Source organism: Pelobates fuscus, chromosome 7 (assembly GCF_036172605.1).
Source record: "Pelobates fuscus isolate aPelFus1 chromosome 7, aPelFus1.pri, whole genome shotgun sequence".
NCBI classification, from domain to species: Eukaryota; Metazoa; Chordata; class Amphibia; order Anura; family Pelobatidae; genus Pelobates; species Pelobates fuscus.
Genome location: NC_086323.1, coordinates 204992302 through 205064390, shown reverse-complemented (window position 1 = coordinate 205064390; position 72089 = coordinate 204992302). Strand labels below are relative to the sequence as shown.

General features: G+C 42.2%; 1 pseudogene; it reads left to right on the top strand.

Moving 5' to 3' along the window:
- Positions 1 to 27352: 27352 nt before the first annotated feature.
- LOC134569303 (oocyte zinc finger protein XlCOF7.1-like) lies at positions 27353 to 65980 on the top strand (annotated as a pseudogene).
- The last annotated feature ends 6109 nt before the right edge of the window (positions 65981 to 72089 follow it).

Here is a 72089-nt window from a genome sequence, read left to right as displayed (position 1 = left end):
CCCACCAGAAGAGATGGGGGGAGTCGTTGAGGGGGAGGTACTGTCAGGGTTTCTTTGCTGTTTTAAACAGCAACCCTTTCTGTTTCAGTGATTGAGTTTTCAGCTGCAATTACTATGAGCTGCTTCTGCTTGTTGCCACGATTACTCACCTGTGAGTAGTAATCAACCCTGCTGCTAATCAGTTCTGCCTATTTAAGCAGCTAAGCCCAGAACCTCCTTGCCCTTGCGTGGTTTCCTGTTCCCCAGAAGTCTCCTTGTTCCTGTGTTTCCTGTTTGCTCCTGGTTCCTGACTCCGGCCTTGTTCCTGACTCCGCTGCTCTCCGTGCTCCTGATCCTGGCTTGTCTGACTACCCGCTCTGGTGACTGACCCCTGCTTGATTCCTGGACTTTGCTTTTGTTATTTATTAATAAAGGTGTGTTTGCATCTACTTCTGTCTCTGTCTGGTTCCTGGTCCCTGACATTGACACACACAGGCAGACAGTCAGTCATACACACAGACACACACAGAGGCAGACAGTAATACACACAGACACACACAGTCATACACACAGACACACACACAGAGGCAGACAGTCATACACACACACACAGACACACACAGGCAGACAGTCATACACACACACACACACAAACAGGCAGACAGTCATACACACAGAGGCAGACAGTCATACACACACAGACACACACAGGCAGACAGTCATACACACATACACACACACACAGGCAGACAGTCATACCCACAGACACACACACAGAGGCAGACAGTCATACACACACACACAGACACACACAGGCAGACAGTCATACACACACACACACCGGCAGACAGTCATACACACAGACACACAGAGGCAGACAGTCATACACACACACACAGGCAGACAGTCATACACACACACACACACAGGCAGACAGTCATACACACAGACACACAGAGGCAGACAGTCATACACACACACACAGACACACACAGGCAGACAGTCATACACACAGACACACACAGGCAGACAGTCAGTCATACACACATACACAGACAGTAGTACACACAGGCAGAGAGTCACACTCACCTGACAATCCCACAGTTACCTGTGGAGTTCATTGTGGAGGCAGTGCAGCTCCTGGTGACTGTTTGGTGGGGAAGCAGGGACTCCGGCGCTTTTAGCTCCGCCCCCGCCGCACGGTAAGCTCCGCCCCCGCTGCAAATTTAAAAAAAAAAAAACATTTTATTTTTTTATTTTTTTTAAATCCCAGCCGGCTGTGCGGCCGCACGGCGCCCCCTGCTCCATGGTGCCCTGTGCGGCCGCACAGCTCGCACACCCCTAAGGCCGGCCCTGGTTATAATACCCCAAATGGAAGCATAGGCTCATTAAATCCGACTCTCAAAATTTTACGGTGAATACTGAAAAGGACAGGTCTCATATATGGCACTGTAGCTTCACGAAAGTGCCAAAGACATACAATGGGGGTGTCATTTTACTCAGCAGATGTAACTGAACACAAAATAAAACTTTGTACAGGAATAGCACACACCAACTTTACAAAATACACATGAGAATTCCTTTTTTTAAGTTTGTGTGCCAAAAACCAAAAAACACAATTTTACTCCAATATTTAGCAGAGGTTGGCGGTGAAATGGCTACGTAGAAAGTGTCAAAACAACCTTAGTTAAATAGCCTGTGATGTCTACTTTATATAAATATATACTTTGTGTGGCAATTTTGTTTTCTTTTATGGCTATTAGGCTTACAAGACAAACATACCAAATTCTAAAATCGCTCCACGTTAAAAGTTTATTTTACTCCTTGTGCTTTGTGACCTGTAACTACCAAAAACAAACTTAAAATCCCAGACACATTATATATTCTGTAAATCAGAACAACTAAATTAATTTATTTTTAATTACTCTCTTTAACCTGCACCAATTATGCACACATTATTATTGCAAAAACTGTATTTTTCTGTATTGTTTTTTTATAATAAGTAAGCATTTTATATATATATATATATATATATATATATGTATATATATATATATATATATATATATATATATATATATATATAGTGATCCTTGTCAGTAGATAGCACAGTCCTCTAGGGCAAAAACATGCACAGTCCTTTCATTTTCATATAATTCAGGCACTTTATTTGTAAGTCCCCACAGGAGACAGCAGTAAATGAAAGCATAAATATAACAGGTTTCCCCTTTAAACAAAAACCTAGCTCGTCTGAGCACTGACTCACTTCAGGTTCCCTATCTCTAAGGGTTAAATTAGAACAAAACACTATTGGTTTCACCAACCTAGTTCTTTGTCTGCTCTCAGCACTCCCAGTGCTCCAAGCCAGCCTTGACTGCTTCACTTTCTGCACTCCCAGTGCTCCAAGCCAGCCTTGACTGCTTCCCTTTCTGCACTCCCAGTGCACCAAGCCAGCACTCCCAGTGCTCCAAGCCAGCACTCCCAGTGCCTAGTCTCCTTGACTCTCTCTGGAGAGAACAGCCTCTCTCCTACCTGCTTCCTGGGAGGAAGCCAGCAATCCCCCTCTACCTGCCTAGCAGGGAGTGGTTTATTCCCACTGCTACAGCTGATTATCTGCAGCTGAGCAGTGGGTTGGAGACAGTCCAAAAAATCCTGGCCTGGATCTATGTCTCGCAAGAGAACCACTAAACTGTGGAGTGGAGCATTGGCCCACCCTTCTCTCCAAATGCTCCACCCCAGGGGCCCATGACTAAACAAAACTTTGTGTTGTGCAATACACAAACTACATATACTCCCCCTGGGGTTAAATAGCTTCTCTGCCTTCAATTTATCACAATATATATATATATATATATATATATATATATATATATATATATATATATATATATATATATATATATATATATTTGTAGTCGGGGCAATATAGTTTGTATACAGAAATCTAGCATATAATAACCATAACATCAATGAGTTGGAACCAGTCGGTTGTGGTGTGCCGGAACCGACAAAGCAGTAGGCCTGTAATAAAGTGGGCCTACCTTAGAGGGTGTTTATGAATAGTGGTGGGTGGGGTGACTCGCCAGACCAGCAACGGTAAGATGGGAGTGGATTGGCAGCACTTTTAAAGGGAATTCAAGCCCCTCCCACAACTACAGGCTAAGCCTTCAAAATTGTAGTCGGGGCAATATAGCCGTATACACAAATATAGCATATAATAACCATAACATCAATGAGTTGGAACCAGTCGGTTGTGGTGTGCCGGAACCGACAAAGCAGTAGGCCTGTAATAAAAGTGGTCAAAAATAAAATACCACAAGACGTAATACGGTAACCAACTTCTTTCTTTATTTAGATAAGTCACAGAAAGCTTGTCTTAATTCTTAAACGGGATTAGGTATGTAGAGTGTGTAAGCTGAGGATTTCCAGCGTCCCATTGTCTTGATAAGGTGCGTGGGTATGTGATTAGCAGATGCTGTAGATGCTGCCCCAATTCGGAAAGAATGACCTGAAAAATGATTGGGGTTTAGGCCGAGCATAGTCAATAGTAGACGTACATAAAGCATAAACGCTGTTGTAGTCAGAATGTTACCGTGCAGTTCGAGCAAAGGTTGTAAAGGTTGTTTGTGGAGTGAAAGAAGATAAGCGTCAAAAACTTGTACAGGGAACCATTTATTATGAGTAGGATACAAGGGGATTTTAATAGTATGACCTATGGAGCTGGTTTTTGATTGTTTTAAATTTAGTAGTTTTTGCAAGTCCATAGTTCTTAGGTAGTCGGGGGTTGTAATGGTCTTAGTTGTGAATTTGTTGGGTCGGAGGAACCCATTAAAGGCTAAATATATAGCTGTCTTTATTACGGTATTAGTTATGGGCTCGAAAGGAGCAGAATCTAATAAATTGATTAGTGAATGGAATATGTTGTTGTCTATGGGTAGTCTTTGTGAGGGAACATGTGCGTCTAATTTTTTAATGCCTTTAACTACTGTCTTAATTTGATATGAGGACAGGAAACCTGTAGCGTTGGGTTGTTGGATAAGCATGTGGTGTTGAATGCCAGTAAGGTACAGTTTTATAGTGTTAAATGATAGTTTAGGGTTGATGTGGCAAAAGGAAGTGAAACCCAATATAGATTCTAACATGAACATGTCGTGGATGTGGAATTCAGTGATGAATTTCTTGAAAATGTGAAAAACCCTATTGTATGTGTTTCTAGTGTTTACTGAAAGTGCAAGGTGAGAAATGTGACGTGCGTGATCTAACAAAGCTTTTAATCCATTATAATGTCTTAGAAAAGTGGGGCAGGAGTTGCCAGTCTGGAGGCGGTGGGTAGTGTCCTGAAAACGAAATCGAGACAAGTGATCAGCACCGGTGTTTGTGGACCCCGGAACCTGAATACATGTGATAAAGAATTGACAGGTGGCCGCTACCCATGTGAGTCGTCTTAGGAGTCTCATAATTACCAAGGATGCTGACCGGCCTTTATTGACAATATGGCATGTAGCCATATTATCCGAGTAGCACCTAACCGTGTGACCGGACCAATGTGGTCCCCAGGTAATGGCTGCCACAATGATTGGGTACAGTTCAAATAAAGCTGAGGTCTCTGTAAATTTGGGTTATGATTTGACCTCGGTCGGCCATGGTCCCCAAAGCTATAGAACGCCCCAGATGGCTGCAAAACCTGTATTTGCTGCAGCATCTGTCCACAGTGTAGGTGAAGTGTCAGAGTGGGGTGGTATAAACATGGCTCGCCCATTCCAAGAGGTGAGAAAAACTCCCCACATACGTAAATGAGAGGTTGCGTTGTCGTCTAATGTGATACTTGAAGTGTCTGAGGTGAATTTTGGAAATAGGGATAGTAGATGAGAAATAAAAGAGCTGCCCTGGGGAATGATCCTCATTGCAAAGTTGAGCGAACCCAGCAGTGATTGCAGTTCTTTCCTGGCATATAATAACCATAACATCAATGAGTTGGAACACCCTTGCCGTAGGTAGTGTTCGATGCTTGCCAGGGTACGCTCAATTTTGTCCTGAGGGAGGCTAGCCTGCATGTGTACAGTGTCTAGTTGTATCCCCAAAAATTGCATGTTGGTGTCGGGCCCCAATGTCTTGTGTGGGGAGACTGGGATAGTGAGGGATTCAAACAAAGCCAACATGTGTTTCAAACTACTTGGGGGGAGTGTGTTGTTCTCAATCGTGAGGAAATCATCTAGATAGTGAATAACCAAAGGACATTTACATACATTAAGTAATAACGAACACAAAGCCTCTGTAAATGTGTCAAATACGTTGGCTGCTTTTGGAGCCAAAAGTGAGACGGGTGAAGAAATAATATAACCCTTGCAATTTAATGCCGTGAAGGTGCCAAAGTGAAGGGTGCATGGTAAGTAACTTGAAGGCATTTACTACATCTGTTTTACTTAACCATGCCCCTGTGCCTGCTTTAATGATAGCACATGTGGCATGGACCATAGTGGCGTAATGTAGTGACAATTCTTCAGAAGGTATGGGTGAACAAAATGGGGTAATTTGGCGAAAAATGAATCCAAAAATCTAAAACAGTTAAAAGATAGGAAAGACATAATAATCAAAAATGCCGATAAAGGCGGAGGTGTTGTTGTTGTCAGGATCGGGACAGGGATCCAACACGCAGAGTACAAACAGGTACAGGATACGTATACCGGACCTTAGAATGGCCGGACTAACGTACGGAGAATATAGAGAATGGTCAGAGACAAGCCGAGGTCGAGGGAACGAGAGGACAGGTAAGCGAGGAACAAGCCGGGTCAAGGATAACAGAGGTAAACAGAGTAAGTCAAACAAGCCGGGTCGGAACCAAAGGGATAACTGAAAATACCAGAGCACTGTGTGACTAGGCAGGCTAGAACCACGACAGGGCAATGAGCAAATGAGAGAAGCACTGTTAAATACCCTGGCTCAGAAGGGTAGACACGCCTCCGACGAGTCCTGATTAGTCTCCAAACAATTGAGTGACAGGTCGTTCCGGGTTGGCGTCATGACGTCGACTTCCGGACGTCATGCTACAAAAGGAAGTGACTCCCTCGCGGCCGGCGTTTATGTGACCGGGTGGACCGCGAGGAACAGGGGAAACAGACCGTCCGGATGGATAGACGTCTAAGTCTCTACCTCTCCCAGAGGTAGAGACTTCAGGTACCCTGACAGTACCCCCCCTCTCAGATACGCCCACCGGGCGGAATGAACCGGGACGAGATGGGAAGCGGAAGTGAAACGCCCTGCGGAGACGAGGAGCATGAACATCCTCTTGAGGCACCCAACTCCTCTCCTCAGGACCATATCCCTTCCAATCGACCAGATATTGTACTCTCCCCCGGGAGATTCGAGAATCGATGATAGCGTTAACCTCATACTCCTCCTGACCCTCCACCTGAACAGGGTGAGGGGAGGAGACCGTGGAGGAAAATCTGTTACAGACTAGTGGTTTCAGCAATGAAACATGAAATGAATTAGGGATGCGTAAGGCAGATGGAAGAGCTAGACGATACGCAACTGGGTTAATTCGAGTCAGCACCCTGTAAGGTCCAATATAACGAGGAGCGAACTTCATGGAAGGCACTTTTAAACAAATGTTTCTTGTACTCAACCATACTCTATCACCTGGAACAAACACCGGAGCCGCCCTTCTACGTTTATCAGCGTGTTTCTTAACCAGCATAGAATTGTGCAGAAGAATTTGTCGAGTCTGATCCCACAACTTCCTCAAATTGGCAACATGAACATCAACCGACGGTAACCCTTGGGAAGGAGAAGCCGAGGGAAGAATAGATGGATGAAAGCCATAATTCATGAAGAAGGGGCTTGAATGAGTAGAATCACAAACGAGATTGTTGTGTGCAAACTCCGCCCAAGGAATCAAACCAACCCAATCGTCCTGGTGTTCAGAAACAAAACAACGTAAATATTGTTCAATCTTTTGGTTGGTGCGTTCAGCAGCTCCGTTAGACTGAGGAAGATAGGCAGAAGAGAAATTCAATTTGATACCCAGTTGAGAGCAGAAGGACCTCCAAAAACGGGAAACAAATTGGGAACCTCTGTCAGACACAATTTGGGAGGGTATCCCATGTAAACGAAAAATCTCCCTTGCGAATATCTCTGCCAATTCGGGGGAAGACGGGAGTTTAGGCAGAGGAACGAAGTGAGCCATCTTGGTGAATCTGTCAACCACGGTGAGGATAACAGTCTGTTTTTTAGAGATAGGTAAATCGACAATGAAGTCCATAGCTAAACAGGACCATGGCTTCTCTGGAACCTCTAAGGGATGCAGAAATCCACATGGGAGCGTATGAGGTTGCTTAGTCTTAGTACAGACCTCACACGTACCGATGAAATCCTTAACATCCTTACGTAAAGCAGGCCACCAGAAATCTTTGGAGATTAAAGCATACGTCTTGCGAATGCCAGGATGCCCAGCTACCTTGCTGTTGTGGAAACACCGTAACACTTCCAGTTGGAGAGCAGGAGGAACGAAGTGTCTATCCCCAGGAGTCTGTTTAGGAGCTCGATGTTGTAACTTCATGATCTCAGCAAACAACGGAGAATGAATCCTGAGATTCGTGTTAGCGATGATATTACATTTAGGAACTATCGAGGAAAGAACTGGCTCAGCTATAGTGGACGGTTCATATTGGCGAGATAAAGCATCGGCTTTAGAGTTCTTAGAACCAGGTCTATAAGTAAGCACATAATTGAAGTGAGTCAGGAATAAGGACCAACGAGCTTGCCTGGCGGGTAGGCGCTTAGCCTCCCCAATATAGGACAAGTTCTTGTGGTCCGTTAGAATCGTAACAGGATGTAAGGTCCCTTCTAATAAATGTCTCCACTCCTTTAGAGCCATAATGACCGCTAACAGTTCCCTGTCACCGATGTCATATCTGCTCTCAGGGCCAGATAGTTTCTTAGAGAAAAAACCACAAGGGTGTAACGGTTTGTCCACCCCTAACCTTTGTGACAGAACAGCACCTACTCCCGTCTCAGAGGCATCGACCTCGAGTAGGAACGGCAGAGTCGTATCAGGATGGACTAAAATTGGGGCAGAAGCAAAAAGTTCCTTGAGAGTTTTGAAAGCAACAAGGGCCTCAGTAGACCAGGTCTTAGTATCAGCCCCTTGTTTGGTCATATTGGTAATAGGCGCAATAATAGAAGAGTATCCCTTAATAAAGCGCCTATAATAATTAGAGAAACCAATAAACCTCTGAATCGCCTTGAGTCCCTTAGGCAATGGCCAATCTAAAATAGATTGGAGTTTGTCAGGATCCATCTTAAAGCCTTCCCCAGAAATCACGTAACCAAGAAAGTCTATCTGAGACTGGTCAAAACTGCATTTCTCCAATTTACAGTATAAGCCATGTTGCAGAAGTTTGTGCAATACCTTTCTGACTTGTCTGTGGTGGGTCTCAATCTCCCTAGAGTGTATAAGTATGTCATCCAGGTATACAATAACACAATCATGTTGAAACTCCCTAAGAACTTCATTAATCAAATCCTGAAATACTGCCGGAGCATTACAAAGACCAAATGGCATAACCGTGTATTCATAGTGACCATAACGGGTATTGAACGCTGTCATCCACTCGTGTCCATGCTGGATTCTCACCAAGTTATACGCCCCTCTGAGATCTAACTTGGTGAAAATTTTAGAGCCCTTTAAACGATCAAACAGCTCGGTAATCAAAGGAATCGGATAGGCATTTCTGATGGTTATCTTATTCAAACCTCGGTAATCAATACAAGGTCTCAGAGTACCATCCTTCTTTTTAACGAAAAAAAAACCAGCCCCGGCGGGAGAAGAGGATCTCCTAATGAATCCTTTTTCTAGATTCTCATGAATATATTCCTCTAGAACTGAGTTCTCTTGAGTGGATAGAGGATATACATTGCCCCTCGGAGGCATAGTACCAGGTAGAAGCTTAATTTTACAATCAAATGACCTGTGTGGCGGCAAAGAATCGGCATTCTTCTTGTCGAATACTGCTTTTAAGTCCTGGTAGAGAGACGGTATCTGTCTCTCTGTAGACTGAGTGGAAGTATCTGGTGTGTTTATGTCAGGGTACCTGTGGTCTCTACCTCCGAAAGAAGTAGAGACTTAGCTGTTCCTCCATCCAGACGGCCTGATGGCTCCCTTCCCCACGGTCTATCCGGTCATGCAAGGCCGGCCGCGAGGGAGTGACTGCCTTTTACAGCATCTAGGCAGGAAGTTGTCATCAGGACACTCCTCCGGAACGACCTGTCACTCAATTGCTGCAGGACCAATCAGGACGCCTCGGAGGCGTGGTTACTGCTCTGTACAGGGTATTTAACAGAGCTTCTTTCATTAGCTCATTGCCCTGTCGTGGTTCTAGCTTGTTCTAGTCACTCAGTGCTTGTGTTTTCTATTATCCCTTTTGGTTTTGACCCGGCTTGTTTACCTTACTCTGCTTATCTCTGTTACCCTTGATTCGGCTTGTCTCTCACTTACCTGTCTTCTGTTACCCTCGACCTCGGCTTGTCTTTGACCATTCTATACTGTACTACTTACGTTAGTCCGGCCATTCTAAGGTCCGGTATACGTATCTGGCTACTGTTTGTACTCTGCGTGTTGGATCCCTGTCCCGATCCTGACATTACGACAGGGCCAATGGATCCTGCAAGTACAAACAGTCAGCTGGCTTCTCCTGATCCTAGGTTTGAAGCCATGGATCACAGAATGGATCAGATGGCGCTTGCGCTACAGGCTCTATTATCTCGTGCCAATAACCCACCAGAGGAGATACGTAATACCCCTGTTTCTCCTGTCGGTTCAGGTCTAGAGGTAGCCACAGTGGGTGCTTCTTCTCACATTACCCCCCCAGTACGCTATGGTGGGGCTCCTGAGAAGTGTCGTGGTTTCTTAAACCAAATTAGTATCCACTTTGAATTGCAACCTCGCTCTTATCCTACAGATAGGGCAAAGGTAGGATTTATTATCACCCTACTTATTGAGAAAGCTCTGAGATGGGCCAACCCATTATGGGAGAACGATAACCCATTAGTTTATAACTATAACGCCTTTGTAGCTGCTTTTAGAAGAACATTTGACCCTCCAGGTAGAAAGGTTAATGCAGCCAGATTACTGTTGCGTCTGAAACAGGAGAACCGAACACTGGTGGATTATGCACTAGAGTTCAGGTCTCTGGCGTCAGAAGTCAAGTGGAATGAGCAGGCGTATATGGATGTATTTTTGAATGGCTTATCTGAAGTAATCCTTGATGAGGTTGCTACCAGAGAACTCCCGGAGAATTTAGAGGATTTAATTTCATTCATCTCTCGTATAGATGAACGTTTAAGAGAGAGACAGAACACTCGAGAGAGGAACCGGAGACCTTCTTTTGGGTTAGCCCCCGCTTTTCCAAGTCCTGACTCCACGGTATCTTTGCTTCCTGAACCTATGCAGATAGGGTATACCCGCCTCTCTGAGGAGGAAAGACAGTACAGGAGAAGAGAGGGTTTGTGTATGTATTGTGGAGCTAAGGGTCATTTACTCTCGAACTGTTCTAACCGCCCGGGAAACGCTCGCACCTAAGTCTCTCTAGAGGACAGGCCTTGGGTGTTTCTATTTTGTCCTCTACTCCTAATTATAAAGATCACAGGCTTCTGCTACCAGTTTCCTTAACTTGCGGGAGGGAAGTAGTAAGGGCTATGGCTTTGATAGATTCCGGTGCTGCTGAGAATTTTATCGACCAAGCCTTTGCTAGTAAAAACAATTTCCCATCCCAGCTAAGGGAGACACCCTTGGCCGTTGAGGCCATAGATGGTAGACCACTACTAGACCCTGTTATCTTTCGTGAGACCATACCCATTGATTTAAATGTTGGTATCCTACACGTGGAGAATTTATCTCTTCTGCTCATTTCATCTCCTTCCGTTCCCATAGTTCTGGGGTACCCATGGTTGAAAGAACATAACCCTATTATCGATTGGGAGTTAGGGGAGATACTCTCGTGGGGCCAGGGCTGCCAGGATCGGTGTTTGTGCAAGGTTTCTCCATTAGCTAATATTAACATACAGGAGAATCCTACTCAGTCCACAGAAAGACAAATACCAGACCTTTACCTAGACTTAAGGGCAGTGTTTGACAAGAAGAATGCCGATTCTTTGCCGCCACACAGGTCATTTGACTGTAAAATTAAGCTTCTACCCGGGACTATGCCTCCGAGGGGCCATGTATATCCTTTGTCTGTTCAGGAAAACTCGGTTCTAGAGGAGTATATTCAGGAGAATTTAGAAAAGGGATTCATCAGGAGGTCTTCTTCTCCGGCCGGGGCAGGGTTCTTTTTCATTAAGAAGAAGGATGGCACGCTGAGACCTTGTATCGATTACCGAGGCTTGAATAAAATAATTGTCAGAAATGCTTATCCTATCCCACTGATTACCGAGTTATTTGATCGTCTTAAGGGCTCCAAAATTTTCACCAAGTTAGATCTCAGAGGGGCTTACAATTTGGTGAGAATCCAGCAAGGTCACGAGTGGATGACGGCATTCAATACCCGGTATGGCCATTACGAATACACTGTTATGCCATTTGGACTATGCAATGCTCCTGCAGTATTTCAAGATTTGATTAATGAAGTTCTTAGGGAGTTTCAGCATGATTGTGTTATTGTTTACCTGGACGACATACTAATACACTCTAAGGAGATTGAGACTCACCATAAACAGGTCAGAAAGGTGTTACACAAACTTCTGCAACATGGTCTATACTGCAAGTTGGAGAAGTGCAGTTTTGATCAGTCTCAGGTAGACTTTCTTGGGTACGTGATTTCTGGGGAAGGTTTTAAAATGGATCCTGGTAAACTCCAATCTATTTTAGACTGGCCTTTGCCCAAAGGACTCAAGGCTATCCAAAGGTTTATTGGTTTTTCCAACTACTATAGGCGCTTCATTAAGGGTTACTCCTCTATCATTGCGCCTATTACCAATATGACCAAACAAGGGGCTGACACTAAGTTCTGGTCTGAGGAAGCTCTTGGTGCTTTTAAGACTCTCAAGGAACTTTTTGCCTCAGCTCCCATTCTAGTTCATCCTGATACGACTCTGCCTTTCTTGCTCGAGGTCGATGCTTCTGAGACAGGAGTTGGGGCTGTTCTGTCTCAAAGGTTAGGGGTGGATAAACCGTTACACCCTTGTGGTTTCTTCTCTAAAAAAATTTCTGGGCCTGAGAGCAGATATGACATCGGGGAGAGGGAACTATTAGCGGTCATTAAGGCTTTAAAGGAGTGGAGACATTTACTGGAAGGGACACTACACCCTGTTACTATTCTAACGGATCATAAGAACTTGTCTTATATTGGGGAGGCTAAGCGCTTGTCCGCCAGGCAGGCTCGCTGGGCCTTGTTCCTCACTCACTTTAATTATGTACTTACGTATAGACCTGGTTCTAAGAACTCTAAAGCCGATGCTTTGTCTCGTCAATATGAACCATCCACTATAACTGAACCACTTCTGTCCTCCATAGTTCCTAAGGGGAATATCATCGCGAACACGAATCTCAGGATTCACTCTCCATTGCTTTCTGAGATCATGAAGTTTCAGCATTTGGCACCCAAACAGACTCCTGGGGATCGACACTTCGTTCCTGCCGCTCTCCAACTGGAGGTGCTACGCTGTCTCCATAACAGCAAGGTGGCTGGGCATCCTGGCATCCGCAAGACTTATGCGCTGGTCTCTAAAGATTTTTGGTGGCCTGACTTACGCAAGGATATTAAAGAATTCATCGGGGCATGTGAAGTTTGTACCAAGACGAAGATACCCCATTCGCTTCCATGCGTATTTCTGCACCCTTTAGAGGTTCCTGAAAAGCCTTGGTCCTGCCTGGCAATGGACTTCATTGTTGATTTGCCTATCTCTAAAAAGCAGACTGTCATCCTCACTGTGGTAGACAGATTTACTAAAATGGCTCACTTCATTCCCTTACCTAAACTCCCATCTTCGCCCGAATTAGCGGAGATATTCGCCAGGGAGATTTTCCGTTTGCATGGGATACCTTCCCAAATTGTCTCTGACAGAGGCTCCCAATTTGTTTCCCGTTTTTGGAGATCATTCTGCTCCCAACTAGGCATCAAATTGAATTTCTCCTCTGCCTATCATCCTCAGTCCAATGGAGCTGCTGAACGCACTAACCAAAAAGTTGAACAATATTTACGTTGTTTCGTTTCAGAACACCAGGACGATTGGGTCGGTTTGATTCCTTGGGCGGAGTTTGCTCATAACAATCTCATTTGTGATTCTACGCATTCTAGCCCTTTTTTCTTGAATTATGGCTTTCATCCTTCCATCCTTCCTTCGGAGTCTTCTTCTCAAGGGATACCGTCGGTGGATGTTCATGTTGCCAATTTAAGAAAGTTGTGGGATCAAACTTGACAAATCCTTCTGCACAATTCTACGCTGGTTAAAAAACACGCTGACAAACGTAGAAGGGCAGCACCGGTGTTTGTTCCAGGCGATAGAGTATGGTTAAGTACTAGAAACATTTGGTTAAAAGTGCCGTCCATGAAGTTTGCTCCTCGATATATTGGACCTTACAGGGTACTGTCTCAAATTAACCCAGTTGCGTATCGCTTAGCGTTGCCTAATGCCTTACGCATTCCTAATTCATTTCATGTTTCCTTGCTAAAACCATTAATATGTAACAGGTTCTCCTCCACGATCGCCCCTCCCCGCTCAGTTCAGGTGGAGGGTCAGGAGGAGTATGAGGTCAATTCCATTGTTGATTCTCGAATCTCCCGGGGGAAACTGCAATATCTGGTCGATTGGAAGGGTTATGGTCCTGAGGAGAGAAGTTGGGTACCTCAGGAGGAGGTGCATGCTCCCCGTCTCCGCAGGGCGTTTCACTCTCGATTCCCTTCTCGCCCTGGTGTATTCCGCCCGGTGGGCGTATCTGAGAGGGGGGTACTGTCAGGGTACCTGTGGTCTCTACCTCCGAAAGAAGTAGAGACTTAGCTGTTCCTCCATCCAGACGGCCTGATGGCTCCCTTACCCACGGTCTATCCGGTCATGCAAGGCCGGCCGCGAAGGAGTGACTGCCTTTTACAGCATCTAGGCAGGAAGTTGTCATCAGGACACTCCTCCGGAACGACCTGTCACTCAATTGCTGCAGGACCAATCAGGACGCCTCGGAGGCGTGGTTACTGCTCTGAACAGGGTATTTAACAGAGCTTCTTTCATTAGCTCATTGCCCTGTCGTGGTTCTAGCTTGTTCTAGTCACTCAGTGCTTGTGTTTTCTATTATCCCTTTTGGTTTTGACCCGGCTTGTTTACCTTACTCTGCTTATCTCTGTTACCCTTGATTCGGCTTGTCTCTCGCTTACCTGTCTTCTGTTACCCTCGACCTCGGCTTGTCTTTGACCATTCTATACTGTACTACTTACGTTAGTCCGGCCATTCTAAGGTCCGGTATACGTATCTGGCTACTGTTTGTACTCTGCGTGTTGGATCCCTGTCCCGATCCTGACAGTTTATTACAGCCAATGGAGAAACCCTGCGTAAACACCTCTCCTGGCAGCCCTGACCCAATGAGAGTATCTCCCCTAACTCCCAATCGATAATAGGGTTATGTCTTTTTAACCAAGGGTACCCCAGGACTATGGGGACAGAAGGGGACGAAATGAGCATAAGTGATAACTTTTCCTCGTGTAAGATACCAACAGTTAAGTTAACGGGTATGGTCTCACGGAAGATAACAGGCTCAAGTAAAGGTCTACCATCTATGGCCTCAACGGCCAAGGGTGTATCCCTTAACTGGGATGGGATAGTGTGTTTAGTAGCAAAGGCTTGGTCGATAAAATTCTCAGCAGCTCCGGAATCTATCAAAACCATAGTCTTTAGTACTCCCTTCTCCCAAGTTAAAGAAACTGGTAGCAGAAGCCTGTGATCTTTATAATTATGAGTAGAGGACAAAATAGAAACACCCAAGGCCTGTCCTCTAGAGAAACTTAGGTGCGAGCGTTTCCCGAGCGATTAGGACAATTCAGGCGTAAGTGACCTCTGACTCCACAATACATGCATAATCCCTCTCTTCTCCTGTACTGTCTCTCTTCTTCTGAGAGGCGAGTATTGCCTATCTGCATAGGTTCAGGAAACAGTGAGGTAGTGGAATCAGGACTTTGAAATGCGGGAGCTAATCTCTCTCTCTCGAGTGTTTTGTCTCTCTCTTAAACGCTCATCGATACGAGAAATGAACGAAATTAAATCCTCCAAATTTTCAGGGAGTTCTCTAGTAGCAACCTCATCAAGGATTACGTCTGATAGCCCGTTCAAAAATACATCTATATAAGCCTGCTCATTCCACTTAACTTCTGACGCCAGAGACCTGAACTCTAGTGCATAATCCACAAGTGTTCGGTTCTCCTGTCTCAGGCGCAACAGTAATCTGGCTGCATTGACCTTTCTACCAGGGGGGTCAAAAGTTCTTCTAAAGGCAGCTACAAAGGCATTATAATTATATACTAACGGGTTATCGTTATCCCATAGTGGGTTGGCCCATCTCAGAGCTTTCTCAATGAGTAAGGTGATAATAAATCCAACCTTTGCCCTATCTGTAGGATAGGAACGAGGTTGCAATTCAAAGTGGATACTAATCTGGTTTAAAAAACCACGACACTTCTCAGGTGAACCACCATAACGTACTGGTGGGGTAATGCGGGAGGAGGCACCTACAGTGGCTACCTCTAGGCCAGAACTTACAGGGGAGATAGAAGTAGTACGTGTCTCCTCTGGTGGATTATTGGCACGAGATAATAACGCCTGTAGCGCTAGGGCCATTTGATCCATTCTGTGTTCCATGGCTTCGAACCTAGGATCAGAGGGACCAAGCTGACTGTTTGTACTTGCAGGATCCATTGGCCCTGTCGTAATGTCAGGATCGGGACAGGGATCCAACACGCAGAGTACAAACAGGTACAGGATACGTATACCGGACCTTAGAATGGCCGGACTAACGTACGGAGAATATAGAGAATGGTCAGAGACAAGCCGAGGTCGAGGGAACGAGAGGACAGGTAAGCGAGGAACAAGCCGGGTCAAGGATAACAGAGGTAAACAGAGTAAGTCAAACAAGCCGGGTCGGAACCAAAGGGATAACTGAAAACACCAGAGCACTGTGTGACTAGGCAGGCTAGAACCACGACAGGGCAATGAGCAAATGAGAGAAGCACTGTTAAATACCCTGGCTCAGAAGGGTAGACACGCCTCCGACGAGTCCTGATTAGTCTCCAAACAATTAAGTGACAGGTCGTTCCGGGTTGGCGTCATGACGTCGACTTCCGGACGTCATGCTACAAAAGGAAGTGACTCCCTCGCGGCCGGCGTTTATGTGACCGGGTGGACCGCGAGGAACAGGGGAAACAGACCGTCCGGATGGATAGACGTCTAAGTCTCTACCTCTCCCAGAGGTAGAGACTTCAGGTACCCTGACAGTTGTTATGTCTATGGAATACTATTTGGAAGAGTCTGATAGACTTTTGAAGGACCAATCAACTGATGCTAAATTAACAATGAATCCTAATATGAAATTTAATAAGATTTTGAGAGGGATTTTAGAAATAGCGATGGAAAGCAATTTAATTGATGAGAACATTTTTAAATTTTTATTTTTGGAATCACCTAGGGTACCCACATTTTATTTTTTGCCAAAGATCCATAAATGTAAAAAGGCCCCACCAGGAAGACCGATAATTAGTGGAATTGACTCACTTACCTCAAAACTTTCGGAATTGATTGATTTCTTTTTACAGAAATATGCACAAAATGCACAATCTTATTTAAAGGACACTAAGCACCTTATACAAGAATTAAGATCTATTAGTTGGCAGGATAATTTTATGTGGGTTACTTTAGACGTAACTTCGCTCTATACGATTATTGAGCATTCTAAAGGAGGAATTGAAGAAGTCAGACTAAACCTCATTCAGGATGAGGAGATTGACCCAAATTTTGGAGAATTCCTATTACAATCAATCAAATTTATTTTAACTCAGTTTTAATGAAAAGTTTTATCTCCAAATCAATGGAACCGCCATGGGCACCAAGTTCGCGCCAATATTTTTATGGATAACTGGGAGAAAACTTGTGCATGTATGCATCCAACTCTGCTCTTTTCCCGGGGTAAACTGAGCAGTATACATCTCTATAAATCCAAAACCCCAGTATGAATTCAGGGATGGTCAATTTTTTATTCAGCCGGGGGTCTCTAGTCCTTAGTACTACAGAAATATCCCCATATGCAAAGGTCCTGTTCTCTAGGACATCCTGGGAGGCAATGAGCAATAAGACCAGGTTAACGTCCTTGCCTTCCAGAATGTCCTTTTTAAGGTGAGATGGGACCATATGCAAGGGATCAATTGATTCTATAACTGCAGTAGATTCAAAGGTATTACCGGGCATAGTTATAGTGAGGGGATGACTGGTGACCGTAGTATTGGTAATGGACTGACTAGCACCAACGGCCTCCAATTTATCCAGCCTGTCACTTATTGTGCCAATGGATGCCATTAGAGAAGTCATCATGGCATGGAAAGCTGGTAATTGAGTCCCACTAGGACCTTCCCCTGCCTCGGAGTTGTCGGTGGTAGTATTCAGTAATCTAAACAACTCCGCCTTCCTAGCCGTAGCTGGGAAAGGGATGCAGCGTCTTCTGAGTTCTGCTGTGAGACGTGGGATGATCCATGATCTAAGGGATGCAAGGCTATTCACATCTGTACCAGGAACAGGGGTAGCACGCCTAGCGGGTGTGCTAGGTAGTGAAAGTTCCTCAGGGATATCAGGAGTTAGTGACATAACTGAAATTATAAAAGTGGTATAATCAGTCGTATGTAATGAGTTTTTTGGGTGGGTACTGGTGGGCTAGCTAAATACCAAGCGGTGAAACAATTATGCTTTTTGAGCGTGGCAGATGAGTTCCTGCTAGTTTCCAAGCGGCCTGAGAGGCACTATCTATGCGTGGGCCCGAGGGGAAGTTTGAGGCCACCAACGTTGTGGCGGGGTGTTGGCTTCTCGGTGTCAATTAAAGCATAAGAAAGAATGGGAGTGACAGGTGAGGCCCTCTCTTTGCAATGGTGCGAGGCGGCTAGCTATGATTTGGCCCGAGGGGCGTAGTACCTCCGAGTATGAGGATGGGGATGTTGGCCTCGCGGGACCACAAGCCTATGGATTAAGACCAGAAGAATTTCCTAATTAGGCCACATAAACTAGCACCAGTACCCCTTAAAACATAGAAAGTAATGGGTTCTGGCGTAATACCTGATATGTGAGTCAGGCCAAGCTGTCAATGAAGAGGTAAACAGTGACTGTAATAGTATCGAGTTGTTGACCTGTGGGCATAAGATGATATATCAATTTCTGAATGTAAGGTAGTAGTTTGGCCAGATTGTGGGCCCTAAAACCAGAACCTACCCGACACTCTGCAGAGGGGATTTAACCGAGAGAAGGTGACGGCTTCCGTGCTTGTAAAAGCTACCGTCCAATGAATAATAACCTAGAAGAGTAAATTACACACTTAACTAATTTCATATGTATTGTTGGCCTTCACATGAATCATAATTAAATTCCAACCAACCTAGAAAGTAAATATAATTGATACTTGGTGTCAGAAATCACATTCCTAGTACGAATCACTGGTAAGAAACCTGTGGGAAAAGGTCAGGAAAATCAGGACACCAATCCAGGTTTAAACATTTATATATGTTTTAGTAGAATTTATAAGTGACTGTAATAACGTATGTGACCAGTAGGGGCAAAATTCCCCTGGAGTACTGGTTGAAATTCGTGCTTATTTCGTGTGTAGTTGTAATGAAACAAATGAACTAGATAGCGTATTGATACATACGAATGGATACATCTTAATTATAACTTGAACAGAAAGGAAATGTTATGTATATAACCGAATGATAGCGTTCGTTAGTTTAACCCCTTAAGGACACATGACATGTGTGACATGTCATGATTCCCTTTTATTCCAGAAGTTTGGTCCTTAAGGGGTTAAGTAATATGAAACATCTGCGAGGGGCTAAGGGAATGTAGCCGAATGGCGTACTGTGTGAAAACAAAAAGTACTGAACGCTGGTTGAAACGAACGGGGCTCCGCCGTGTAAAGCTGGGAAGTTTGCAGCGTTTGCTTTACGGCGGGTCTAACTTACGTTTTGTCACGGCAAGGGTGTATAATTTATTATTATACTATGGAATATTATCCTTTAATGTAATTTGTGTAGTAAAAGGCACAAATTACAGAGATGTTATTGCTGAAGTCAACAGGGGTTACATCTTTTGAAGCTGGGACCCCCACAGAGGTCAGTTGACAGTTGGTTCCCAGACTTGGTGTCGTCTAGTCCTTGGGGAAGAGGGATTATTGTTACGCTGCCTGTGTTTTTACCTGCTTTATCCTGACTACCAGCGGAGATACCGTGATTATACTGCTACTCCGCTACAGTGAGTAATTAGGACTTCTGTATTTTATCCTTTTTGTTTTTATCTGTTGTTGGTGTTAATAACTTGTTTATCATATATTATTATATGCACTGTGACTATTGTTTGTTCATAATAAACATTCATTTATTAAGTTCTGCCTTTGTCTGGTTAAGAATCACGTTACCTGAAGAGACTAGTTAGTATTTTTGTAATTCCTTAAATATTGTACTAAGTAATATTTGGTGTTTTTTGTTGTTGATTTACCTGGGGTATTTATAAATTGTATTGGTGGTGGCAGCGTTAAAATAGTAATAGTTATATTATTATGTTTAAGTGTGGGTGGTGTTAAAACGGGGGATTTTGTCATTATTTACGGTCTAGTGAAGACAAATAGTGTACTTTAACCCTTTCAAAACCACAACTACGTCACGCACACTCTTGGAGTAGGGTGCGTTCATGACAGGCTCCGCCGTGTAAAGCTGGGAAGTTTGCAGCGGTTGCTTTACGGCGGGCCTAACTTACGTTTTTTCCGCGGCGGCAAGTAACGAATGGGCTGTGCGGACGCCTGCGACGGGGAGGAGAGCCAGGGGAGCACCAGACCAGGAGACCACGAGGAAACAGGTAAGAAAACAATCCAAAATGGCGGTCTGAACCGGAAGTAAACGTTTCAGACTCGCCAAACCAGCAACGGTAAGGTGGGAGTGGATTGGCAGCCCTTTTAAAGGGAATTCAAGCCCCTCCCACAACTACAGACCAAGCCTTCAAATATATATATATATATATATATATATATATATATATAGGGAGTGCAGAATTATTAGGCAAGTTGTATTTTTGAGGATTCATTTTATTATTGAACAACAACCATGTTCTCAATGAACCCAAAAAACTCATTAATATCAAAGCTGAATATTTTTGGAAGTAGTTTTTAGTTTGTTTTTAGTTATAGCTATTTTAGGGGGATATCTGTGTGTGCAGGTGACTATTACTGTGCATAATTATTAGGCAACTTAACAAAAAACAAATATATACCCATTTCAATTTTTTCTTTTTACCAGTGAAACCAATATAACATCTCAACATTCACAAATATACATTTCTGACATTCAAAAACATAACAAAAACAAATCAGTGACCAATATAGCCACCTTTCTTTGCAAGGACACTCAAAAGCCTGCCATCCATGGATTCTGTCAGTGTTTTGATCTGTTCACCATCAACATTGCGTGCAGCAGCAACCACAGCCTCCCAGACACTGTTCAGAGAGGTGTACTGTTTTCCCTCCTTGTAAATCTCACATTTGATGATGGACCACAGGTTCTCAATGGGGTTCAGATCAGGTGAACAAGGAGACCATGTCATTAGATTTTCTTCTTTTATACCCTTTCTTGCCAGCCACGCTGTGGAGTACTTGGACGCGTGTGATGGAGCATTGTCCTGCATGAAAATCATGTTTTTCTTGAAGGATGCAGACTTCTTCCTGTACCACTGCTTGAAGAAGGTGTCTTCCAGAAACTGGCAGTAGGACTGGGAGTTGAGCTTGACTCCATCCTCAACCCGAAAAGGCCCCACAAGCTCATCTTTGATGAAACCAGCCCAAACCAGTACTCCACCTCCACCTTGCTGGCGTCTGAGTCGGACTGGAGCTCTCTGCCCTTTACCAATCCAGCCACGGGCCCATCCATCTGGCCCATCAAGACTCACTCTCATTTCATCAGTCCATAAAACCTTAGAAAAATCAGTCTTGAGATATTTCTTGGCCCAGTCTTGACGTTTCAGCTTGTGTGTCTTGTTCAGTGGTGGTCGTTTTTCAGCCTTTCTTACCTTGGCCATGTCTCTGAGTATTGCACACCTTGTACTTTTGGGCACTCCAGTGATGTTGCAGCTCTGAAATATGGCCAAACTGGTGGCAAGTGGCATGCTTGACTTTTCTCAGTTCATGGGCAGTTATTTTGCGCCTTGGTTTTTCCGCACGCTTCTTGTGACCCTGTTGACTATTTTGAATGAAACGCTTGATTGTTCGATGATCACGCTTCAGAAGCTTTGCAATTTTAAGAGTGCTGCATCCCTCTGCAAGATATCTCACTATTTTTGACTTTTCTGAGCCTGTCAAGTCCTTCTTTTGACCCATTTTGCCAAAGGAAAGGAAGTTGCCTAATAATTATGCACACCTGATATAGGGTGTTGATGTCATTAGACCACACCCCTTCTCATTACAGAGATGCACATCCCCTAATATGCTTAATTGGTAGTAGGCTTTCGAGCCTATACAGCTTGGAGTAAGACAACATGCATAAAGAGGATGATGTGGTCAAAATACTCATTTGCCTAATAATTCGGCACTCCCTGTAATCACAGTGCCATATATCCTCCCTCACCTTTCGTGGGTCTATATACTGCCTACTTCAATTTTTTCTCCATTGCCAGTAATTGCATCCCTTTACTTTCAAATTGACCTGCACCCACATAAGCACTGTCCCCCACTTTCCACACTGCTACAGCTTTACGAAGTTGGGAGCAACTCAGTCTCCCTACCGGCCCGCAGCATCCAGTTATCATGAGCCGCAAGGGCTGTAGCAGGTCTTTGCGTGTAACAAACTCAGATCTCAGTACGTGCTGTCTTGTGCTCCACATAAGTTAAAATCATTCCCTCTAGCTGAGAGGTTTGCAATCAATAAAGGTTCATTAGCAGTATAAAAACTAGGAATTCTTATCCTTGTAAAGGATCACTATTAGCTTAAGGTTTACAGTCCCTTAGCAGTATAAAAACTATGTAAGGGACCTGTGTGAGCTGGAGCAATAAAGGTCCTTTTGCTGGATAGAAACTAGATTTCTCACTGTGAGCTGTCTAGTTCCTATCCCTATACAGGACCTGACTACTAGGGGCAAAAAGGTCCCTTAGAAGGATAGGAACTAGCTAACTCACACTGAGCAAGCTATTTCCTATCCTCAGAAAGGACAGGGTCCTTCTACTGGATAGGAACTAGTCGCAACCGTTTCCTCTAGGGGAGCTTTGCACAATGCACAGTTTTTCCCTAACCAGCTCCTGTAGTAAGTGTGCAAGGCATGCTGGGATGGATACACCCCCTAGATTTGCTCTCTTCCCAGTGTGTGTATGGAGTTCGGCCATGTTGGGTGTATGTTACAGCAGGAATGTGTATATCAACAAAGGGATTGAACATAATATGTGACTTGTGATCAATAAATCCTGGCTGATTAATAGACGGTATGTTATTGTAAGTCAGCTATTATCAAACATAACAGGTACTCGGCATCATTATACAGAGCGACATGTTTATTATCAGCGTATAGATACTCAGTATTATTATACAGAGTGACATGTTTATTATCAGCGTATAGATACTCAGTATTATTATACAGAGCAACAAGTTTATTATCAGCGTATAGGTACTCACAATTATTATACAGAGCGACAAGGTTATTATCAGCGTATAGATACTCAGTATTATTATACAGAGCGACATGTTTATTATCAGTGTATAGATACTCAGTATTATTATCCAGAGCAACAGGTTTATTATCAGCGTATAGATACTCAGTATTATTATACAGAGCGACATGTTATCAGCGTATAGATACTCCTAATTATTATACAGAGCGACATGTTTATTATCAGCGTATAGATACTCAGTATTATTATACAGAGCGACAGGCTTATTATCAGCGTATAGATACTCAGTATTATTATACAGAGCGACATGTTATCAGCGTATAGATACTCAGTATTATTATACAGAGCCACATGTTTATTATCAGCGTATAGATACTCAGCATTATTATACAGAGCGACAGGCTTATTATCAGCGTATAGATACTCAGTATTATTATACAGAACCACATGTTTATTATCAGCGTATAGATACTCAGTATTATTATACAGAGCCACATGTTTATTATCAGTGTATAGATACTCAAGATTATTATACAGAGCCACATGTTTATTATCAGTGTATAGATACTCAAGATTATTATACAGAGCGACATGTTTATTATCAGTGTATAGATACTCAGTATTATTATACAGAGAAACATGTTTATTATCAGCGTATAGATACTCAGTATTATTATACAGAGCGACATGTTTATTATCAGTGTATAGATACTCGGGATTATTATACAGAGCCACATGTTTATTATCAGTGTATAGATAATCAAGATTATTATACAGAGCGACATGTTTATTATCAATATTTAGATACTCAGTATTATTATACAGAGCCACATGTTTATTATCAGTGTATAGATAATCAGGATTATTATACAGAGCGACATGTTTATTATCAGTGTATAGATACTCAGTATTATTATACAGAGCGACATGTATATTATCAGTGTAAAGATACTCAGTATTATTATACAGAGCGGCATGTTTATTACCAGCGTATAGATACTCAGTATTATTATACAGAGCAACATGTTTATTATCAGCGTATAGATACTCAGTATTATTATACAGAGCGACGTGTTTATTATCAGCGTATAGATACTCAGTATTATTATACAGAGCGACCGGTTTATTATCAGCGTATAGATACTCAGTATTATTATACAGAGCGACATGTTTATTATCAGCGTATAGATACTCAGTATTATTATACAGAGCCACATGTTTATTATCAGCGTACAGATACTCAGTATTATTATACAGAGCCACATGTTTATTATCAGCGTATAGATACTCAATATTATTATACAGAGCGACATGTTTATTATCAGCGTATAGATACTCAGTATTATTATACAGAGCGACATGTTTATTATCAGCGTATAGATACTCAGTATTATTATACAGAGCGACATGTTTATTATCAGCGTATAGATACTCATTATTATTATACAGAGCGGCATGTTTATTATCAGCGTATAGATACTCAATATTATTATACAGAGCAACATGTTTATTATCAGTGTATAGATACTCAGTATTATTATACAGAGCCACATGTCTATTATCAGTGTATAGATACTCAGTATTATTATACAGAGCGACATGTTTATTATCAGCGTATAGATACTCAGTATTATTATACAGAGCGACCGGTTTATTATCAGCGTATAGATACTCAGTATTATTATACAGAGCCACATGTTTATTATCAGCGTATAGATACTCAGTATTATTATACAGAGCCACATGTTTATTATCAGCGTATAGATACTCATTATTATTATACAGAGCCACATGTTTATTATCAGCGTATAGATACTCATTATTATTATACAGAGCAACATGTTTATTATCAGCGTATAGATACTCGGTATTATTATACAGAGCGACACGTTTATTATCAGTGTATAGATTCTCAGTATTATTATATAGAGCGACATGTTTATTATCAGCGTATAGATACTCAGTATTATTATACAGAGCGACATGTTTATTATTAGTGTATAGATACTCAGTATTATTATACAGAGCGACATGTTTATTATTAGTGTATAGATACTCAGTATTATTATACAGAGCGACAGGTTTATTATCAGCGTATAGATACTCGGTATCGTTATACAGAGTGACATGTTTATTATCAGTGTATAGATACTCAGTATTCTTATACAGAGCGACAGGTTTATTAGCGTATAGATACTCAGTATTATTATACAGAGCGACATGTTTATTATCAGTGTATAGATACTCAGTATTATTATACAGAGCGACATGTTTATTATCAGCGTATAGATACTCATTATTATTATACAGAGCGACATGTTTATTATCAGCGTATAGATACTCAATATTATTATACAGAGCGACATGTTTATTATCAGTGTATAGATACTCAGTATTATTATACAGAGCCACATGTCTATTATCAGTGTATAGATACTCAGTATTATTATACAGAGCGACATGTTTATTATCAGCGTATAGATACTCAGTATTATTATACAGAGCGACCGGTTTATTATCAGCGTATAGATACTCAGTATTATTATACAGAGCGACATGTTTATTATCAGCGTATAGATACTCAGTATTATTATACAGAGCCACATGTTTATTATCAGCGTATAGATACTCAGTATTATTATACAGAGCCACATGTTTATTATCAGCGTATAGATACTGAATATTATTATACAGAGCGACATGTTTATTATCAGCGTATAGATACTCAGTATTATTATACAGAGCCGCATGTTTATTATCAGTGTATAGATACTTAGGATTATTATACAGAGCCACATGTTTATTATCAGTGTATAGATACTCAAGATTATTATACAGAGCGACATGTTTATTATCAGTGTATAGATACTCAGTATTATTATACAGAGCGACATGTATATTATCAGTGTAAAGATACTCAGTATTATTATACAGAGCGACATGTATATTATCAGCGTATAGATACTCAGTATTATTATACAGACTAGTGATTACATTATTATGTGGATACTGTGGTGTATACCAGCAGTCCCCTCTAGGGGAGCTTTGCACAATGCACAGTTTTTCCCTAACCAGCTCCTGTAGTCAGTGTGCAAGGCATGCTGGGATGGATACACCCCCTAGATTTGCTCTCTTCCCAGTGTGTGTATGGAGTTCGGCCATGTTGGGTGTATGTTACAGCAGGAATGTGTATATCAACAAAGGGATCGAACATAATATGTGACTTGTGATCAATAAATCCTGGCTGATTAATAGACGGTATGTTATTGTAAGTCAGCTATCATCAAACATAACAGGTACTCGGTATTATTATACAGAGCGACATGGTTATTATCAGCGTATAGATACTCAGTTTAACGGATCACCTGGCACCCCGACTGGGTACCTCCGTTGATGGATGCTCCTAGCGCTTCTTGAGGATTCCAAGCACTCTAGCCGACAACACAACCACCGCAGGACGAACCTCTCTTCCTTCCAGAGCGAAGCAGGAACGAGCTCTTAAAAGAGCTTAGGAGTGATTATAGCAAGGGAATATGCAGAGCATAGCAATCCCTTGTAGCAGATTCCCCCAATAAGAGACAAGACTCCAAATTGAGGGTGAAGTAGAACTGACAAAATCTTTATTTTACTTGGGACTAGCCCATTTGGTCATTACATTAACATTGCTGTGAAAACTCAATAAAATTACAAACAGTCAAATCATAGCAGGTAACATACAGTGACTTATTATAACATAATTACATATTTATAAATAGGTGGGGAAGACCATAATTAACACAAATGTCTCTCCTGCATGCAGAATTAGCAATATGCAAATCTACCCGAATATGCAAATTACCAGTCTTGCTATTCAGGTAGTGCATATTACTGTTGCTACCAACAGAGGGCACTACACAAGCTCCATAGCCAAATCCACCTAAGGGGTAGCAATCCTCAGCAGTACAGGAGAGCAGGCAATACATCTCAGGGGCCATAGTCACATGGCAGGAGGCTGGCAATCAGTCTTCTCCAATGCCCAGTGGCAAGGCTGGTACCGCCACATTTCTCCCCTTTTCCAAACAGACTAACAGGGTATCTGACCTCCTGCCGGTCAGTGCCCTGGTTAGTCCAGCAACCCACCCACGAAGCACAAACAGTAATACAGCCTACCCACAATACATGGTTACTACACCTGGGTAAAAGATTAGCTCGTCCATGTCCAGGTGCCTCAACAAGGCTGTGTGGGGTACTGATAGGCTGCCTTGGTGGGTTGCTGAGGGCCAGCGCTACCACGGGAGTAGCCTGGTTGGAGCCATGCTGAAAAGAAGAGTTGGTAGGCTCAGTATTATTATACAGACTAGTGATTACATTATTATGTGGATACTGTGGTGTATACCAGCAGTCCCCTCTAGGGGAGCTTTGCACAATGCACAGTTTGTCCCTAACCAGCTCCTGTAGTAAGTGTGCAAGGCATGCTGGGATGGATACACCCCCTAGATTTGCTCTCTTCCCAGTGTGTGTATGGAGTTCGGCCATGTTGGGTGTATGTTACAGCAGGAATGTGTATATCAACAAAGGGATCGAACATAATATGTGACTTGTGATCAATAAATCCTGGCTGATTAATAGACGGTATGTTATTGTAAGTCAGCTATCATCAAACATAACAGGTACTCGGTATTATTATACAGAGCGACATGTTTATTATCAGTGTATAGATACTCAGTATTATTATACAGAGCGATATGTTTATTATCAGTGTATAGATACTCAATATTATTATACAGAGCGACATGTTTATTATCCGCGTATAGATACTCAGTATTATTATACAGAGCGACATGTTTATTATCAGTGTATAGATACTCAGTATTATTATACAGAGCGACATGTTTATTATCAGCGTATAGATACTCAGTATTATTATACAGAGCGACAGGTTTATTATTAGTGTATAGATACTCAGTATTATTATACAGAGCGACAGGTTTATTATCAGCGTATAGATACTCGGTATCGTTATACAGAGCGACATGTTTATTATCAGTGTATAGATACTCAGTATTCTTATACAGAGCGACAGGTTTATTAGCGTATAGATACTCAGTATTATTATACAGAGCGACATGTTCATTATCAGTGTATAGATACTCAGTATTATTATACAGAGCGACATGTTTATTATCAGCGTATAGATACTCAGGATTATTATACAGAGCGACATGTTTATTATCAGTGTATAGATACTCAGTATTATTATACAGAGCGACATGTTTATTATCAGCGTATAGATACTCAATATTATTATACAGAGCGACATGTTTATTATCAGTGTATAGATACTCAGTATTATTATACAGAGCGACATGTTTATTATCAGCGTATAGATACTCAGTATTATTATACAGAGCGACCGGTTTATTATCAGCGTATAGATACTCAGTATTATTATACAGAGCCACATTTTTATTATCAGCGTATAGATACTCAGTATTATTATACAGAGCCACATGTTTATTATCAGCGTATAGATACTCAATATTATTATACAGAGCGACATGTTTATTATCAGCGTATAGATACTCAGTATTATTATACAGAGCGACATGTTTATTATCAGTGTATAGATACTCAGTATTATTATACAGAGCGACATGTTTATTATCAGCGTATAGATACTCAGTATTATTATACAGAGCCACATGTTTATTATCAGCGTATAGATACTCAGTATTATTATACAGAGCCACATGTTTATTATCAGCGTATAGATACTCAGTATTATTATACAGAGCCACATGTTTATTATCAGCGTATAGATACTCAGTATTATTATACAGAGCCACATGTTTATTATCAGCGTATAGATACTCAGTATTATTATACAGAGCCACATGTTTATTATCAGCGTATACATACTCAGAATTATTATACAGAGCAACATGTTTATTATCAGCGTATAGATACTCAGTATTATTATACAGAGCCGCATGTTTATTATCAGTGTATAGATACTCAGGATTATTATACAGAGCCACATGTTTATTATCAGTGTATAGATACTCAGTATTATTATACAGAGCGACATGTTTATTATCAGTGTATAGATAATCAGTATTATTATACAGAGCAACATGTTTATTATCAGTGTATAGATACTCGGTATCATTATACAGAGCAACATGTTTATTATCAGTGTATAGATACTTAGTATTATTATACAGAGCGACATGTTTATTATCAGCGTATACATACTCGGTATCATTATACATAGCAACATGTTTATTATCAGTGTATAGATACTCAGTATTATTATACAGAGCCACATGTTTATTATCAGCGTATAGATACTCAGTATTATTATACAGAGCCACATGTTTATTATCAGCGTATAGATACTCAGTATTATTATACAGAGCCACATGTTTATTATCAGCGTATACATACTCAGAATTATTATACAGAGCAACATGTTTATTATCAGCGTATAGATACTCAGTATTATTATACAGAGCCGCATGTTTATTATCAGTGTATAGATACTCAGGATTATTATACAGAGCCACATGTTTATTATCAGTGTATAGATACTCAGTATTATTATACAGAGCGACATGTTTATTATCAGTGTATAGATAATCAGTATTATTATACAGAGCAACATGTTTATTATCAGTGTATAGATACTCGGTATCATTATACAGAGCAACATGTTTATTATCAGTGTATAGATACTTAGTATTATTATACAGAGCGACATGTTTATTATCAGCGTATACATACTCGGTATCATTATACATAGCAACATGTTTATTATCAGTGTATAGATACTCAGTATTATTATACAGAGCGACGTTTATTATCAGCGTATAGATACTCAGTATTATTATACAGAGCGACATGTTTATTATCAGCGTATAGATACTCAGTATCATTATACAGAGCGACATGTTTATTATCAGTGTATAGATACTCCGTATTATTATACAGAGCGACAGGTTTATTATCAGCGTATAGATACTCAGTATTAATATACAGAGCGACATGTTTATTATCAGCGTATAGATACTCGGTATTATTATACAGAGCGACATGTTTATTATCAGCGTATAGATACTCGGTATCATTATACAGAGCGACATGTTTATTATCAGTGTATAGATACTCAGTATTATTATACAGAGCGACAGGTTTATTATCAGCGTAAAGACACTCAGTATCATTATACAGAGCGACATGTTTATTATCAGTGTATAGATACTCGGTATTATTATACAGAGCAACATTTAACACCCAGTACTCCCAAGCAACCAAGTCCTGCTGTATCTTCAGAGCAGAGACTGGGCCCCTTAAAATAGCATTATTCCCAAACAACCAAGTCCTGCTGTATCTTCAGAGCAGAGACTTGGGCCCCTTAAAACAGCATTAACACCCAGTACTCCCAAGCAATCAAGTCCTGCTGTATCTTCAGAGCAGAGACTGGGCCCCTTAAAACAGCATTAACACCCAGTACTCCCAAGCAACCAAGTCCTGCTGTATCTTCAGAGCAGAGACTGGGCCCCTTAAAACAGCATTAACACACAGCAGGCCCGAACTGGGCATCGGGCACACCGGGCAAATGCCCGGTGGGCCGCGGTGGCCATGGGCCGAGGCCGGCAGGGGAGGTCACAGGATCTCCCCTGCCGGTGTATGCAGGGCCGGCACTATGCGAGCGCCGGCCCCGCTGTTTGCCACGACGGGCCGGTGGGGAGATCAAAGATCTCCCTCACCGGCCCACTTGGAGAGACCTGCGGCTGGGGAGGGAGGGAGAGGACCCGGCGGAGCTCTATCTTGCAGCTCCGCCGGATTCCTCTCGCGAGATCCGGAGCGTTGCCATGGCAACGACCGGATCTTGCGAGAGTGAACTCTAGCCCCACAGGCTAGAGTTCACTCACCGCTGGACCACCAGGGATGGTGTGCGACTGCGAGTGCCGGATACCCCCCCACCGCCCCGCCCCCCTCTCTACCCCGCCCCGCCCCTCCTCTTTCTACTTGGTACCACCATGCCGGTCCCCCCCACTCCCAGGCTAAAGGTAAGAAGGGAGGGGGGGGACATAATGCCTGTTAATTCGTTGTTGTTTTTTTACCCCCCCAAAACACAATCCATTTTAACATTGACCCACAGCACACACAACACCCTCACCCACAGCACCCTCACCCACAGCACCCTCACCCACAGCACCCTCACCCACAGCACCCTCACCCACAGCACCCTCACCCACAGCACTCACAACTCTCACCCACAGCACTCACAACTCTCACCCACAGCACTCACAACTCTCACCCACAGCACTCACAACTCTCACCCACAGCACTCACAACTCTCACCCACAGCACTCACAACTCTCACCCACAGCACTCACAACTCTCACCCACAGCACTCACAACTCTCACCCACAGCACTCACAACTCTCACCCACAGCACTCACAACTCTCACCCACAGCACTCACAACTCTCACCCACAGCACTCACAACTCTCACCCACAGCACTCACAACTCTCACCCACAGCACTCACAACTCTCACCCACAGCACTCACAACTCTCACCCACAGCACTCACAACTCTCACCCACAGCACTCACAACTCTCACCCACAGCACTCACAACTCTCACCCACAGCACTCACAACTCTCACCCACAGCACTCTCACCTCTCACCCACAGCACTCTCACCCACAGCACTCTCACCCACAGCACTCTCACCCACAGCACTCTCACCCACAGCACTCTCACCCACAGCACTCTCACCCACAGCACTCTCACCCACAGCACTCTCACCCACAGCACTCTCACCCACAGCACTCTCACCCACAGCACTCTCACCCACAGCACTCTCACCCACAGCACTCTCACCCACAGCGCTCTCACCCACAGCGCTCTCACCCACAGCGCTCTCACCCACAGCGCACTCACCCACAGCACTCACCCACAGCGCACTCACCCACAGCACTCACCCACAGCACTCACCCACAGCACTCACCCACAGCACTCACCCACAGCACTCACCCACAGCACTCACCCACAGCACTCACCCACAGCACTCACCCACAGCACTCACCCACAGCACTCTCACCCACAGCACTCTCACCCACATACACAGCATCCTCACACATACACACTGCACCAAACACACACACACACAATACTTCCAAACATATTTATAATATATATATATATATATATATATATATATATATATATATATATATATATATATATATATATATATATATATATACACACTACAGCTCTCCTCACACACATACTGCACCCCTAAACACATTACATTCCAGACACACACTAGATCCCTTACCCAACTCTGGATCATATACACACACTAGATCCCTATATACACTCTGATTCCATTATATACACATACTCACTAAATCTCCTACACATTCTGGGTCCTTCAAACACACACTACATTCCTAACATACACACTCTGGATCCCTTATACATACACTAGATTAATTGTAAACAAACACATGCTACACCCTAAACACACACTCTCTACAACCCCTACAAACACTACATCACCTATATATACACACACACACACACACACTATAGCCTGTATGCACACACTTACTACATCCCCTATACACACATTCTCTACAGCCCCTAGCCACATATGCATTACATTACACCACAAACACAACACAACTAAAACCGACCTTATAACACAATACCACAAGCAGGCTCCAAACACACGCACAATACTCTTTCCTGGCCCTTTTGTTTCATGGTATCCATGTATAGAGACACCAGAGACAAGTTGCAAGGAAACACAGTGCAAGCATGTTATTAAACTTGCTTGCACTGTGCAGAACAAATACAGGGCATTTTTTCTCATGCTAGAGCTCTTTAGCAGAGCTCTGCCCTGGAAGAGCATTGACCCAACGCTCACTTTGAGACGGGGAGTGTTTGTCATTGGTGATGACGAAACACACCCTCTCTGCCCCGCCCCCTTCTTAGTGGGCCGTTGTGCTCAAAAAATGCCCGGGCTGAATTTTTCTCCCAGTCCGGCCCTGACACCCAGTACTCCCAAGCAACCAAGCCCTGCTGTATCTTCAGAGCAGAGACTGGGCCCCTTAAAACAGCATTAACACCCAGTACTCCCAAGCAACCAAGTCCTGCTGTATCTTCAGAGCAGAGACTGGGCCCCTTAAAACAGCATTAACACCCAGTACTCCCAAGCCACCAAGTCCTGCTGTATCTTCAGAGCAGAGACTGGACCCCTTAAAACAGCATTACCACCCAGTACTCCCAAGCCACCAAGTCCTGCTGTATCTTCAGAGCAGAGACTGGACCCCTTAAAACAGCATTACCACCCAGTACTCCCAAGCCACCAAGTCCTGCTGTATCTTCAGAGCAGAGACTGGGCCCCTTAAAACAGCATTACCACCCAGTACTCCCAAGCCACCAAGTCCTGCTGTATCTTCAGAGTAGAGACTGGGGCCCTTAAAACAGCATTGACACCCAGTACTCCCAAGCAACCAAGTCCTGCTGTATCTTCAGAGCAGAGACCTTATATTTCAGACTGGGCCCCTTAAAACAGCATTAACACCCAGCACTCCCAAGCAACCAAGTCCTGCTGTATCTTCAGAGCAGAGACTGGGCCCCTTAAAACAGCATTAACACCCAGTACTCCCAAGCAACCAAGTCCTGCTGTATCTTCAGAGCAGAGACTGGGCCCCTTAAAACAGCATTAACACCCAGTACTCCCAAGCAACCAAGTCCTGCTGTATCTTCAGAGCAGAGGTATCATATCTGGAAGATTGCCCATCCCACCCCATGGTCATCAACTTACTTATAGATAGTGCACATCAGCTGGTTTCCTTAACACACCAATCAAGTCACTAAACCTCTCCTCACCTGAATTCATTTAACACACTACATCCTTACATTGGTTTAAACACTCATTGATATTTGTGTGTTTGTATATATGATCTACATATCTATATAATACACATTTTCTCTAATGTTCTCCCTTCTATTTTTCACTTTAACACTAACTTCTCTCATCACTAAAATATCCCTATCCTTTCACTCACCTGTCCCTGGCAACACCATCATCATTACTTCCACCTTACTTCCTCCCCTCTCTATTCATCCCATGCACTCTACACATACCTTTCCAGCCTATCTCCACCAACTCCTCCCAAATCCTCTACATACATACCCTCCTACAAAACTTTCAAATCCTACTCCCACCTTCACTTCCTTTCTATCCTTCTGCTCTCAACAAACTCAGCACATACTAACCCAAGGATCCACACTAATCTCATACCCATCTCATGTTCCTCTAAATCCTCTTTCAATACTGACCTCTGGAATGCACGCTCTGTTTGCAATGTAACTAAATCCACTGCTGTCCATGACTTCTTCATCTCTCATTCAATAGATTTACTAGCCTTAACAGAAACCTGGCTCTCCCCCTCTGACACTGCCACCCCTGCATCTTTGTCCTTCGGTGGTTTCCAACTTACCCACAACCCAAGAAACTCTGAATGTAAAGGTGGTGGTGTTGGGTTTCTCCTCTCCCCTCACTGCTCTTTTAAACCTCTTCCCACCCACCCCTTCCCTCTCTTTCCCGTCATTTGAAATACACTCAATTCGCCTTTTCAAACCCTTCTCTGCTAACATTGCTGTTATTTACCGTCCCCCTGGTTCCCCTCTTCTCTTCCTTGACCACTTTGCTGCCTGGCTACCCTATTTCCTCTCTTCTAACATTCCATCCCTAATTCTCGGGGACTTCAATATTCCTATAAACCCACCTTTGACCTCTGCAGCCACTAAACTACTTTCAATTACTTCCTCCCTCGGGCTATCGCAGTGGGCAAATTCTCCCACCCATGTAGCTGGCAATACCCTTGACCTAATCTTCACTTATGCATGTACAGTATCTAATATCTGCAACACTCCATATCCACTCTCTGATCACCACCTCTTATCATTTGCTCTCGCGTACCCCCTCACCCAACAACCTCAGCCTAACCCCCCTCAACTCAGAAGGGACCTTAATTCTCTTGATCTCCAACAGTTGACATTGATTCACAACTGCTGTCCATCCCTTCCCTCTCCTGTCCTTCACTGGCCATCTCCATATATAACTCTACTCTTACATCTGCCTTGAACACTGCAGCGCCACTCCAAACAAGCACCTCAAGGAGGACCCGCCCCCAACCATGGCATACTAAATCAACGCGCTACCTGTAAAAGATGCTCCTGTTGTGCTGAACGCTCCTGGAGGAAGTCTCGTACCCAATCAGACTTTCTCCATTATAGATTCATATTGTGTTCATACAGTGCAGCCCTTGCCCTTGCCAAACAGTTCTATTTTTCCTCTCTCATTAGTTCATGTTCCCGCAACCCCAGGCGTCTCTTTGACACCTTTAATTCTCTTCTTCGCCCTGCTGTGGCCACCCCCAAAACTAACCTTACTGCTGATAACTTTGCATGTTACTTCACTGACAAGATTGAACAGCTAAGGAAAGAATTCTCCCCTCCTTGCATTTCTGTTTCTCAATCACACATAGATCATGCCTCTCCTACCCTTCAGACATTCTCCCCAGCTACTGACCAAGAGGTGGCTGCTCTTCATTGCTCCTCTCGCCCCACCACTTGCCCACTCGATCCTGTCCCTTCTCACCTCATCAGATCTCTCTCCACTTGTTTCGTGTCTTCTCTAACACACATCTTCAACTGCTCGCTCTCTTCTGGCATCGTCCCTGCTGACCCTAAACATGCCACTGTAGTACCTATACTAAAAAAACCATCCCTCGACCCGTCCACTCCCTCGAACTATCGTCCCATATTCCTGCTCCCTTTTTCCTCAAAGCTTCTGGAAAGACTTGTCTTTACCCGTGTGTCTCATTTCCTCAATTCCAACTCTCTCCTTAAACCCCTTCAATCTGGCTCCCGCCCTCTCCACTCTACTGAGACTGCCCTTATCAAAGTAACTAACGACCTAATCGCAGCTAAATCCAAAGGCCACTACTCCATACTAATTCTTCTCGACCTCTCAGCGGCCTTTGACACCGTTGATCATGCTCTCCTTCTTCAAACTCTTCAATCGCTTGGTCTCTGTGACTCTGTCCTCTCGTGGTTTTCCTCTTATCTCTCCCAACGCTCATTCCGTGTCTCCTTTTCTAATGATACCTCCTCCCCTTGCCCTGTCTCAGTTGGAGTCCCCCAAGGCTCCGTCCTGGGTCCCCTTCTATTTTCTCTTTATACTGCCTCTCTTGGCAAACTTATTGCCTCTTTTGGATACCACTACCACCTGTATGCTGATGACACCCAGCTATATCTCTCCTCCCCAGACCTCTCCCCTGCCGTCCTGCAACGTGTCACTGCTTGCCTTTCTTCCATCTCTGACTGGATGTCCTCCCGCTTTCTGAAACTCAATCTCTCAAAAACTGAGCTCCTTGTCTTTCCTCCTCCTAATACTGATCCTCCTCTCTCACTCTCCCTTCAAGTTTGTGGTACCAACATCAGTCCATCCTTGCAAGCGCGCTGTCTTGGCGTCATACTTGACTCTGGTCTCACATTTGAGCCTCACATCCAGCATGTTGCCAAATCCTGTAGATTCCATCTTAAAAAACATAGCCCGCATCCGCCCCTTTCTTGCACCAGATACTACCAAGGAGCTTGTCCATGCTCTAATAATTTCCTGCATGGTTTATTGTAACCCTCTCCTGATTGGTCTTCCCAATAGCCGTACTGCACCCCTACAGTCCGTAATGAACGCAGCTGCTAGATTGATTTTCCTCTCTAGTCGTTTCTCTCACACCTCACCCCTCTGCCAGTCCTTACATTGGCTTCCTATATGCTATAGGAGTCAATTCAAAGTACTAACTCACACCTATAAAGCACTGAACAACTCTAGCCCCTCTTATATCTCCTCACAGATCCATAGGTATGTCCCTTCTCGGTCTCTCCGCTCTGCCCGTCACCACCTCCTGTCCATTGTCCGCACTCGTACGTCCAACTCGCGCTTGCAGGACTTCTCACGGGCGGCTCCCTTCCTATGGAATAGCCTGCCTACCGCCATCAGACTCTCCCCTAGTCTTGCATCTTTTAAGAAGTGCCTTAAAACCCATCTCTTTAGGAAAGCTTATGGCCTCCAAGACTAACCCCTACCTCACATACCTGTCTCTTGCCCTCTCCTAAAGGGCAGCCCACCAACTTTGATTGCAAATTCCTGTCCTAATGTGTTTTACACCCCACCTCCTATAGAATGTAAGCTCGATTGAGCAGGGTGCTCTTCAACCTATTGTTCCTGTAAGTTTATTTGTAATTGTCCTATTTATAGTTAAATCCCCTCTCATAATATTGTAAAGCGCTACGGAATCTGTTGGCGCTATATAAATGGCAATAATAATAATAATAAAAATCAGCGTATAGATACTCAGTATTATTATACAGAGCGACATGTTTATTATCAGCGTATAGATACTCAGTATTATTATACAGAGCGACAGGTTTATTATCAGTGTATAGATACTCAGTATTATTATACAGAGCGACATGTTTATTATCAGCGTATAGATACTCAGTATTATTATACAGAGTGACATGTTATTATCAGTGTATAGATACTCCGTATTATTATACAGAGCGACATGTTTATTATCAGCGTATAGACACTCAGTATTATTATACAGAGCAACATGTTTATTATCAGAGTATAGATACTCGGAATTATTATACAGCGACATGTTTATTATCAGTGTATAGTTATACCCAGTATTATTATACAGAGCGACATGTTTATTATCAGTGTATAGATATACCCAGTATTATTATACAGAGCGACATGTTTATTATCAGTGTATAGATGCTCAGTATTATTCTACAGAGCGACATGTTTATTATCAGCGTATAGATACTCAATATTATTATACAGAGCGACATGTTTATTATCAGTGTATAGATATACCCAGTATTATTATACAGAGCGGCATGTTTATTAGCGTATAGATACTCAGTATTATACAGAGCGACATGTTTATTATCAGTGTATAGATACTCCGTATTATTATACAGAGCGACATGTTTATTATCAGTGTATAGATACTCAGTATTATTATACAGAGCTACATGTTTATTATCAGCGTATAGATACTCCATATTATTGTGACGTTTGTAAACTGCATCACTGTCTAGTATTCCCTTCTTCCCATAAAATAGCACAGCCAAATAATCCCCAGAGTAATACATCACTGGTATCGCCAAATAATCCACACATGAGCCAAAGCTTAATTCTGGAACAATACTGATTTACTGGAAGCAACAGGCATTCAATTTATACAATAGCAGACTCCTCCTCTGGGCCAGGCTAGATAATTGAGTTTCAGCAAAATACTAAACTCAATTATCTGCTGGCCAGAAATATTACAATTTTTAAAATTTTTAGAAAAGTACTTTCTGCATAACACACAAATACCTGGGTAGCTGAGGATACTGGGAGTCACATATCCAGATTTCACGAAAATCCGGTAGTTTCCGTGTCGCATCGTGTGGATCCGATTTAGAGTTCTATGAAATCAGCAGCAATCAGCAGCCGGTCTCCGTTCGTGCCTAATTTCACGAAAACTACCATAGGTATGTTGCAGCTTGTTACATGTGAATGCTCCCCTTGTTCAGTAGATAAAAACTCCTCAATGCCGGTTTGATACGTTGAATGGAAAGTAGTCAGTCGGGACTTCCATAATGACCGGACGTTCGTGAGATTGCCATGCTGAAAACGGTTCCAGGCAATTCACGCGTAAGTCCCGCTGACCGCATTCGGGAGATTTAAGATGGCCGCGATCCTTTGTTCTCGCTACGTGTTCGTATGCCGAATGGCAGCCACCTAGAAGCACTCAATTAAGTTGCGGTTTTCGTGGTTACTTGGTGTTCTAAGTTCTGATTGCTACCCAGGGTGGTCTCTGTTCGGTAGAACGAATAAATGTCCGAACACAAAAATATAACAAATACTATAAATGCACTGAACTAGCAGGGAGAGGAAATAACCAAATAGGTAAAAACAGTATAGGTAAAAAAAGTGAAATCCTTCCCACAGGCAATACATTTAATGAACCAAAATAGCAGGGAGGGAAAGAACCGAATGAATGGAACGTGATTCTTCACAATTATTATTATACCGAGCGACATGTTTATTATCAGTATATAGATACTCTGTATTATTATACAGAGCGACATGTTTGTTATCAGCGTATAGATACTCTGTATTATTATACAGAGCGACATGTTTATTATCAGCGTATAGATACTCAGTATTATTATACAGAGCGACATGTTTATTATCAGAGTGTAGATACTCAGTATTATTATACAGAGTGACAGGTTTATTATCACTATATAGATACTCAGTATTATTATACAGAGACAGGAACGGAACGAGACAGGGGGGTAGTCTCTGTTTGGTAGTTTGGTAGTTTGTAAAGTACAGAATTGGGGAAAGTTTAAACGTTCTGTGACTAGGGGAAATAAAATATAAAGTTTCTTTACCGTTGCTGACCTGGCCCATAGTCGATGGGCAGGAGGCCAGCTTCCACACTCCTCCAGGAATTTGTGGCAAACATCCTCAAAAAGTTACGTTTGTCACAGATACTAAAAAACCCTGGACATATGTAACGCTTTGAGTTGTCTGCTTTTGCAAATGATATGCCATCATGGGGGTAATTCTCATTCCTTGGCTACCATACAGTCTCTAAGGCAACGTAACCAATCTTAAAGTTTTTAATGTGAACAAACTGAAATGCAAGCCTTATTTTTGATTCTGTAACTTTCTAAAAAAAAAACATAAAACCTGTACATGGAGGGTACTGTTAAACTCTGGAGAGTTTACTGAACACTAATCTACTTATTACACACCTGGGTTTCTTCCTGTACATAGTTAGTTTTCTTATTTTATTTGGTTCCTTTTTTTTTTGTTTCTATGTTATTGATGCGTGCTACTTTTGAGGCTCTTGGCCTATGTGGATGCAGGCTGGTAATTTACTCTCACGACTTGACCTAAAGAGATGGGGTCCTGTTTTACGGTTCTAAATGGACTTAACCCCTCCCCCGCATAACCTTTCTCTAGTAATACTCGTACTTGTGTATGCTGAGGGTCAGCAATGTCAATCCCATGCGCCCTGTAGATAAAATGCAAACTAGCAACATTAATGTGGTAAGTCTTGCTATTGTAAACACATTCGGCAGAGAAGTTGTGCCCTTGGCTGATCAGTCGGCCTACATTCCACCTAGACCTATTGGCGACCCAATTACCGTACAACCTTGGCTATAACATTTTTTTCCCTTAACGCCAAAGGTTTAATACCCCGTGTAACAGATCCTTACAAACCTCTGGTGGCTGTGAAGCAAACAAGGGAATTACAACTTAATCATCTATTCGTTTCATTCCTCTGTTCGTATGATTCCGTACGAATTCCGTATGTAAAATATAGGTGGCCGCCATTTCGGGACTTTACACGTGTCCGCGGCCATCTTGTGTACGAACAGCGGTGTTTTCCTGTAACCGCATGGAACTAAAAACGGATACGCAAACAGGCGAACACCGCTGAGTCCTCCAAACCTCCATAAGTTCGTACGGAAACTACCGAACGTCCCACCATTCGGTAGTTATACTCAATCATCTATGGGGATTTCAGCGAACCCCGCGATTCGAATGGATGGCAAGATTTTCGTACCTTTTTACCGTGCGAACAGAGACCGACCGCAAGGCCAAAACTCATGGAACTATTTTCGGCTAGTTGGTCTGTGCGGTCGGTCAAAACTTTGGAACTCTGTATCTCCCGAACCATTCATCCAAACGGGCTGATTTTTGGACAGATTGTTCCCCTAACCAAGACCTCTCAAGCGGTGCTGGACTTAAAGGTGTACCCCCTGTTGTTGGGGTACATCCAGAACTGGGGTAAAATATTGTACGTTATAATTGTGTTATGTGGTTATCTGAGGGGAGGAGACGTGGGGGTGTTACCCTGTGTATAATTGGTTGTTTTTATCCTCCCCCTGGGAGTGTCCTGTGTGTGCCCTTTTCTAATAAAAAGCAGGCTGGGTGTTCCAGTCCTCAGTTCATCTTGACCCTTCAAAACGTAGCCTCGTCTCGTTCTTGGAAGGGGATTATTTGGGGATGTTATTCTGCTCCTGTTACAGCTGAACCTGGTTCTCGCTCTGGATATCGTGGATGGGATTACATCAGCTTACTTCTCCACAGCAGCTTGCAGGGAAAAAGGACATCTTCAACGGCAGATACCCTCTCTCTATCTGGGTAGCCGTTACACCCCGCACAAACGAAGGGTAGTCCTACCGAATCTCATCCCCAGGATCGGATGGGTTCACCAATCTCTATTCCCAAACATTTAATGCAATTCTCACACCTCACCTTTTGTAAATGCTTCAAGCACATATTACCACCTGTGGCGAAACCAACTTCGCCACTGTGAACTGGAGAAGCCTGGTTGCTCGCCTGCTGCCTTTAGATTATGGACCTAAAGGGTTAATTTTGCTGTGCAGAAGGATTTATTTCTCCCTTTCTGCACAGCAGTTCGGTAGATTCCATCTACCGAACAAACAGCCGTTTATCAACCTCCCCAGAGCCGTGGGAAGCCGGCCGGCATTGTTAATGGGCTACCCAGAAGCTGGAATGTGCCTCCTATTGACCTCCCTGAAGCCGCGGTTAACCGCGGCTTAACATGCGTGTGCCGGCAATTGACCACCCAGTAGCTGCGGTTAACCGCAGCCTAATTGATTGTGGCTGGGTGGTCGCGGTTACATTCAGCCGCCACATGATGGCAGTGTTCTGGAGCTCCCCGGGCAGCCAGCGCTTGCCTGCCCGGCTTTCATGCACCAAACCCGGACACTTTTGCGTGCAGGCACTGCTGAACTTCCAACCCCTGGTTCTATTCGTATGGATTGGGCGAATGCATGGAAATTCGATAGTTTGTTTTATGTGAATGCTTTAACCCAGATAGCAATGCCATGGAGCCTGTTCGTGTAATTAAAGACTTTGGCTCCATGGCAATTAAACTGTATTTGTGTGGTCTGAGTGCCATTCACCTAATAATGTGCACTCAGACCTGAGCTATCTGGGGATATGTTAAATGTGTGTATTTTCTGTGCCATTCATCCTACTGTATATTTTAAAGTAAAATACTGTATTTGTATCACCATGTGCATAATGGAGTCTTGCCTTTGTCCTGGGAGATAATTGAATTACTTCTCTAATTATCTCCAGGACAGAGAGGAGGAAGCCAGGATGCATTGTGGGAAAGTATTGTGGCTGTGTGTGTTGGGGATAAAATCAGCCCGGGCCCTTTGTGGATGATGGATATTTGCTAACTCATTCAGAGCTCTGGAAATTGGAAATGAATAGCAGAGACTTGTTCAATAACCAATTCAAATTCCTTTATTACTTAAGTTGCATTTATACCCCATTTTCATAGCAGGATGGGAGGGGGGAAAAATGAGCATATGGGCGTGACAATGACATTGTTTTTCACAAGTTATAAACAGCTGTTTCTAATTATAATCTTTCGTCATATAACGCATTACATATTTGATTAAAACCAGATATTTACAAATATCGATATCTTGGACAACTAACAAGAACATTTCGAAATCAGTACTTTTCCCGTAACTAGGATTTTATATAAATCCTATTTCCGAGAATATGAGATAAAATGCCAAACTTAATCTTGGTTCAAATTAACCCTTATATGAACAGCTAGGATAGATAGCAAAATTGATATCCGTATCTACAATTCCCCTCTTAGATCATATCATGATCTATCTTACGGTAAATATCCATGGGAGGCCTGCGGCAGAGAAACGAAAGGAGGTATATTCAGCTGTGCTAATCACGTCTGCGGGACTTTCATTATTTCTTCACCTCGATTTCCCCCATTTGCTCTGTGCCATAGGTTTTCCCTTTAAGAGGAGTTTGAGCTGTTGATTGCAGCTTTTTCAATTATCTGTTGAACACATCTTTTAAGTGTACAAGTTAAATATTTCAAACAGCTGACATGCTAACCATTTTAAACAGACTGAACATCATGTTATCTGTATCTTGAGCCTTGGGTCAATATAGGCAAAGTGTATTATTCCCAACAACGGGAATATTATTATTATTATAATTCAAAATGTAAGCTCATATAGTCAAAACGGGAATAATATTTATCCCCCTCTTTGGACCAGGGTCTTGGATTACCAGTCCACCCGGTGATCTGGGGCCAGGTCAAAAAACCCAAAAACTCATATTTGAGGAAAAAAGCACATCTGGGGAAACTCTGAGTGAGGGCCATGACTGTGTAGACATGTCATCCCCTCACGTTGACAGCATTAGTGACTTCTAAAACCCGCATTTGTAAGTAAATAGCTTGGGTATCGGGATTGGGAAACACTTCTTGATTAGTTTCAAAAGGCTCATTTACATATTAAATCATGAGATAACTTATAATCAGTTTGTAATTCTAACAATAATCCCAATCAAGACCTTGCATCCTATGTCTCCTAATTACATCCCTATTTCGATGGTCCAGTCATATCCACACTTAATAAATGGGAATCCATCCTTGGTACACTCAACATACATCAATGACACACATAGTACATCCATGCCTGAGTAAGCTAACACTTCCTCTCTCTCCGGCTAACTCTACAAAAATAAAAATAACAAAATAGTTCAATAGTCCAGCATAGTCCAGAAAAATAGAATAAGTCTTTCAAGCAGAATAAAGAATGTTAGACACCATAAACTTTGTTCCATAATCTTAGACACCATAACATAGCTAAGGGTAGCAATATGGCTGACAACAAGACAATGTCAGCTTCCACATAGTTCTTAATTCTTCTGTTTGCTGGATGTTCACCACAATGCTCTGTGCAACACCCCAATTGTCGAAAGGGTAATACAGACATAGCGGCATTAGGCAGCACTGCACCTTCAGGACTTTCCAAGTTAGTTTATGTCCTCATAAATAAGCATCTTAGTTTCTTCGGCCAGCATGGATTTTGACCAAACAGATTTAATTGCAAAAAGGTAGGCAGGTAGGTCAGCCAGAGAGATTGGTGTGTAGTCCCAAATATCAGGCGGCACAAATACTCCAGTACGGTCTCTATAATCATACAAACACAAAGATCAGTACGACATCGATAAATTAATTATCGAGGCTAAACTCAAATTAGAGACTAAAGTTACATCCTTAGTGTTGCTTATAATTCATTGAATTTGTCCTTTATAAAATTGTAATACATAATTTCCCTTTAGAATGCCTTTGCATGGATGAGAGAAGCACTCATTCTATATAAAAGCTTGGTACCCGTAGCTGAACGGAACCCTGTGTCGTTGTGCGCATGCGCAACAGCGTTTTTGGCGCGAAGATAGAAGATTTCAGAAGATTTAAAAGAGAAGCCGGTTGAGGAATAGCAGCATCCACAGCTCCTGAGGAAGTCCCGAAAGGCGCGGGACGAAACGCGTTGAGCCTGAATTTTCTTTTTACAGCAGTCCAGAGACCGTCCACTCCCCCCTCACGATCACGCTTAAAAGCCGCAAGTATATCTAGCCTATAGAGTCGCGACCTAGGGCTTTTTGGTAACATCTTTATACTTGTGAGCTAGTGGTTGGTGTTTGTGGTTTTTACTATTGGTCTTGAAATTGTACTGCTTTATAATCATGATTTTTATATGAATTGTTATTAATAAATAAATTTGTAATTTTTTATATTACATTCTTTCTGTCACAGTGATTAGCGCCCTCAATAGGGGAGACTAATACTCTCCCCCCCCCCTCTACTTTCTAGATATTTTGTGGACCCTGATAACATCTTTTGAAACCGAAACCTTAAACATTCTTAAACAATTTTTTTTCAGAACAACTAGGAATGAAATATGAGAAACAAAATGAATTACTGTTGTTGCAAAGTGCTTTGTTTAAGACAGAGTTGTCTCTCTTTGCTAAGGTTGCAAGTGGCCTCTGATAAGGAAGGGGCAGCAAACTGAAGACATATGTTGTATTAAATAGCCCTCACTTGTCAGGTCTTGGAAACCCACTTATTTTATTGCAGATGCCTCTATGATACCACGTTACAAATTGACTAAGCATACTTATTTTTATCCTATTTTATTTTAGTTATTTCACATTGCACAGCCTATGCAAACAATGTCTACATCTCAACTTCAGCTTGTACATCCTCTAAGAGCCAGCATTAATACTGTTTTATCTACATATAAAATATTAAGAACATGAACCATCTGTGTATTAGGCTGAAGTTGTTGGGTGTGGGTATAGGTTGGAAGCTGTGGTTGGTATTGAGGAACCTGCTGTGGTTGGTATTGAGGTCCTTGAACGCCAGCTGGGACAGGTTCTCCCTTAGCACCAGGTTCTCCTTTGTTTCCTTGAGCACCAGGTTCACCATTGTTACCCTTAGATCCAGGGGAACCTCCGGGGCCTTGAGGTCCAGGAGCACCACAGGAACCAGGGAAGCCAGGGGCACCAGCAATACCAGAGTACCAGTGGGGCCAGCTTGATCGGGAGAACCGGGTTCACCACGAGCACCTTGGGGTGAACCCCTGCTATCCACAATTAAAACAATTAAAACAGTGCTGAAGTTGCCACCTCTACAAAAGTTAGACCCTTTGATAAAATTATCTACCTCTGCCTCCAAAACTTGTCTGATTCAATCTCCTATCACCTCCCAAATGTCCTTGTCTCGCCTGCTTAAGATCACAATCCTTTGTGACCGATACAACATACTTTTCCCTCTTTCTTTATATCAAAACAACCTGCTGTATCTTTCTCATGAAGCATATTCCATTTGCAGGTCGAGATTACCTAACTCACACCCCCTCTTTGTATACACTTCTTAGTGTACCACACAGATATACTATTAATAAGCTTTTGAAGAATTATTGTGTATGTATAGCACGGTTGTCTAGGGGTGTATACATAACCAGTTAAAGCAGAGTCTTCCTACAGGGTTTGCAATACTTACAGTTAGTGTCATAGGTGTAATGCAGTTAGTTACTTTTCCATTGTCAGAATACATTGAAAACACTAATATATTGCAAATATTAAAATCATATTGCAGCTGTGTCCTATACCTGCAAGGATATGGTTGTAATACTTCAATTGAGTTCAAATTGAGTATCAAAAGTCCAACCACAAAAACTAAACGTTATATGCTTATAAAAATGAGTTTAACCCCTTAGAGAGTTAATAGGGTGACCTCTTCCCATAGTATGGTTCCTATTAGAATTATTATATTATTTATTCTCTTCTGGGTCTGCAAAATGCTTTCAATATACCAATACAAATATAATACAGTAGTTTAGAATTGCCTCACTTATAATCATCAGAAATTGTCTGATCTCTATTAAAAATACCATTTCATCATTTTGCTATAATCAATGAGGAATCTTAATCTTAGAGAAAACGTATCCTATACATCCATTCATTTTTTTTTATGTTAAAGATAACACAAATACTCCCCTAATAATATGAACGTGGATCCACGATTTTGAAAAGCAGATTTTTCCCAGGGGCCCCTTTTTCGTGAGCTGATCAGCATTTAATCTGTTGTAAAAAGACACTAAAGGCGTGCGTTAATGACATGCAAATATTCTTTAAATATTCGTAATATCACACATGTCCTCTTATAACACAGAACACAACGAATGTAGCAGATATCCAGCAGACATGCCAATACAAAAAAAACCTATTCATGGACAGGCAATTAACTCAATCCAAAATAAATTATCAAATGTCACACCCAAAAGAAACACATAATGTAGGTTTCCCTTGTTTGTGCATTATTCATTTCTGCAAACTATGCAAGCAGTACGGCTTTAAGATTAGACCAGAAAACCTAGCAGCTGGACAGGAAAGTCGAATTTTGGCAAGAAGTCCATTATTACAACAGAATTTTGGAAAACGGCTAAAACTTAGCGTGTTTTTTTCTCTTTCTTTTGCTTCAAGGATTACAACTCCTATTGCTCTTGGACTAGTATTCAATAATAAATCAGTTATTTAATAGATTATTACGCTGCCATTTCCATCTGTGTCAATACTGAGACAAACGTATTTAAATATAATTTAAAATAGCACAGCAAAATACCCATTAACAAACATGACAATCAAACTGCATACTTTAAAATGAGTAACCAAAACACATTTATCACAATCACCATTTACACAGAATACACTTTTAACAGCTGTATTCAGAACATATTATTGTATATATTTTTTATTTTTATTTTATTATTTAAGAGTTCTGGTACCAAAGGTTTTCTTATTAAAGAAGGGATCCCGTACGGCCATATAACGCGTTTGACTTAAACATTTGTATAACAATTGCATTAACTGCATTAACCAGTTGCAACATATGTACCTTATCAATAGAATTTCTCTCCTATACGCTTATAGAACATTTGGACCAGATTACACAGACATGGTATCACCTGCATTTGTCAGAACTCTCAAACACTCAAAATATTTAAACTAGTGCATGTTAAAGGCATGGCAAAATTTTGACCGGTCAATTTGAGTTCCCAAAAGTCATAAAAACACAGGTGGTAACCTTTGTCCATGGTTTCTGATCCTACATCCCATGACCAAAATTTCAAACCCACTTCTGCACAGGAGGTCCACCATTTGGGTCACAATCAATAAAATCTCTGCATCCCCAGACAACAATTTACAGATTCTCACAATGCTACAGAATACATACAATTTAAAGCATTTACAACATGTCAGGTACCTGTAGCAAGCAAGTTAGTTTACAGCACGAAATGAAGCATGTGCTGAAAATATAAATTTCGTAATAATTTATAATCATCTACATTTACAACATGAATTTGTAGCCCCCCTTAATTAACCTCTATTTTTTCTTTTATTTATCATCACCTTCTCATGTACCTTTGACATTCCTTCAATTATTTTATTCCCTTAATTCTCATACCTGGTTTGGACACCCTCAGGGCTTTAGAGGAGCTGCCCAATCCTTTCTTCCTGGGGAGGGGGTAAAAGGGAGCTTTATGGAGCAGTGGGTACCCCTTGTCCCTGCTTGGGGAGGTCTAACTTATCCCAGCAAGGATAGCACCCAAATCATTATTATCTTTAGGGGACAGGCTGGGTATAATCAGGAGGGAGTAATGATTTGGAGTTGTTAAAAACAGCCTCATTCTCATTTTATTTATCTTAACCCCCTTATCACAGACTTTATGCTTAAAATCAGAGTTGCACAGTCAAATAAAACAGTACATAAAGTAGCAAGCTTGAGTAATGCCAAACATCCATCATACAGGGTTAAAACCACTTTTTTATTTTTTATTTTTTTATTATAAACTTTCTTTGCAAAAGTGACATGTACATATACAACTCAGTCTGCCAAGACTGAAAACCTGTTTTACAACCTACAAAAGGCAACCTCTGCGAAAGAGGGAACATGGGACGTCTCCCAAACACACTTTTACCACCTGCAAAAGGTGAACCCCACCAAAGAGGAAAAGTCCAGATAATTGTGCACAAAACCGCCTGCCAAAGCCACTCCTCCTACCAAAGGAGTTTAACAAGTCTACCTGAGACTCAAAAAAAACAGGTCTACCAAAGACATTATGCAGGGAAAAGCCCCTTTAAAAATTAAAATAGTAAGAAACCCCATATAAATAACAAAGCAATGTGTGGGGGGATAGGAGATGCAGGTAAAGAAGGTCTTCAAAGAACCCCTTACCTGACATCTCCACTCCGACCAATTGTACCCAAAACTTCTGACACCAGTTTGTTTGGGATAAAATCAGCCCGGGCCCTTTGTAGATGATGGATATTTGCCAACTCATTCAAAGCTCTGGAAATTGGAAATGAATAGCAGAGACTTGTTCAATAACCAATTCAAATTCCTTTATTACTTAAGTTGCATTTATACCCCATTCTCATGTCGGTGGGGGCCTTGAGCATTAGTGACATAATTTGTTTTTCACAAGTTATAAACAGCTGTTTCTAGTTATAATCTTTCGTCATATAACGTATCACATATTTGATTAAAACCAGATATTTACAAATACCGATATCTTGGACAACTAACAAGAACATTTCGAAATCAGTACTTTTCCCGTAACTAGGATTTTATATAAATCCTATTTCCGAGAATGAGATAAAATGCCAAACTTAATCTTGGTTCAAATTAACCCTTATATGAACAGCTAGGATAGATGGCAAAATGGATATTCGTATCTACAGTGTGTACTAAAGTGATGCATGTCTGTCTGCTGTTTCAGTCTCCCATTTGGTCCCTTAGGGGAGTGTCCACCAGGTGGGAGACCTGCATAAATACTGGGCAGGTAGCCCTCAGTAAATGAGTTCCTGCTTAACCCTCAAAGCGATGTGTTGTCTCGTTCTTTGGGGGAATTGGATTGTATGCTTTTCCTGTTCGGCTGATTCCAGGGTTCGTGTGTTTCTAGTTCGGGAGTTGGTGAATTCGTACAGTTTGCAGTTCGGGAGATTGGTGATTGCAGTAGCTGCTGGTCTATGGGAAAGGGGATTATCGCCTAAATGGTTTTTATCCCCTTCTGAGTGAAACGGTCCGTTACACCACCTTACAAAAACCAGAAAAATCCCCCACAACATGCCTAGATTTCCTGCCTATATTCTTTCAAAATTGTGACACTAAACTCTATGCAAAATCCTGGCCAATAGACTCTCCACAGTTCTAAATAATCATTCATAAAGGGACACTATTGTCACCAGTGCAACTACATATATTCCTGACCCTATAGTGTTAACACCACCATCTAGCCCCCCTGGACCCCTCATGCCTCCATAAATATAGTAAAAATCTTACTGTATTCAAGCCTGAAGCTGTAAATCTGCATTCTGTTAGACTGGAAAAAAAACAATCAGTATGCTGACATGTGGTAGCCTGATCCAATCACAGTGCTTTCCCATAGGATTGGCTGAGACTGACAAAGAAGCAGATCAGGGGTAGAGCCAGCATGATTCAAACACAGCCCAGGCCAATCAGCATCTCCTCATAGAGATGAATTGAATCAATGAATCTCTATGAGGAAAGTTCAGTATCTGCATGCAGAGGGAGGAGACACTGAATCACAGGATGCTGTGCATTTTATGCCTCAATCAACTCGGAAGTCCCTCTGGTGGCAGTCTGAGTGACTGCAACTGGAGGTGTTCCTAGCTTTCAATGTAAACACTGTATTTTCTCTAAGTGCTGCTTCTAAGTGTGTGGTTGGAGATATTCTGGAGAGTTTTACAGAAGCTTCAACTGTCTAAGATTTTGCTAAGAGTTTTCTTTTTTACTGTTACAGGTAAGATTCATCTGTAGGAAAAGGTTACTAATTGCACAAGGTTTGATTTCCTGTTGGTAATTGTAGATTATGCTAACGTAGTGTACCTATAATCTTAATTTTAATAATGACAGGAGGCGAGTATTTTGCATAACTTTCTTTACTTTATGCCTCCAGCAGCACAAGTCAATCAGAAAACTTTAAACCAATCAGTAACAGACATCACATCCATATATAAAGCCCTGACAGTCACATGATTTCCTCTTTCTTTGATGCGAAAACAGTCCATTATAACGTCAGGGAATTCAAATAACAGTCTTGAGTAACGTGTAGAACATAATTTGGAACATGACTTGAAAAAACCTTCCAGCTTTATCTTGATCTTTATCTTTATGATGGTTACTCTGAAAAGAACAGAAATACGTGAAAGGTGGTGGAACCCAACTGATGTCCACATTAAAAAACCAGTACTATATGTATCTATATCTATATTACGTTAAAAAATTGCAACATTAAACAACCATGGTTTACTTTAATAATCGCCACGGCTGTAACACCCGTCAACCAAATAAGCATCCCATAAATATACTGAAATATCCAAAATCTTACAATTAGACTGAAATGATAACCAGAAAATTAGAATTTCCCAGAGTATAGGGAGGGAAACAGGGCGGGAAAATACTCGCCTCCTGTCATTATTAAAATTAAGATTATAGGTACACTACGTTAGCATAATCTACAATTTTGTCACATGACAGGAGGCTTCGTATTTTGCATTTTTAAAGCTGTGGTATGATCGAAAGGATGCGTGTGTGGTTGACGAAATAAATATACGGAAGTTGTCTCGCCGTGTCCAATTCGCCGCCTGAAAAAAAATATAGAGGCCCCTCGTGAAGGCCTGAGAAGCAGCCGTGTCCCGTACCGAATGAGTACCTAAAGCACGTCTCCTCCCCCGTTAACGATGACAACCAGTGAACCCATCTAGACGGAGTGTTCATGGTAACTGGCTTGTATGGTTGTTATAAACCCCACCGATGTCTGAATGTGTCAATCTAAGTGTTGTCGGATCTCCATATAACCAAAAACCGCTATAACTGCACAAAGACTGGAAAAAAAAAAAAAAAACGCCGGGAACAGGGTAAAACATGGACGCGAAAAAGATTTAGTTCTACGAGACACCGTAGAGGTCCTTCCTTCAGGTGATACCGAAAACCATATACGTCGAACTCCAGAATATCTGATATCCGACGAAAATCCAACATACTGTGATTATTACTGACGGTTGACGGAGGGATAGGTTCGTGTTATCTGACTAGTTCCGAAAAAAAAAAAAAAACCCAATCAAAGTCTCACAACAGTGATACTTTAACTCATGGTTTTGTACCGTATGCTACCCCGCGGAAAAAAAACGGTCTATCAAAGGTTCTTGATCGACCGGAGTGTCGTGAATCGTACTATGCGCTGTCGAAGTAACGGAACGTATCCCGTTAATGGAGCGGTCGGATCGTTCCGATCGGCCCGTTGTGAAAATTATGAGCAAGATTCAATATCGAGGTAGATAGGGGTAATAAAAGGATCGTAGTCCCTTTCCATACCCCAGTGACTTCCAAGTGTTCCATGTGGATAAATCATTTCGGGGAATACCTGTTGTCCATGAGTCCCATGACTCTAGTTGGTTGCGATAGTCCCTTGACATACCAGTCTCCCTTGGAAGACACCAATCCACCAACTCTAGCCGCTCCTGCGTTAACAATCGATGATGTTCTCCCTTTGATCTGCCCGAAGGCACGTTAAAACTGAAGAAGCAGAGGATGATCCCAATTAAAGACAATCATTCTAGAAGTCCCGCTTAGCTCCTTTACCTCTGTAACGAGTACTATCGAAGTCCTTGCCGTTCTGATCCCAATTTCGTAGGTGTGCCCGGATCTCATGCAGCGAGCTTTCAGCCGATGTCTGGCCCGTCAGTGAAGTGGTCCTGGGAAGTAGTCCAGGTACTATGGAGCCTTTCTGTCATATCCGTCGAATTTCCTTACGAAAGTCGTTATCGCTGATGTGGGGGAAAGTGCAATCCGTCCAATGTGAAATCTATTCCGAAGTAGAGATACGTAGTTACTCGGAACTGGAATCGAATCGACTCAGCTCCGTTCACTATGAATCCCAACAATTCCAGGCGCTGTGACAATAAATCTAGTTTGTCTACGCAGTTAGGACTTGGGTTTGCAAAGGGTCAGCCAGTGTTACAGCGGATACCCTTTGCTCTTCATTGCGTCCTGACCAGCTTCCAAAACTTCTTGAGGTACTATGTGAACCAGTAGGTAAGTGTCCTTTCAAATCTAACCTTGCAAAAAAACCTTTTCGAGGAGTAGGTCTCCTAATAGAAGTATACCTTCCTTCTTGAGATGTCGGTACGTCCCCAAAACCATTGGGTTGGCCTATGTTGATGACGATGAGAGTCTCCTGTCTTCTTCTTTACTACTTAACGTGGACCTCGATCTGATCGGGGCATAGATATCCCTGTAGTGACACCGAGCTCCCTGTTGAGGACTATCTTGTTCGTTCCTAGATGAAATGGGCATTCCATCCTGAGCTTGTTTCGTACTTCTTTCCCCGAAGCCGGAGGTTTGCAAGGTGTGCCCAGTGCTTCGGAAGAAACCCTTTTCGGATGATCCTGGGTGTCTGGTGGTACGCGAGTCAACGGAGGTTTCCCAGTGTGCCAAAAGAAAAACTTTTTTCTTGCCAGGCGGGTTCCGTCACTTTTCTTCTTCCGATGGAGACTCTCCGTTCTCTTATGATCTCCAGGGAAAGGGAAGAATGGAGTCCTCGTACCCTGATGAAGGGGTCTGAGATGTTCAATGTGTAGGACGTTCTGAGAGACGGTTCCGCTAAATCGGGGTGTTCTCTTTCCCCTTAGGGGAAGTCGCGTTGGGCCCTTCCCATGGTGCTTAGGTGGTAAGGTGCCCGACTTGTTAGCCAGCCTCTTGGAGAGGGCTTCTTCCCCCGGAGCTGCCCTGGCGGCTTAATCCTCACCTGGAACTTTGTCTGGTGAATTGAGGGAAATCCGACCTGTTGGTTCACACCCTTTCGGTCTGTGGAGGATTGTACAACAGTACGCTTATTGCCCCTCAGTGTGTCTCTGTGTATAACCGGGGTCACCCAGCATTTCGATTAATTGGTACCACTTTCGCAGGATCTGGGTAGTGGTCTGAGAATGAGGACACCCTCCGTAGGATCGGGATGTACCCTGGTATGGGAGACGTGAAAGTCTCCCTATGTATAATCTAATGGTTCATCCTTATATGTCCTAGAGTTGTGGAGTTTGGCGGTATAGTGAGTTCTCCTTCTCGGTTAAGGGAAAAGCGTATGGGTCCTCCAATTGGAACATAGAGGTGTCGGAACACAAGCATGTTGCGTGCCCTGGTCTGTGCATGTAATGCCAGAGCATACTTTGAAGGTAGAAGCCCTAGACAAGGGCGCGGTGATCACCCCTTCGTACCTATGCCACTAGCGCCGGGGTAAGACTATCCTGGGGTCACCCGGCGTAGGGGGTCACCCCTGTATGTATGTCTCTTATGGCCTGTTGGGACCCTCTTCCGGTCTGTGGGGTACCGAGACAGGTGTCAGGTACGGTAATACACTTATTGCCACTAGTGGGTCTCCACATACCGCTGGGGTTCGCCCAGAACTGTTTCCATCAGTACCACTTTAGAGGTTTCCTGGAGTTGTCTGAGGAGGGGGTTGCCCTCAATAAGACCGGGCTGAACGGTCAGGAATGTCGGGACGTAAGCCCGTATGGGGAGGTACGGTAGACTCCAAATTATCCAAGGGGTCACCCTTATTGGGTACAGTACTGTGGAGCTTGGCAGCACCGTGAGCTCTCCTTTCTTGGTGCTGTCGACATACATGTGTCCATTGTGTTCCGATCTGGCATACAGTAACAGATCGTACTCCGTGGTTATCAGCCCGTCCTAGGGCGTGGGGGTTAGACCCCAATATCTATATGTCCTTAACCCTTCCTTTTTAGTTGGGTTCTCTGACTTCCTGAGGTATGTCTTGCCAGACCTCCTCCTCTGAGGGAGAGTCCTCTGCCCTCCATTCGTCTATGATTTCTAAGGACGATGGAGATAATGGTTCCTCATCCCCTGATGAGGGTCTTGTGGAGTGTCTGACACAATGGTAGTATGATTTTTCTCCGGCTGTGGGGAGACAGAGTATACGTCAGTGTGTATGTGTCTACACAGTGGCTTCCACGTACAACTGGGGGGCACCCAGGTACCATGTAATCAGTCCCACTAGGAGTTTGACTAGTGGTCTGAAGAGGGGTCACCCTCTTATCGACCGGGGTGAACGGTCTTTAATGTCGGGACGGAGCCCGGTAATGGTCGGGACGGAGCCCGGTAATGGTCGGGACGGAGCCCGGTAATGGTCGGGACGGAGCCCGGTAATGGTCGGGACGGAGCCCGGTAATGGTCGGGACGTAAGCCCGGTAATGGGAGGTATCGAAGACCTCAGTACGCTTTTGTAAGGAGTCACCCTTGTGTATGGAATTTTGTGGAAATTTCGCCATTGCGGATTGTGCGTACTTCGTTATAAGCCCCTGATTGGGCGTGGTGGTCACCCTTGTAAAACAAAATTGTCACTTCGGATAATGCCAGATTTTTAGTTGTTGTTTGTTGTTTGAAATGATTTCTGGGTAGTTCTTCAGTGCTTTGTACCAACCATCATAGCCTTCTGTGAGTGTTCATCTAATTGGGCAGTGCAGCCTGAGCCTGATGGGAATAGTTCCTGGATTGGTGTAATACAATCCCAATGGTAAGTTACCTGCAGTGGCCCTTTAGCACAGAGTTGTAGGGGTTAACTGCAGTGAGAAGTGTGCTTAGCCTGATGGGAGTTGTTCCTGGTTTGGTGCAATCCAGTCCTAATGGTAAGTTACCTGCAGTGGCCCTTTAACACAGAGTTGCAGGGATTAACTGCAGTGAGAAGTGTGTTTAGTTTTACACCTTTATATTATGTGGCAAAACTTTTATTTCCGACAATATCAGGAGTTTTTACACTTTACCTTTAAAACTAGGTTAGGTGTCCTGTGGGTAGGACCAATTTATTAATGTAATTCTTTAATGGCACATATCCAATTTGTTGTAATGTAGCCTGAGCCTGATGGGAGTTATCCTGCTGACACTGTGTTTGGTAGTATACAGACCCACAGTGCAGTGTCTCCAGCCCAGGACTGTGATTAGATATATGACATGTAGCATATGAATCCCACATAATGAAATCTTCCATTTATTGGTGTAAAAACATTTAGATATTGATAATTCTGTGCCAGTTCGTGGGAATCCCGAACTGGCGAAATTAAGATGGCCGCCGAGGATCTCGCGGTATCGCGAGATCCAAGATGGCCTCCGTTCGCGCGCAAATTAGCCGCGCAGTCCGCGCTCGCGATCGCTGACCGACGGTATCGGACGGCACCCCCTCTAACCCCCCCACCTACCCTTCAGTACCCTGGGACTATTGTTGAAACCTGGCGGTCCAGCGCGATCGCGGCAAAAAACCGCGGACCGCGAGAGACCAACAGGCAAGCAGTCAAAAAGTAACAGACCCCAGCAGGGGAGAAAACAGGCAGTATGACAAAATACACCTAACAGTCCAGGGAGGAGTATGGATAAGGTAAAGGGAGAAAAGGGGAGGCAGATGAAAGGGGTGACAGTGGAAAAGTAATGTACAATGCCCCAAAATGATTTAAAGGGGCCAGAAGACAAATTGTATTAGATATAGGTAAAGACAGTAGAGAGCTAATACTCTGACCTGTGCCTTGGCTGGAAGCGGCAAAGAAAAAGGAAATCATGTGACTGTCAGGGCTTTATATATGGATGTGATGTCTGTTACTGATTGGTTTAAAGTTTTCTGATTGACTTGTGCTGCTGGAGGCATAAAGTAAAGAAAGTTATGCAAAATACGAAGCCTCCTGTCATGTGATAAAATTATAAGGCTTTTGATTTAATTAAATAATTGCTATTGATTGCTGGTTAATTAGCTATTGTTTGCAAATAAGCAGAGGCCTACCTAGGTGTTAAACATTCCTAGTGGGTGGTGATTTTAGGAGTTAAATAAGGGTTGTTGTCATTAGCTTGGCTAATATAGCTTGGTTGCTTCATCTAAGTGTTACTTCTAAGTGTGTGGTTGGAGATATTCTGGAGAGTGTTGCTTCTAAGTGTGTGGTTGGAGATATTCTGGAGAGTGCTGCTTCTAAGTGTGTGGTTGGAGATATTCTGGAGAGAAACTGGAGGTAATCTGAGGTATTCAGGAGGACAAAAATGTAAGATTTGTTTGATTTAAATTATTCATCTCATTGAAATGGCTGACTTTGTTCAGTGTAATAGTTGCTATGCATTTGTTTCACGCTCCACTTTTTGGAGGTTTGGTTGTTGTCTAATCTGTAGACAGTTCTCTATATTGTGGCAGGAGATTGTATTTTTGAAGTCTGAGATTTGTAAATTATCTGGTAAACAAACTCAGACTGGAACTGCTGCAAAGTCACTGCCGCAGAGACATACTAGGAATGGCAGATGGATTACTGTAGGATCTGGTAGACTTGGAGTTGTGGATAAAATGCATATTGCACAGTCAGTTGCTCTACATAATTTGTTTTTTGCACTTTCAGAGTGTAATGGTGTTATGGAGACAGACTCAGGCACTGAGGGCAGTGGTGTTGTGGAGACAGGCTCAGGCACTGAGGGCAGTGGTGTTGTGGAGACAGGCTCAGGCACTGAAGGTAGTAGTGTTGTGGAGACAGGCTCAGGCACTGAAGGTAGTGGTGTTGTGGAGACAGGCACAGAAGGTAATGGTGTTGTGGAGACAGGCTCAGGCACTGAGGGTAATGGTGTTGTGGAGACAGGCTCAGGCACTGAGGGTAATGGTGTTGTGGAGACAGGCTCAGGCACTGAGGGTAGTGGTGTTGTGGAGACAGGCTCAGGCACTGAGGGTAGTGGTGTTGTGGAGACAGGCTCAGGCACTGAGGGTAGTGGTGTTGTGGAGACAGGCTCAGGCACTGAGGGTAGTGGTGTTGTGGAGACAGGCTCAGGCACTGAGGGTAGTGGTGTTGTGGAGACAGGCTCAGGCACTGAGGGTAGTGGTGTTGTGGAGACAGGCTCAGGCACTGAGGGTAGTGGTGTTGTGGAGACAGGCTCAGGCACTGAGGGTAGTGGTGTTGTGGAGACAGGCTCAGGCACTGAGGGTAGTGGTGTTTTGGAGACAGGCCCAGGCACTGAGGGTAGTGGTGTTGTGGAGACAGGCCCAGGCACTGAGGGTAGTGGTGTTGTGGAGACAGGCCCAGGCACTGAGGGTAGTGGTGTTGTGGAGATAAGTGTCTACGTAAATCGTAGAGGCGCTCGAGGTAGAGTAGATTAGAGGGCTTTATCTCGCTTAATTTGTTCGATTTTTGGATTTTGCCTCGGAGCCCATGTTGCATGCGACTGCTCGGCATGGCTGCCAGGCTCCGCCCCCGTCAAACGCTTTTTCAGCGTCTATTGCCAGTAACGTACTATGATTTTTGTGTTTTCTCGCCCAATGTACGAGGTTTAATAGTTTTCATTGTGTTGTGTTTAGCTTCTCTGCCTGGGACGAAGCCTGCTTGGTCTTGATGGATGAGATGGGGTAGGGAGGGTTTTAATCTAGTGGCTAAAATTTTTGTCAGGATTTTTAGGTCAATGTTGATCAGCAAAATTGGTCTATAACTGCCACGCATTGAAGGGTCTTTGCCTGTTTTCGGAATGAGAGTTATATTGGCTTCTAATGACAACATGGTAATGGATGTCGAGAGTTTTCTCACATTGAATGCTGCAGTGAAGTGTTGGGCAAGTGGTTGGGAAAATATCTTGTAATATTTGCCCATGTAACCATCTGCCCCCGGACTCTTTCCTAGTGGGAGTGTTTTAACTGTGTTTTTGAACTCTTCTATGGTGATCGTCGGAGCATCAAGGAAGTCTGTTTCATTTGGGGGAAGAGTGTTTTTAACCCTAGGTCTGAGAAAATCTAGTATTTCGTTCGATGAGGGGTGAGTTTGTTTAAGATTGTATAGTTTTGTGTAGAAGTTGTGGAATGTTTGTGTGATGTCGGGCATCTGTCGTGTGAGGTGTCCATTATCCTGTTTGATTTCTGCAATGAAAGTAGATTGTTTAGCTTGTCGGAGAGTTTGCGCTAAAAGTTTGCTTGCCTTCCCCCCTTTCATGTAGTATGTGTGTTTTGTTAAAGACAATTTACGCTTAGCGTGTAGTGGAAGTATATTAGTGAGTTCCGATCTTTTTGTCAGTAGCGTTTTGTATTCTTCTAAACCTAATTTAGCTTGTTTGTGATTACTTTCAAGGTTTTTCAATTCTCGGGTTAGTTGTGTAATTTTTTTGTTCCCTTTGTCGCTTGAGGGATGCGGCGGTTCGAATCAGGTCTCCCCTTATTACTGCTTTATGGGCTTCCCAGAGTAGGGTGGGGGATGTGTCTGGGTGTGTGTTCTCGACGAAATAGATATTGATCGAATCTTGTATTTGGGCGATTGTATTTTTGTCATTAAGAATTAGATCATTGAGCTTCCATTGAGATGTTGGGTTGGGCCAGGTTGGGATTAATAAGACCAATTTCATGGGGGCATGGTCTGACCAGGTAATTGGGCCATATGAAGCTGACTCAATCATGGGTAAAAACCTGTGTTGAAGAAGGATGATGTCTATACGGGAATAGGTTCCTGTGGGTGGTGAGAAAAAGGAGTAGTCCTTACGTGTGGGATGAAAGGCTCTCGAGCTATCGTATAATTTACCTGTTGCCTTATATGAGCTAGATGAGCTTTTGAGTTCGTGGTGGTGTCTAGATCGCCGTCTAGGGATATGTTAATATCCCCCCCAACAATCAGTCTGCCTTCTTGAAATGTGCTGAGTTTCTGCAGTATCTTTTTTAATACCATATTTTGCTTTTTATTAGGCAGGTATATATTTGCCATTGTTATCAAGTTGTTACCGATTTTCCCTTTAACCCCTTAAGGACACATGACATGTGTGACATGTCATGATTCCCTTTTATTCCAGAAGTTTGGTCCTTAAGGGGTTAACAAATACATATCTGCCTGAGTCGTCTGACTGGTGGTCTTGGTATGTAAACGGGACTCGTCTTCCTATTAATATTGCTACACCTCTGGATTTAGAACCTATATAATGGCCGTAATAGGTGGTGGGATAGTCCTTGTTACGAAGAGATGGAGCTGAGTCTTTACGGAAGTGGGTTTCTTGGACAAATACTATGTCTGCCTTACTTCTATTGAAGTCTGTTAAGGCTAGGGTTCTTTTTTCCGGGGTGTTCAAGCCTCTGGCATTTTGTGTAAGTAAGGTAATGGATGTCATGTTAGTTTCTTCTTGGCGTGAGCGACGAAGAAAGGTAGATACTGTATAGAACACCAAATGATGGGCTCGTGTAAAAATCCCTTTCCTCTGATCTATTCGACCTGTACGTTTGAAGTGATATCGATCGTTTAGGGGTATGTGAATAATAAATTGTCTGTGTGTAATGAAGAAATGGATGGGTTAACCTTTGTTAGTAGCGTTGTCTCATAATAACAAACAATAGATCAATATAGGAGTTGGTACGTTACAATCTATGAATCCTCGAGGGGCTTTGAGTTACAGTTATGTACTACGTCTATAGCTTTTTCCACTATACCGTGGTTGACACACTTATACTTATTCTCTCTCTATACAAAGCAAATACAGTATATATAGAATAGTCAAGAATGAAAACAGAAATAACAACAACAAGTTAATAAATCTGAAAGTAATAATAATAATGTTCTATAGTATGTAATAGTGTACTGTGATGAATAGGTGGATCGCAACTTAGTGAGTATACTAATGTGAAGAAGGGTGTATACCAGGGATGAGAAGATTTAACGATCTTCCAGGGGTGTACTACAGAGAACTCTGTGCATCTTGTAAGGTGATTATACAACTGGTTCAGGTTTGTAGTGACGGGGGTTAAGTTAACTGTATGGGGTAACTCTTCTCCGTTGCGGAGAGGTTAGGCGTTCTATCTCAACGCTAAGATAGGACCCTAGATATTTCGGGGTAGTGTGGCTGTTCGTAGCACCTAGGAGATGCTAATCACTCCGATGTATTAGTACCATAAGGAGAGTATAGGACATTAAAATATTTATCAATCGCTGGGATTCGTGGGCTTACGCTCAGGGAAGGGACAGGATGAGGTAAGATAGGGAAGGGGGGGAGGGGTATGGGGAAGGTATAACCGCTTTGGGTGGTCGTGCCGATACCGATGAATTGTACAGTATAATCAGGGTACCAGTTAAGTGCAATTTACCAATTAGGGTGGTGTATATTGTTGTGTGGTGGAAAGTAAAATATACATTCAGACGAGTTGTACATAGGACAATGACATTATACGACCTGGTTGATGAATGTTGATCGCATTGGGTAGTTGTTATGAACAAGGGTAATAGTCCAAAAACTGCAGTACCCGCGAAAACAAATGAATCCGAGTAGCATATACTCTAGTGTCTCTGATCTGACTTAGTACTGGTATGCAATAATAGATTGAAAATGTCATTGCCTCTGCGTTATTTTGACTGAACTCTCTGTATGGTCTTATAGTCCTTCAGGGCTGTGCAAGAGGAGGGGAGTTAGTTTGACCCTCCGGGTGTTGAGTAGGCTTGTCCTTCATGGCCCTAGTGGTGGTTCGGGAAAGTCATTATCTTGCTTGGACAAGCGTTGGTCGTGGGTGGCTGTAATTCGGTGAAGGCCCTGTTATCAGAACGGCGTGCACGCTGTTTGTCGTGAAGATGCCAGGTTGGTTAGTTCTCGAGGTAGAGGTGGTGAGCGTTATGCGGAGGTTTCGGGCCGTTGTCCAGATGGATCTTCGTGTATGCGCCTGTGTCTCTGCTGAGGTGAGAGAAACCTTTGGTCATTGCGCCTTTTCTTAGCTGGTGTGGTCCGGCGCTGCTGCTGACCCATAACCTCCTGGCTAGGGTTAGGTGAATACCAGTCCATAACTGTAGTTTCAGGTAGATTCAGAGCCTTAAGAAAAGGAGGAATGTCCAGTGGGGAGGTGATCGTCACGATATTCCCCTTGCTAGTCACGATCAAAGCAAAGGGGAATCCCCATCGATATTTAATGCTTCTATTCTTGAGATGCTCAGTAATTGGTTTTAAAGCCCGCCTTGCCTGAAGTGTTTACCAGGACAGGTCAGGAAATATTTGTATGGGGTGGCCATGAAAGAGTAGAGGTTCTATGGGCTCTGTCAAGGACTACCTGGTTATCGCTAGGTTCTCCTAAGATGAGGTTAAAGAGTTCAGTGAGTATCATGGATAAATCCTCACCTGGAGATTCAGGCAAACCCCTTACGCGCAAGTTGTTCCTGCGCCCGCGGTTATCCAGGTCGTCAATATGCCATTGTGTGTTGGCAAAGTGAATCATATGTGAATCAATGGTTGACGTGATATTAATTAATTGTGCCTGCACTAACTCTTTCTCTTCTTCCAGGTGGGTGACTCTTATTGTGAGCTGGTGAACATCCGATCCCATAGCCTCCATCTTGGAGAGGAAGGTGACCTCGAGTTTCCCCATAATTTTTTGCAGGTCTAGTTTCAACGGTAAGTTTTTCAAGAGGTCCCTTATGTCCGGGTCATTACCAGAACCCGTAGTTTTCTGTGAGCAATCTCAAAGTGCCGGGCTGTTAGGTTGGGGATCGAGGTGCCTCGGCCTCCGACTCGCGGTCAGCGCTGTCCTTAAAATAACGGGTGAGGGAGCCCGATTTGGATGCTGGGGTTCTCCCTGAGTGCCCCTGGGTTGGTTGGTGTTTTTTTGGGTTGCCCATGGTGAATGAAACTCTCCGATTGCTTTGGATTAGCCACTAGGTCTCCGGGAGTGATTTCAGTGTGCGTCCATCAGGCCCTGCGGTTAGCCATGCCCCCATCAAAAGCTATTTCAATCAAACTTATAACAACATTTTAACTTTTTAAACATTTCAACAGGTCACATTACATTTTAACATAGGACCCCTTATTTGATAGCAGCTTCACAAGTCTTGCATCCATTGAACGTGTGAATTTTTGGACAGTTTCTGCTTGAATTTGTTTGCAAGAAGTCAGAATAGCTGCCTCCAACCCTCATAGATCTTTTGCTTGAGGATGCTCCAAAGGTTCTCAATAGGATGGAGGCCACACCATGACTTTCTCTCCTTTTATCCCCATAGCAGCCATTGATGCAGAGGTATACTTTGTAGCATGAGATGGTGCATTGTCATGCATGAAGATGATTTTATTACGGAAAGTATATTCCTTTCAGTCTTGCAAGTCGTGAGGTAGGGCCTCCATGGGGCAGGCATGTTGCTCAATCACATTAATATCTGGGGGTTTTGAAGGTCAAGGCAACACCTTGAACTCTGTCATTTCTCAAACCATTACTGTACAATTTTTACAGTGTTGCAGGGTACATCATTCTGCTGAAATTAGCTGCTGCCATCAGAGGATGCCATTGCCATAAAGGGGTGTGCATGATCTGCAATGTTAAGGCAGGTTGTATGTATCGAAGTAATATCCAAATGAATGCCAGGACCCAAAGTTTCCCAGCATAACATTGGCTCTGCCGGCCTGCTTCTTTCAATAGTTCATCCTGCTGCCCTTTCTTCTCATTGTAAAGGAGCACATGCACTCAGCCATACATCTAATCTTAAAAAAAAAAAAAATGTGATTCATCAGACCAGGCAATCTTCTTCCATTGCTCCATTGTCCCCATTGAAGGCGATATTGACTTTGGCCACTTGGCATACGCAGTGCAGTCACATCTACAATGCTGAGAAACATATTTGCTTCTCCCCTCCTTTCATGACTGTAGGTATAGTAAGATATTTGACCTTTTATTTACTGTGTGTGTCTCTGTGTGGGAGAGGGGTGCATTGTTCTCAACCATAGTTGCAGACATTAAAATGATGGAATATGTTCCTCTATAAGCTGTGAACCCTTCCTGAAGTACAAAATATAGGTAAGTTATGCTTAATGGACAAAGTAATTTTGCAAGGCAAACAAAAAGTGTGCGTATATACAATTTTTATAATGAGGGGAATTAAAGCACAATATATATTTTTTTTTATTTATTGTGCTTTCAAGGTCTTGCTCAATCATTATCCTGTTTCATAGTTCTATTACTTATCTTTGATGAAAATATTGTTAGTTTTTCTATGGTGTAAAGTGGTAAGTATGGTAAACAAATATTTTTATAGACAGATTTTCTTTAACTCCCAGTACAATTCCACATTTCAGGTCAATCCAGGTATCTAGTAAAATGTCAATATCACAACATTCGCGTATAAGTGGTAGAAGCAAAGAGTGATGTACAAAGATTAGTAGATACATGGAACATCCTTCCAGTGAAAGTGGTAAAAACTAATAGTGGTATAGAAAAGGTAGTAGATACTTGACACAGCCTTCCACTGGTAGGGGGATAACAGTGAAATTATGTGCTGCATGTGATATACACAATGTGTTATTTGTTGCTCTAGCATAAATGTAGATATGTGAGGCTTTATGTCAATCAAATAAATCAAGTTTTGCAAAGCAATTTAAAATAAAAGGGGGTATACTCAATTTTGCTAGACAATGGGTTAAAGCACACAAAATACGTTCTTTGCAATCACTATGACACCCGATGGTCATTTTTCTTATATATTACAAAATAAGAGTCTGTTTTCTAAGTATTTCCTTTAACTCCCAGTATATTTCTTTCAGGTTTATGTGTCAGGAGAGATTTTACTGAAATAAGTGACAAGAACAGAAATACATGAAGTATGGCGATGAAGAAATCTTTTAATAACATAATCAAAAAGTCTAACTCTGAAAAATCAAGCATTTTATCAGATTCATATATGTTCTCAAAACAGATGGTAAACACAAACCTCACACCTTTCTCATGTTCTGAATGTGGAACATGTTATAGGTTGTACTCACAATTTGTTGCACATCAGAGAACTCACACGGGGGAGAAACCTTTCTCATGTTCTGAATGTAGAAAATGTTTTAATAGTAAACAAAATCTTGTTATACATCAGAGAACTCACACAGGAGAGAAACCGTTTGTATGTTCTGAATGTGGAAAATGTTTTAGGTGTAAAAAAACTTGTGTTAGACATCAGAGAACTCACACGGGAGAGAAACCGTTCTCATGTTCTGAATGTGGAAAATGTTTTAGCAGTTCAAAATCTTGTGTTAGACATCAGAGAACTCACACGGGAGAGAAACCGTTCTCATGTTCTGAATGTGGAAAATGTTTTATTAGTAAACAAACTCTTGTTATACATCAGAGAACTCACACAGGAGAGACACCGTTTGCATGTTCTGAATGTGAAAAATGTTTTAGTAGTAAACAAACTCTTGTTATACATCATAGAACTCACACAGGAGAGAAACCATTTTCATGTTCTGAATGTGAAAAATGTTTTAGTCGTAAAGACACTCTTGTTAAACATCAGAAAATGCACACAGGAGAGAAACCATTCTCATGTTCTGAATGTGGAAAATGTTTTGTCAATAAAACAAAGCTTGTGCTTCATCAGAGAACTCACACGGGAGAGAAACCGTTCTCATGTTCTGAATGTGGAAAATGTTTTATTAGTAAACAAACTCTTGTTATACATCATAGAACTCACACAGGAGAGACACCGTTTGCATGTTCTGAATGTGAAAAATGTTTTAGTAGTAAACAAACTCTTGTTATACATCATAGAACTCACACAGGAGAGAAACCATTCTCATGTTCTGATTGTGGAAAATGTCTTAGTTGTAAAGACACTCTTGTTAAACATCAGAAAATGCACACAGGAGAGAAACCATTCTCATGTTCTGAATGTGGAAAATGTTTTAGTAGTAGAGGCACACTTGTTAGACATCAGAGAACTCACACAGGAGAGAAACCATTCTCATGTTCTGATTGTGGAAAATGTCTTAGTTGTAAAGACACTCTTGTTAAACATCAGAAAATGCACACAGGAGAGAAACCATTCTCATGTTCTGAATGTGGAAAATGTTTTAGTAGTAGAGGCACACTTGTTAGACATCAGAGAACTCACACAGGAGAGAAACCGTTCTCGTGTTCTGAATGTGGAAAATGTTTGGTCAATGAAACAAAGCTTGTGCTTCATCAGAGAACGCACACATGAGAGAAACCATTCTCATGTTCTGAATGTGGAAAATGTTTTAGTAGTAGAGGCACACTTGTTGCACATCAGAGAACTCACATAGGAGAGAAACCATTTGCTTGTTCTGAATGTAGAAAATGTTTTAGTAGTAAGGAATATGTTGTTATACATCAGAGAACTCACACCGGAGAGAAACCGTTTGCATGTTCTGAATGTGGAAAATGTTTTGTCAATAAAACAAAGCTTGTGCTTCATCAGAGAACTCACACAGGAGAGAAACCATTCTCATGTTCTTAAGTGGAAAATGTTTTAGTAGTAGAGACAAACTTGTTGGACATCAGAGAACGCATACAGGAGAGAAACCATTCTCATGTTCTGAATGTGGAAAATGTTTTGTCAATAAAACAAAGTTTGTGCTTCATCAGAGAACTCACACAGGAGAGAAACCATTTGCTTGTTCTGAATGTAGAAAATGTTTTAGTAGTAAGGAAAATGTTGTTATACATCAGAGAACTCACACAGGAGAGAAACCGTTTGCATGTTCTGAATGTGAAAAATGTTTTAGTAGTAGAGGCACACTTGTTACACATCAGAGAATTCACACAGGAGAGAAACTGTTCTCATGTACTGAATGTTAGAGATTTATCTGTTAATCGTAATCTCCAGGTGAGGTGTCGCTTAAGATTTTATAATGTATATGGATTAAAATAGGAATAAAATGTTGTGGCAAACACCGCCACTGTACATTGTCCATTCTGTACATATCCTGTTTCATGTCAAATGTGTATGCCTTTAAGAACCAAGTGTCCGTAATTTGGTTCAAGCAAGTAAAAGTATTCATATGCTAATATTCGTATGCTGGCGGCATGAAAACCGCCAGCCTCCCTGCAAATCGTTTCACGAACGGTGAATTTCATCACTGTTCGTGAAACAACTAAACTACCGAATGGAGACCACACACAGGGAGTCGTGTGGCACCCATTAAGGGTTGCAACAATGTTGCAATCGGTAATTAAGAGGATTCAGGGTGGCCGTCGTTCGGCTACCGACCATGCAGCGGTCGGCCATCTTGGATCCTTTGTTAGCCCAGCGGTATTTGGTCATCGAGCGCCTGGAACTAAAATCGGCTACTCGATGGCACGAATACCGCTGGACTTCCAAGCCGTTCGGGAGCCCCGGTCTTTCGGTAATGTGGTTCCCTAAGTTCATTCGGTAGTTTGAAGGGAACTTAACTGTAATGTCTATTTCATGCGGCGTTCGGTTATTTGAGCTGGGATCTGAGCGGTACTTTCACGAACTGTGCGCTCAGACCCCAGCTATCTACCGAGCGTCCATCCATTTAAATATACCGAATATTGTACAAGTTATGTATTTTAATGTAAAATGTCAGTTCTGCTGCATGGAGGGGTAATCCACTTAACTGTATATTCTAGTGGGAGTATCCCTCTTGTGCAGCAATGCCTGATGGGAGAAATTTCCAGATTATTCAGTTCCCCATGTAGTCCCCTACTGTACAACCCCTGAAATGTCAGTAGGGAAACCCCTTGCACGGGGAATCCCATAAATACTGGAAGTCTGTGAATAAAGCCTCAGTTGACCTCCAAGCTATGTGTTGTCTAGTTCTTGGAGGGAAGGGATTGTAACTACGCTACCTGCCTTTTGCCTGTTTTTGGATATGCTTATTCTGTCTACCAGCGGAGATACCGTGGATAATACCACTACCCCGCTACAAATGTCTTGTATTATGAATTTTTAATAAATAGTAACTGTGATAGTAGCAGTCCATGTACATATGATGCATTGGTATTGTGGCACCCCCATGCTATCATCCGGGGGTGCCTAATCTGCAACGCTAACTCTGCTCTACTTGATAGCAGACTAAACGGCAACCGGGATACATTGTGGTTGTATGATCTGGTTGTTATACTAACTAGTCTGTTCCACTGGTAATACCAGGTATCTTTATTATGGTTCCTTAGCATGACTCAAGTTTGCATGGATTCCCACCAAGACCTCCTCAAAGAAACAAGACACACGCTTCTGACTGACAACTTATAGGATCACTATTTCTTAGCTTCAGCTTTTATTAAAACCGCAGCACACACATGAAATGTGTTTACAGATTATTAATACTAATGTGAATAGGAATTGGGTTAGGAGACCAGACAGAGGAATTAAATTAGGTTGAGCTAATTATTCCCCACGGTCCTTTATTCTTATCCCAGGACACAATAAACTTGGATATTCTAAGGGAAAAGCTAGTTCCCCCACCCTCCATGTTAATACAGACTATAATCAAATGTTATTGTAGTGGACTAGAAGTATTAACTGCAATATGTCCGCTTGTAGACTTAATCAGCATTCAAGAGAAACATAGCGCGGCAATCCCACTCCCATTCCCCAACAACTGAATGATACACAGCTTTGGGAGTCAACTGTTTTTTTATTGAGCCACAGCTGGCATTAATACAATTCCCTGTCCAAGGGGTTTCTTTAATTACATTCCAGGGGTTTTCCCCTGGTTGACCTTGTGGGGACAGGGAACAGAGACACATTTCCCAGACTCCTTTTCTGTACTTGGAAGATAATTGCGTAACGACAATTCTTCAATTAGATTATCTCCCAAGTACAGAAAATTAATGAGAAAACAAGAACAGGTGATTGTGCAGATAGGATATAGCTCAACAAAATTGTAGGACCTTCCTAAGTTCTGTAAGAGTAAAAAGACCAAACATAGGGTAATACGTTTAGCACATATAATTAAATTGACGAAGCTTGGTCAAACTCACAATTTGATGAGCATTTATAAGTTTGCTCTAAACTGTATAGGCAGAGTAAATCATTCAGATGTACATGGATCAAAGCTAGGTCTCACAGGAGGTGTTGATAGTCCTCAGTCAGGTAAATCAGGAACCAGGTAGCCAGGCACAGGTGAAAAAATGCATTTATTCTCAATAAAATATATTAAAAAAGCACAACGCGTTTCGACCTTATACACAAGGTCTTCCTCAGGTGCATACCATAAACAGTACCACAACATTCTTATATAGCATGCATAATGAATAAAATTACATTGCAAAACATTAACAGCTGTGTGATTGATAGTCCATCCTCTTTTACCATATATGGAATATTTCTGGTTGTAGTTAAGGTTTATTTGCCTCTTTCAAGATGTCTGCCGTGTCCTTATCGGCTATGGAGGTGCGTATGACCTCCCAAAGATGGCCGCGCATCTTTGCCGTCTAGTTGAAATGAGCACTTCCGGTCTCGCCCGGCTCCAGTCACGTAACACAACTCTGGTCACGTGATTCAAAGGAAGGGGCGTGGGTACATGGTTCATTATACAGCCGTATAGAGAAGTACACATAAACACAGTGTTCCCATAGGAACGAAGTCCGTTTTCATCCGGTTATTACAGGGATAGAAGAGGAGAAAATGACAATATTTAAATAGTAGAATCACATTATATAATTTAAAATTGTATTAAAATGATGGCAGAAATAAAAATACATTTAAAGCATAAAATATATTTGTAATTATTAAACCAGGGAAGAGAAAATATATAAGAGATATAGAGGACTTCTCTTAATGGACCAAATAGTATAAAATATAAGAATGATGTATCAGGAGATAATACTTTTAACCCTTACACCACATGCAGAGAAGGAGGTAAGACTAAATAGGATTAGGTATATTTCTAAAGCTAAAATGAGTAAAACCACACAAATAATAAGCTCTATATATAAAAAATATATATATATATTATCAAAATAAACAGATAGGCTGGGCTAAGAATATATAATTAAGACTACACAATAATTAACTACATAAATATTATAAAATAGGACCTATCTCAAAATCAATGTTTAGCCCTTTGGGGCATAAGGTTTGGAGTTCAAAAATCCAACTGGATTCCTTTTTACTTAGATTAAATGTAATATTCCCTCCTCTCCAATGGGTATGGACTTGCTGAATTGCTACGAATTCTAGTTCGTTAGGGTTTGAATTATGTTTGATAAGAAAATGATTAGATACACTATGGTTAACAAAACCATTTCTTATATTCCTAACGTGTTCATACAACCTTGTCTTAAGGGATCTAGAGGTCTTACCTATATATTGCAGGCCACAGGTGCATTGTAATAGGTATACCACATTTTTAGACTCACGTGTAATAAAAGAGTTAATATTATACCTTTTATTTGTTATGTTGGATACAACATTATATTTCTTTTTTGTGTCTACTTTAGTATTCTTACACGCATGGCAATTCCCACAGTGATAAAAACCTTATATATTTTTTATACATAGAGCTTATTATTTGTGTGGTTTTACTCATTTTAGCTTTAGAAATATACCTAATCCTATTTAGTCTTACCTCCTTCTCTGCATGTGGTGTAAGGGTTAAAAGTATTATCTCCTGATACATCATTCTTATATTTTATACTATTTGGTCCATTAAGAGAAGTCCTCTATATCTCTTATATATTTTCTCTTCCCTGGTTTAATAATTACAAATATATTTTATGCTTTAAATGTATTTTTATTTCTGCCATCATTTTAATACAATTTTAAATTATATAATGTGATTCTACTATTTAAATATTGTCATTTTCTCCTCTTCTATCCCTGTAATAACCGGATGAAAATGGACTTCGTTCCTATGGGAACACTGTGTTTATGTGTACTTCTCTATACGGCTGTATAATGAACCATGTACCCACGCCCCTTCCTTTGAATCACGTGACCAGAGTTGTGTTACGTGACTGGAGCCGGGCGAGACCGGAAGTGCTCATTTCAACTAGACGGCAAAGACGCGCGGCCATCTTTGGGAGGTCATACGCACCTCCATAGCCGATAAGGACACGGCAGACATCTTGAAAGAGGCAAATAAACCTTAACTTAGAAACATAGAAACATAGAATGTGACGGCAGATAAGAACCATTCGGCCCATCTAGTCTGCCCAGTTTTCTAAATACTTTCATTAGTCCCTGGCCTTATCTTATAGTTAGGATAGCCTTATGCCTATCCCACGCATGCTTAAACTCCTTTACTGTGTTAACCTCTACCACTTCAGCTGGAAGGCTATTCCATGCATCCACTACCCTCTCAGTAAAGTAATACTTCCTGATATTATTTTTAAACCTTTGTCCCTCTAATTTAAGACTATGTCCTCTTGTTGTGGTAGTTTTTCTTCTTTTAAATATAGTCTCCCTTCTTCAACCGGAAATATTCCTTATATGGTAAAAGAGGATGGACTATCAATCACACAGCTGTTAATGTTTTGCAATGTAATTTTATTCATTATGCATGCTATATAAGAATGTTGTGGTACTGTTTATGGTATGCACCTGAGGAAGACCTCGTGTATAAGGTCGAAACGCGTTGTGCTTTTTTAATATATTTTATTGAGAATAAATTAATTTTTTCACCTGTGCCTGGCTACCTGGTTCCTGATTTACCTGACTGAGGACTATCAACACCTCCTGGGGGACCTAGCTTTGATCCATGTACATCTGAATGATTTACTCTGCCTATACAGTTTAGAGCAAACTTATAAATGCTCATCAAATTGTGAGTTTGACCAAGCTTCGTCAATTTAATTATATGTGCTAAACGTATTACCCTATGTTTGGTCTTTTTACTCTTACAGAACTTAGGAAGGTCCTACAATTTTGTGGAGCTATATCCTATCTGCGCAATCACCTGTTCTTATTTTCTCATTTTTATATGTAAGTGTATTGTGTGACTATACACTAAGGTGTTTTCTGCTGTATGCTACCATATTAGCACATTCTTCAACCAGAGCCATCCTCTTTCCTTTCTTTTATTTCTTATACAGAAAATTAATGTTTTAAAACATCAAAACTCCCATAATATTAATCAGAACTCCGTGAAAAGAAAAGGAACGCAATTCGTGTGAAGATTAGACCATGAGGCGAAGCCACAAAACAGTTCAATGGGGTTGTATGCTTTGACCGGTCTTCTTTCGGGAGTTTTCACTATTAAAATAACGAATATAAATGTTCATGAATTGGGTAGTCGTGTGCCTGGTGTTCATTTGTTCAATTCCGTCGAATGCCGCTCTTTCTAGACGAAGGGAAATGAACATACAAACAGGATGGAAGTACAGTGGTGTTCGCTCGGTCGAGTGTCCAATTATAGTTCCACGCACTCGACGTCCAAACACCGCTGCACGTTCGTGAGCAAAGATGGCTGCCGCCACGTGTTCAGTCATATGAATGGCAGCCACCCATTCGACCATTTAGAACCTTGTGATTTTCTGGTGTTACAATAGTGAATTGGAGGTACATGACTCCCTTGGGTGGTCTCTCTGTTCAGTGGTTGGTTCTCTTATGGACATAACTTAGGTTTAGTCAAATGTCTATTTACTCTATGGATTTATGCTATTCACTGTGTTAACCTGGCTGCTAGAGTAAACTGCTCCCCCTCTAAACCCCCTCCCATCCTACTCCCCCTCTCATTGACTGACTACCACGTGTGACAAGATGGTGCTGGAATCTGGGGGAGAATTTTATGATGATAGCAACGTCACACCCATTAGGATGTACATTGAATAAATCACTTAACAGCTAACCAATTATTGATGTAATCTTCTCTGTTATCTATAATTATGCATATGCTATATTTCTGCTTTATAAGGGCATGCCGGCCCCCAGAATAAAGATTCCTCAAGTTCTTCATCAACCTGAAACTTGTGTCGGTGCGAATTACTTTGGGACGCG